Source organism: Schistocerca serialis, chromosome 1 (assembly GCF_023864345.2).
Source record: "Schistocerca serialis cubense isolate TAMUIC-IGC-003099 chromosome 1, iqSchSeri2.2, whole genome shotgun sequence".
Classification (NCBI taxonomy): domain Eukaryota; kingdom Metazoa; phylum Arthropoda; class Insecta; order Orthoptera; family Acrididae; genus Schistocerca; species Schistocerca serialis.
The window spans coordinates 852,270,353-852,342,441 of record NC_064638.1 but is presented as its reverse complement, the minus strand read 5'-3'; the positions used below and the strand labels follow the sequence as shown (position 1 = coordinate 852,342,441).

General features: G+C 43.5%; 1 protein-coding gene across 1 annotated transcript; it reads right to left on the bottom strand.

Moving 5' to 3' along the window:
• Positions 1-36,538: 36,538 nt before the first annotated feature.
• On the bottom strand, positions 36,539-56,870 carry LOC126485316 (cytochrome P450 18a1). The gene is made up of 7 exons (XM_050108864.1): positions 56,511-56,870; positions 49,244-49,365; positions 46,740-47,175; positions 44,449-44,713; positions 41,921-42,096; positions 41,641-41,798; positions 36,539-38,050 (listed from the first exon to the last, which is right to left on the bottom strand). The coding sequence occupies exons 1-7, from the start codon at positions 56,866-56,868 to the stop codon at positions 37,985-37,987; spliced, it is 1,581 nt and encodes a 526-aa protein (XP_049964821.1). The 5' UTR covers positions 56,869-56,870; the 3' UTR covers positions 36,539-37,984.
• Between the last annotated feature and the right edge of the window lie 15,219 nt (positions 56,871-72,089).

Here is a 72,089-nt window from a genome sequence, read left to right as displayed (position 1 = left end):
TGTGCTGTCGTCTTGCAACACAGCATCACTATGAATGAGATTTTCACTCTGCAGCGGAGTGTGCGCTGATATGAAACTTCCTGGCAGATTAAAACTGTGTGCCCGACCGAGACTCGAACTCGGGACCTTTGCTTTTCCCGGGCAAGTGCTCTACCAACTTTTTTTTTTCTCATAACTTTAGACCGAAATGTGGTAAAAAAAAAAAAAAATAACAGGATGCAGTTGGACGCGAACATGTGACGATAAGTTTAGGACGCACGACGATTACCACTTTTTTTTTCCTTTAAGAACAAATTGTGAGGAAAACAAAGACTCCAATTATACTGGTTTCTCCTTCCAGTAAACAAAAAGGAGTCTCCTTCGTCTTGTTGGCGAAGAAGCAATCGTTTTGAAACAAAAAAAGTTTCTCAAAGCCAAAATCAAATTTCTTTTTCCTGTAAGAACAAATTATGAGGAATAAATAAGGAAAAGCTTTTTAAGTCGTCGTGCGACTTGTAGTTAAAGTCCAGTTCTTACAGGAGCTCCTGAAGTGTATTCGCCTACAGCATGCCAGCTCGTCCAAACGTGTCTTCTCATGGCGTAGGCGTGGGTTCTGGGTAGCACATCTATTCAGTTCGGTTCGTTTTATACAGTTTTCAGCTTCTCAGGGCTTGGACGTTCCAGCTACTAGGTGGGTCATCGGAAGTGCTCCGTAAGAAATTGGAAAAATATTGTTTATAGCGTGGGTTGCGTATCAGGACGCAGTGTGGTTCGTTGAGATAAGTCCAATATCCTAGCGTAGACTTGTCACCAGAAGTAAAAAGATAGCGGATCGTGTGGCCACAGATCCATTTCACAGAGTTAGTTTTGGCGGAGGGGTAGAAAGTCTTATCGGGGTACAAAAGCATGTGGACGTCGATCTGAGCCGGTGTCTGGCGAGTAAGAAACGCCAAAATTCGCCGCGCAAGTGTCTAGACGTCTAGCGCTGTGCCACAGTGGAACCGGTGGACATCCGTGTCATCCACTCCACAGTGGGAGCAGAGGGATGAATCGGCGAGATAGATGCGGTGCAGACGATCTCGGTTAACTTGTTTGCCATTCACGGTGATGTACCACGCTGATTGAACGTCTGATTCGAGAAAACGCGCATGGATCGCCTTCCATATGTGTCGCCACACGTACTGTGGATACTTACGTTCGATGGGGTTGGACGGGCGGCACTGTTGTAACAGTTCGGAGACTGTTTTCGTGAGGTACAAACGTGTAAGTGGTAAGGACCGGTAGATATAACTGAACTCCAGGAAAAATCGTTGGATGTAATAAAAGGGGGTTGGAATGGTCGATACCAGTACTGGGGCGGACAAGGAGGCAGGTGCAAAGTTGTGAAGCAGGAGGCTAGTAAGGCTCTGCGGGCAACAATGCCAAACTTTGAGTTGGGAGCTGACGTATAGTGCCTTGACACGAGTCGGCACGTGGACGAGTCCCACCCCGCCACGATCTCGTGGCAGTGCAAGGGATTCATACTGCACCTTGAATAACATCCCCGAGCTGACGAAGGAGCCGAAAGCCATCAACAGTCGTCGCGCCAGGAGATTTGGGACTGGTAGTACTTGGGCCACGTGTGGTATACGGGAAGCATGATACATGTTCACGTATTGCGCGCGTTGGATAACGTCGAGAGCTCGTAGCCGGTGATCTGCGAGATTTGCTCTGATTGTCTGTAGCAAGCGGCTACCATTGATAGTCGCTGAGCGGCGCAGGTCTGCTGTGAAATCAAGTCCAAGACACCGTATGGTGGCGGCGACACTAAGGGGGGCAGCGCATCTCTCCGGCAAGCCCTCACCAATGAGCAGGACCTTGGATTTTGACACGTTGAGGCAGCTCCCAGACGCTTCGCCGTAAGTCGCCACCCATGTCAGTGCTGCTCGTACTTCATCTTCACTGCGCAGATATAGTACTATGTCGTCTGCATAGGCTGTACAACAAAAACGGTGGCCTTGAACAGCCATGCCTTCCAAACGTTGGCGCATGCCCTGGAGCAGGGGTTCCAAGGCGAAAGCATACAAAAGCGTGGAAAGAGGGCATCCTTGTCGTACAGATCGTGCGATGACCAGGGACCGTGTAAGACGACCATTGTACATGATTTTAGAGGTTGCACTACTCAACAGGCGCATAACCACTGTGACAATACCGCCAGGAAAACCCATATGCTGAAGAACTGTCCGTAAATAGAAGTGGTCTACACGGTCGAAAGCCTGGCTAAAGTCCAGTGAAGCCAAGGCGCCAGGGAGAAGCTGATGATGCGCTAATGCTATCATGTCTCTGTAACGGCAAAGGGCCGTACGGATGTTGTTGTCGCCTCCTAGGGAAGTCTGGTCGCAGGATGTGACGTAACGCGATGCCAGTAGCCGTGTGAATATTTTCATGTCGCTGTTCAGCAAAGTAATTGGTCGATAGTCTTGGACCCTCGATAACCCGCGCGGTTTATGTACGGGGATAATAATTCCTTCTAGAAAGGCGCTCGGGACCACTGTCATCGGTGACATCAGTTCTTGTGCGATTGCCGTCCACGTGGAAGCCAACAAATAGTGAAAACTTTTATAAAATTCAATGGGTATACCGTCAGGTCCAGGAGATCTGTTATCGGAACCCGCCTTGATAGCGTCTACCACTTCATCTGTGGTTACGTCGTCTTGGAGGTCATGCACTGCATCCTCTGGAAGAGTGCTCGTAGTAAGCTGAGCGACTTCTGTGATCAGTGCTGCAGAATGCGATACGGCTGCGTATAGCCCGGCAAAATGAGCATGGAGAGCACGACCGATGCTTTGTTGGGTGTCGTACCGGCGCCCTTCCACATCAGTGAGGACTTGGATCAGAGCTCGTCGTCGTCGTTGTCTTTCCTGAAGGAGGTGGTACATCGACGGACGTTCTTGAGGGATTCGATTAGAAGCTCGAGAACGGACTACAGTGCCTTCCAAGTTACGCCGCATGATCAAAGAGATCTGCGCCTTCGTGCGATGGACCATCGACTGCCGGGCTGGCGAGAAAGGCATCGTCGTACAGTCACGTAGAATGGTGTAGTAGAAGTGCAGGGTATTAGTTTGCCACGCCTTTAATTCCTTCCCAAAACTCATCAGAGTTTTCCTGAGGGTCGGCTTGGCACAGGAGAGCCACCATGATAAGGTGGAGTCATAGGCTTCTCGACGATGGTGGCAGCGTGCCCACGCTTCTTCGACCATACGGCGACAGTCTGAGGAGGTCAGGTGAGCGACATTGAGTTTCCACAGACCACGACTATACCACACTTGCTGTCGGGCGAGAGTGACGTCACAGAGGTACGCATCATGGTCTGAAAAGGCCAAGGGCCAGACTTCCGCATGACGTGTGCCATCAGCAAGGGAGCGGGTAACGTAGATGCGATCTATGCGGCTTGACGAGTGAGAGGTGTAGAATGTATAGCCCGGTTGAATTCCGTGGAGCTTCTTCCATGTGTCAACAAGTCGGAGACGGTCGATGACCACTGAGAGAGATGCACAAGGGGAATGTCGCGGGAGTTGGTCCGCGGGCCCTTGTGTCGAGTTAAAATCCCCACCGAGTACCAAATCGTCCTGCGGACCGGTGAAGAGGGGTGTGACGCTTTCGGCAAAAAAAGTTTGTCGGTCATGACGGCGGCCAGTGCCGGACGGAGCGTAGATATTAATAATACGCACGCCGAACAGTGTGAGGGCCATACCTCGCACAGTGGGGAGGTAGATGACGTCCTCTGCAGGGAGTCCGTCGCGTAGCAGGATGGCGACGCCGCTACCGGTATCGGATGCGGGGGAAACATGGGCGCTGTATCCGGTGGGAACTAGGAAGTCAGCCACAAACACCTCTTGTAAGAGTGCTATATCCACATCCGCAGAGTAAATAGTGTCTCTGAACATGGCCAGTTTATGTGGGGCACGAATGGTGGTAAGATTCATCGTGGCGATACGATATTGCTGTGTACGGCCATCCTCAGTATTTGCAGAACGTGCGGTAGAAGTAGCCGGCAGGTGGAGACCCGCTGGTGGTCCCTCCGTGGTGATAATTACTGGCGGGGCGCCAGCCCCAGTGTCGCCGAGGTGGACTCCTGTGCAGACACGCTGGCAGTCTGTTCCACTTATTCTTCAACATCATCGGCCCAGGAAGCTGACGACGTGGACATGTGACGGTCACGTACTTCCGGAACGGGTGTTGTGGATTCCGCAACATGAGTGGCAGGGGGACCGCCGTCATCATTCGTTGACAACGGCGAGGACACGTCCCTGGCTGGGAGAGTAGGCGTCACAGGAGGGGCGCCTGTTGCTGCCACATCGCGTGACTGGACGCAATGTGGGAGATCACCGTCAGACATCAGGTCGACATCTCGTGGGGCCGTCTGAAAAAGGGCGTCATCGGAAGGCGTTCGTCGTCGTTTCCTGTGTTTGCGAGGCGACCGCTGTTTTCTGATGTGGCCTTCTGAATCAGAATGTGGTCGCCCGTCGTCTGACGCCGAACCCGTCTGGACAAAGGCAGACGTCGGCACGACACCGACGTCCATGGTTCCAACAGGAATATCGGTTTCGGTCTGCAAACCGGACGGTCCTGAAGCGAGCACTGGAGGCGACGCCGTGCTTGTGTCCTCGGCGCGTTGTGCGGCGGCGGGTGGCGTTGAAGATGCTGCTGGCGTAATCGAGATTGGTACGACGGGGTCCTGTGCAACCTTGGCGTAGGTGATGGGTAAGGACGTGACCGTCGAAGCCTGGGTCTCTTCACGTAACAGCGTCTGTATTAAACGGCGGTGTAAGCATTCGGAACGTACATGTCCCTCCTGGCCACATCCTGCGCACGTTCGTGGCTGTCCATCATACATGACGATGGGCCTCACACCGCCAATTAGCAGGTACGATGGGACATGTTTCGACAGCTCAATTTTTATTTGCCGGACGCCATTTAGTACGGGGTAGGTGGTAAATGTTTGCCACTTCTCCGCGACGTAACCCAAGACGGTGCCATATGGTTGGAAAGCGGCAATGACCACATCCTGAGGCACCTCGAACGGGAGCTCAAACACCCCCAATGTCCGGAGACCGAATCCAGCATGGGCGACCGTCACAGCACCCATATGTCCATCAGAGTGTTTAAATTTCAGTCCGGTGGCATGACGGTGAATTATGTCATAGCAAATTTCCTGCGTCGACATCTTGATGTAGACAACACTTCCGGTGATGGAAAAATGTATGCCGATTACGTCCTGGGGGTTCAAACGTAGATCCTCACGTATGAACTGTTCGACTTCGAAAGCTCTGGGTCGTGGATGTTCGGCCTGAAACGTTACTTTGATCGTTGCACGGAGGTACGAGTGCGCCAGGGTGTACGTTAGTACTGCACTCGATATACACAAACACCGCGACGCGGAAGTAAACACCGCCGAGAGCGGAGCGTCGGACGGCGCGCGGAGCAACTCCGCACGCTAGCACGGCTGAGAGCCGACTGACCAACTGAGCTACCGAAGCACGACTCACGCCCGGTACTCACAGATTTACTTCTGCCAGTACCTCGTCTCCTACCTTCCAAACTTTACAGAAGCTCTTCTGCAGAAGAGCTTCTGTAAAGTTTGGAAGGTAGGAGACGAGGTACTGGCAGAAGTAAATCTGTGAGTACCGGGCGTGAGTCGTGCTTCGGTAGCTCAGTTGGTAGAGCACTTGCCCGCGAAAGGCAAAGGTCCCGAGTTCGAGTCTCGGTCGAGCACACAGTTTTAATCTGCCAGAAAGTTTCACAGCATCACTATGTTGCGACGACTGCTGTGGGAGTCAGCACCGACACAAACAAGGAAGGAGAGAAGTTGCGATGGCCGGTGACGGGAATCAAACATCATCTGTAATAAACACTTTCACGTACCCGTGGTCTAGGGTTAGCGTCTTTGATTCATAATCAAAACGTCTTCGGTCCCGGGTTCGATCCCAGCCACTGCCTAAATTTTGATAAATAATCATCATTGGCGCCCGCAGACTTCCGGCTTTAGAAGTCAGCCTCATTCTGCCAACGGCCTTGTCAAAGAGGGCGGAGGAGCGGATAGAGGTTCAGGGCACTCTCTTGTCCTAGGTGTGGGAAATTGCCCCTAAAGGCGGAAGAATCAGCAATGATCAACGACATGAGGACGCAGAAGGCAATGGAAACCACTGCATTAAAGACACGTAACGTGTATCCACAGGACATGTGGCCTGTAATTGAAGAAGTGTCATGATGATCTCTCCATTGGCAAAAGATTCCGGAATAGTTCCCCATTCGGATCTCCGGGAGGGGACTGCCAAGGGGGAGGTTACCATGAGAAAAAGATTGAATAATCTACGAAAGGATAACGTTCTACGAGTCGGGGCGTGGAATGTCAGAAGCTTGAACGTGATAGGGAAACTAGAAAATCTGAAAAGGGAAATGCAAAGGCTCAATCTAGATATAGTAGGGGTCAGTGAAGTGAAGTGAAAGGAAGGCAAGGATTTCTGGTCAGATGAGTATCGGGTAATAGCAACAGCAGCAGAAAATGGTGTAACAGGTGTAGGATTCGTTATGAATAGGAAGGTAGGGCAGAGGGTGTGTTACTGTGAACAGTTCAGTGACCGGGTTGTTCTAATCAGAATCGATAGCAGACCAACACCGATAACGATAGTTCAGGTATACATGACGACGTCGCAAGCTGAAGATGAACAGATAGAGAAAGTGTATGAGGATATTGAAAGGGTAATGCAGTATGTGAAGGGGGACGAAAATCTAATAGTCATGGGCGACTGGAATGCAGTAGTAGGGGAAGGAGTAGAAAAAGAGGTTACAGGAGAATATGGGCTTGGGACAAGGAATGAAAGAGGAGAAAGACTAATTGAGTTCTGTAACAAGTTTCAGCTGGTAATAGCGAATACGCTGTTCAAGAATCACAAGAGGAGGAGGTATACTTGGAAAAGCCCGGGAGATACGGGAAGATTTCAATTAGATTACATCATGGTCAGACAGAGATTCAGAAATCAGATACTGGATTGTAAGGCGTACCCAGGAGCAGGTATAGACTCAGATCACAATACAGTAGTGATGAAGAGTAGGCTGAAGTTCAAGACATTAGTCAGGAAGAACCAATACGCGAAGAAGTGGGATACGGAAGTACTAAGGAATGACGAGATACGTTTGAAGTTCTCTAACGCTATAGATACAGCAATAAGGAATAGCGCAGTAGGCAGTACAGTTGAAGAAGAAAGGACATCTCTAAAAAGGGTCATCACAGAAGTTGGGAAGGAAAACATAGGTACAAAGAAGGTAGCTGCGAAGAAACCATGGGTAACAGAAGAAATACTTCAGCTGATTGATGAAAGGAGGATGTACAAACATGTTCCGGGAAAATCAGGAATTCAGAAATACAAGTCGCTGAGGAATGAAATAAGTAGGAAGTGCAGGGAAGCTAAGACGAAATGGCTGCAAGAAAAATGTGAAGACATCGAAAAGGGTATGATTGTCGGAAGGACGGACTCAGCATACAGGAAAGTCAAAACAACCTTTGGTGACATTAAAAGCAACGGTGGTAACATTAAGAGTGCAACGGGAATTCCACTGTTAAATGCAGAGGAGAGAGCAGATATGTGAAAAGAATGCATTGAAAGCTTCTATGAGGGTGAAGATTTGTCTGATGTGATAGAAGAAGAAACAGGAGTCGATTAAGAAGAGATAAGGGATCCAGTATTAGAATCGGAATTTAAAAGAGCTTTGGAGGACTTACGGTCAAATAAGGCAGAAGGGATAGATAACATTCCATCAGAATTTCTAAAATCATTGGGGGAAGTGGCAACAAAACGACTATTCACGTTGGTGTGTAGAATATATGAGTCTGGCGATATACCATCTGACTTTCGGAAAAGCATCATCCACACAATTCCGAAGACGGCAAGAGCTGACAAGTGCGAGAATTATCGCACAATCAGTTTAGCAGCTCATGCATCGAAGCTGCTTACAAGAATAATATACAGAAGAATGGAAAAGAAAATTGAGAATGCGCTAGGTGGCGATCAGTTTGGCTTTAGGAAAAGTAAAGGGACGAGAGAGGCATTTTTGACGTTACGGCTAATAATGGAAGCAAGGCTAAAGAAAAATCAGGATTTGTCGACCTGGAAAAAGCGTTCGACAATATAAAATGGTGCAAGCTGTTCGCGATTCTGAAAAAAAGTAGGGGTAAGCTATAGGGAGAGACGGGTCATATACAATATGTACAACAACCAAGAATGAACAATAAGAGTGGACGATCAAGAACGAAGTGCTCGTATTAAGAAGGGTGCAAGACAAGGCTGTAGCCTTTCGCCCCTACTCTTCAATCTGTACATCGAGGAAGCAATGATGGATATAAAAAAAAGGTTCAGGAGTGGAATTAAAATACAAGGTGAAAGGATATCAATGATACGATTCGCTGATGACATTGCTATCCTGTGTGAAAGTGAAGAATAATTAAATGATCTGCTGAACGGAATGAACAGTCTAATGAGTACACAGTATGGTTTGAGAGTAAATCGGAGAAAGACGAAGGTAATGAGAAGTAGTAGTAATGAGAACAGCGAGAAACTTAACATCAGGATTGATGGTCACGAAGTCAATGAAGTTAAGGAATTCTGCTACCTAGGCAGTAAAATAACCAATGACGGACGGAGCAAGGAGGACATCAAAAGCAGACTCGCTATGGCAAAAAAAGGCATTTCCGACCAAGAGAAGTCTACTAATATCAAATACCGGCCTTAATTTGAGGAAGAAATTTCTGAGGATGTACGTCTGGAGTACAGCATTGTATGGTGGTGAAACATGGACTGTGCGAAAACCGGAACAGAAGAGAATCGAAGCATTTGAGATGTGGTGCTATAGACGAATGTTGAAAATTAGGTGGACTGATAAGGTAAGGTATGAGGAGGTTCTACGCAGAATCGCAGAGGAAAGGAATATGTGGAAAACACTGATAAGGAGAAGGGACAGGATGATAGGACATCTGCTAAGACATGAGGGAATGATTTCCATGGTACTAGAGGGAGCTGTAGAGGGCAAAACCTGTAGAGGAAGACAGAGATTGGAATGTTGTTGTGGTCTTCAGTCCTGAGACTGGTTTGATGCAGCTCTCCATGCTACTCTATCCTGTGCAAGCTTCTTCATCTCCCAGTACTTACTGCAACCTACATCCATCTGAATCTGCTTAGTGTATTGATCTCTTGGTCTCCCTATACGATTTTTACCCTCCACGCTGCCCTCCAATGCTAAATTTGTGATCCCTTGATGCCTCAAAACATGTCCTACCAACCGATCCCTTCTTCTAGTCAAGTTGTGCCACAAACTTCTCCCCAATCCTATTCAATACCTCCTCATTAGTTACGTGATCTACCCACCTTATCTTCAGCATTCTTCTGTAGCACCACATTTCGAAAGCTTCTATTCTCTTCTTGTCCAAACTGGTTATCGTCCATGTTTCACTTCCATACATGGCTACACTCCATACAAATACTTTCAGAAACGATTTCCTGACACTTAAATCTATACTCGATGTTAACAAATTTCGCTTCTTCAGAAACGATTTCCTTGCCATTGCCAGTCTACATTTTATATCCTCTCAACTTCGACCATCATCAGTTATTTTACTCCCTAAATAGCAAAACTCCTTTACTACTTTAAGTGTCTCATTTCTTAATCTAATCCCCTCAGCATCACCCGATTTAATTTGACTACATTCCATTATCCTCGTTTTGCTTTTGTTGATGTTCATCTTATATCCTCCTTTCAAGACACTGTCCATTCCGTTCAACTGCTCTTCCAAGTCCTTTGCTGTCTCTGACAGAATTACAATGTCATCGGCAAACCTCAAAGTTTTTACTTCTTCTCCATGAATTTTAATACCTACTACGAAATTTTTCTTTTGTTTCCTTTACTGCTTGCTCAACATACAGATTGAATAGCATCGGCGAGAGGCTACAACCCTGTCTCACTCCTTTCCCAACCACTGCTTCCCTTTCATGCCCCTCGACTCTTATAACTGCCACCTGGTTTCTGTACAAATTGTAAATAGCCTTTCGCTCCCTGTATTTTACCCCTGCCACCTTCAGAATTTGAAAGAGAGTATTCCAGTTAACGTTGTCAAAAGCTTTATATAAGTCTACAAATGCTAGAAACGTAGGTTTGCCTTTTCTTTATCTTTCTTCTAAGATAAGTCGTAAGGTTAGTATTGCCTCAAGTGTTCCAACATTTCTACGGAATCCAAACTGATCCTCCCCGAGGTCCGCTTCTACCAGTTTTTCCATTCGTCTGTAAAGAATTCGCGTTAGTATTTTGCAGCTGTGACTTATTAAACTGATAGTTCGGTAATTTTCACATCTGTCAACACCTGCTTTCTTTGGGATTGGAATTATTATATTCTTCTTGAAGTCTGTGGGTATTTCGCCTGTGTCATACATCTTGCTCACCAGATGATAGAGTTTTGTCATGACTGGCTCTCCCAAGGCCATCAGTAGTTCTAATGGAATGTTGTCTACTCCCGGGGCCTTGTTTCGACTCAGGTCTTTCAGTGCTCTGTCAAACTCTTCACGCAGTATCTTATCTCCCATTTCATCTTCATCTACATCCTCTTCCATTTCCATAATATTGTCCTCAAGTACATCGCCCTTGTATAAACCCTCTATATACTCCTTCCACCTTCCTGCCTTCCTTTCTATGCTTAGAACTGGGTTGCCATCTGAGCTCTTGATATTCGTACAACTGGTTCTCTTCTCTCCAAAGGCCTCTTTAATTTTCCTATAGGCAGTATCTATCTTACTCCTAGTGAGAGAAGCCTCTACATCCTTACATTTGTACTCTAGCCATCCCCGCTTAGCCATTTTGCACATCCTGCCAATCTCATTTTTGAGACGTTTGTATTCCTTTTTGCCTGCTTCATTTACTGCATTTTTGTATTTTCTCCTTTCATCAATTAAATTCAATATTTCTTCTGTTACCCAAGGATTTCTATTGGCCCTCATCTTTTTACCTACTTGATCCTCTGCTGCCTTCACTATTTCATCCCTCATAGCTACCCATTATCCTTCTACTGTATTTCTTTCCCCCATTCCTGTCAATTGTTCCCTTATGCTCTCCCTGAAACTCTCTACAACCTCTGGTTCTTTCAGTTTATCCAAGTCCCATCTCCTTAAATTCCCGCCTTTTTGCAGTTTCTTCAGTTTCAATCTGCAGTTCATAACCAATAGATTGTGGTCAGAATCCACATCTGCCCCTGGAAATGTCTTACAATTTAAAACCTGGTTCCTAAATCTCTGTCTTACCATTATGTAATCTATCTGATACCTTTTAGTATCTCCAGGATTCTTCCAGGTATACAACCTTCTTTCATGATTCTTGAACCAAGTGTTAACTATGATTATGTTATGCTCTGTGCAAAATTCTACAAGGCGGCTTCCTCTTTCATTTCTTCCCCCCAATCCATATTCACCTACTATGTTTCCTTCTCTCCCTTTTCCTACTGATGAATTCCAGTCACCCATGACTATTAAATTTTCGTCTCCCTTCACTACCTGACTAATTTCTTTTATCTCGTCATACATTTCATGAATTTCTTCATCATCTGCAGAGCTAGTTGGCATATAAACTTGTACTACTGTAGTAGGCATGAGCTTTGTGTCTATCTTGGCCACAATAATGCGTTCACTATGCTGTTTGTAGTAGCTAACCCGCACTCCTATTTTTTTTATTCATTATTAAACCTACTCCTGCATTACCCTTATTTGATTTTGTATTTATAACCCTGTAGTCACCTGACCAAAAGTCTTGTTCCTCCTGCCACCGAACTTCACTAATTCCCACTGTATCTAACTTTAACCTATCCATTTCCCTTTTTAAATTTTCTAACCTACCTGCCCGATTAAGGGATCTGACATTCCACGCCCCGATCCGTAGAATGCCACTTTTGTTTCTCCTGATAACGACGTCCTCTTGAGTAGTCCCCGCTCGGAGATCCGAATGGGGGACTATTTTACCTCCGGAATATTTTACCCAAGAGGACGCCATCATCATTTATCCATACAGTAAAGCTGCATGTCCTCGGTAAAAATTACGGCTGTAGTTTCCCCTTGCTTTCAGCCGTTCGCAGTACCAGCACAGCAAGGCCGTTTTGGTTAATGTTACAAGGCCAGATCAGTCCATCATCCAGACTGTTACCCCTGCAACTACTGGAAAGGCTGCTGCCCCTCTTCAGGAACCACATGTTTGTCTGGCCTCTCAACAGATACCCCTCCGTTGTGGTTGCACCTACGGTACGGCCATCTGTATCGCTGAGGCACGCAAGCCTCCCCACCAACGGCAAGGTCCATGGTTTATGGGGGGAGAGATTGGAATACGTCAAGCAAATAATTGAGGACGTAGGTTGCAAGTGCTACTCTGAGATGAAGAGGTTAGCACAGGAAAGGAATTTGTGGCGGGCCGCATCAAACCAGTCAGTAGACTGATGACCAAAATAAATAAATAAATAAATAAATACTTTCTGATTAATAGAACTCTTTAGTTCTATTAAGCAAAGAAATATATGTTAACTTTATTATGTATTAGTAATGCCTGCTACCAGTAACGTTTTTTTATTTTTTGTTTTATGTTTATTCTAACATAATACAACGCGTTTCGAACATCTTCTGTTCATCTTCACGCTTGAAAACGTACATACATACATACATACAGAGAAATGTTACTTAAATATAAACCGTCTTAAACTACAAAACTGTTAAGGCTTTCGTGGCCACTTGTTGACAAACTGCGTATTGGCTTCTGTCTCGGGTTCTTCGGCCGACGTTCATCTAATGATTTTACTGACAAGGAAGACCAAAGACTGTCTTAGATTGGCAAAGGAGAAAAGGGACCCACTTGCAATGTCGGGAATATACCGTATACCATGCACATGCGGAAAAGTTTATGTCGGAATGATTGGACGATCAATTAACAAAAAAATGATTCAAATGGCTCTGAGCACTATGGGACCTAACATCTGATGTCATCAGTCCCCTAGAACTTAGAACTACTTAAACCTAACTAACCTAAGGACATCACACACATCCATGCCCGAAGCAGGACTCGAACCTGCGACCGGAGCGGTCGCGCGGTTCTAGACTGAAGCGCCTAGAACCGCTCGGCCACACCGGCCGGCGATCAATTAACACCAGGATCAAAGAGCGTAAGCGACATTGCAGGTTGGGGCAGGTCGAGAAATCAGCTGTGGCAGATTATGCACTGAGTGAGACCGACCACCTAATAAAATTCGCCGACACGGAAGTTCTGACTGTAGAGAAGCACTGTCACACGCGCTTGGTCAGAGAAGCTGTAGAAATACAAAAACACGCGAACAGTTTCAGCAAGAAAGAGGAAAGCCTTAAGGTAAACGGATCCTGGCTTCCCGTACTGCAGCGAACGACCGTCGCAGGTAGCAAGAGGAGAACCGCACCGGAAATGACTGCGGAGAAGTCGTCGGACGTTGGCACGCCAGGTACTTATAGTCTGCGACCGCGAGGGCTCCAGTTCAGCACCGGCAATGGAGGGTGAAGCTTTGACAATGCCAGCCACTCGTGCTGGCGAAACGTCAGTAAAATCATAAGATGAACGTTGACAGAAGAACCCGAGACAGAAGCCAAAAACCAGTTTGTCGTCTTCAACTAGAGTAATCTAGAACTCTTTGTCCATTGTTTGTTACTGTTGCGGCTGGTGTGGCATTTGCGGGGCGGGAGGAGGAGGGGGGCAGTAGGACACCAGAAATCGACGTCAGTGACGTCTTCTGCTGGCTTTCTTCCTTGTGGTTGATTATGTATGATATCACAGCCTGTATAGGATGCCGATAGGTTTGCATCAGGTGTGTGTTACGAGGCTGTGACATCGTACATAGTCAACCACAAGGAAGAAAACCAGCAGAAGACATCACCAATTTCTGGCCATCCACTGGCCCCCTCCTTCCCTCCAAGTGCCACGTCAGCCGCTACAGTAACAAACAATGGACAAAGGGTTCTAGATTAATCTAGTTTAAAACGGTTTATTTTTAAGTAACATTTCCCTGTATGTGTGTATAAACGCCTGAAGATGAACGGAACATGTTCGAAACGCGTTGTATTATGTTAGATTAAACACAAAACAAAAAATAAAAAAGTGGCTGGTAGCAGAAATTACAAATAAATAATTATCCCGCACGGTCACGGTACACAAACATAGCCATTATGGCCGAGAATAAATTTGTTAAATTGATTCTCGCGTTTCCTGTGCCTCCTACACGCAATCACATTACTCGCTATTACTACTCGCAGAACGCAGGCTAAGCGACGTCTTCGCATTACTCAGTTGTATGGTTGTATGGTAACCGGGGACCTAGAAACGACGGAGAGTCTCCGTCCTCGCCGCAGCCGCAGTGGTCCACAACCCCACGACGACTACCGCAGTCCACTTCAGCTCTCCGCCGCCCCACACCAAACCCAGGGTTATTGTGCGGTTCGGCCCCCCGTGGACCCCTCCAGGGAACGTCTCACACCAGACGAGTGTAACCCCTATGTCTGCGTTGTAGAGTAATTGTGGTGTACGCGTACGTGGAGAACTTGTTTGCGCAGCATTCGCCGACGTAGTGTAGCTGAGGGGGAATAAGGGGAACCAGCCCGCATTCGCCGAGGCAGATGGAAAACCGCCTAAAAACCATCCACAGACTGGCCGGACCTCTACACAAGTCCGCAGGGCGGATTCGTGACGGAGACCAGGCGCTCCTTCCCATTACTCAGTACTGATGTTCTCGAAGTCTGCGACCGAACTGGGTCGACCAGCGATAGGCGGCCGGTTAAATCAGCATTAACAGTGGACGCTGAATTCAGTCTTCCAGGAGGTGTGGCGCTGTCCTCTCTTTCCATTGGCGGGCGGGTCAGCGCGTTTAGGATTCCGTTCCGCGGCACTGCGTTGGTCAACGTCCATTCGATGCCTTAGGGCTGCACACACTATTGGGGAGCAATCATCGTACCATAGGATGGACCTCATCGGCTAAAACGGTTACATAATTCTTGACACTAATACGACCTTGCAAAGTAACCATGGGGTTCATGTTATATCACGATATACTCGTAGCTGCCCAAATAATCACCGAATCCCCGATATGTTTCACCTTTGGACAGTTAACTCGGCCAGAAGTTAGTGTGAAACAAGACTCACTCGACCAATAATCCAGGTCTTATGGCTTCGGCACTAACTGACGATGGTTCTGAAATTTCATCTCGTTCTAGAATTCCCTGCTTTTGGAGCATCCTTCGTGTTGTTTTGATGTTTCAGGGGTCCCAAATGCGACATTCAGTTCTGTAATGGCTTTTGCAGATGTCGTCCTCTTATTTTTCGTCATAATCCTCTTCAATGACCGTCTGTAATGATCACTCAACAATCATTTTTGTCTGCATTGTGGCTTACCGGATGATGTTTCTCAGCTTCGCTGTATGTGGTATAAATCTTCGATGCGGTGCCTCATGGAACACCAAACACTTCGCCTCTCTTGGTTGGAAGCGCCCATTAAAGGAGTTGATAAAATACTGATATATCGATGTGTCGATGTTTCTCTCGGAAAATGACGATTTATGCCGACCATTTCCTACATTCGATATATCGATTTCGAAATGGAGACGTCGAGTGCCGATATTACTGTTATTATTATCGTTAATTCTCCATTTAGGAGAGCGTTAAACATAATTTTCATGGCACTTTTTTGTCTCTTTCTCTTCTCTTCCCAAAAACCTCTCACATATTCACTGTGTTTCTTCTTCTTCTCTTCTGTCCACTTCTTTCCTGGTTTCTTCTCTTTTGGTGTTTCCTCGAATTTTTGTTTGATAATTTTTTCTCTGTATTTTTCTCTGTTTGCTATTTCTTCTGTGGAGATATTTAGTTTCTTGAGGTCTTCCATGGTTTCCTTTGCCCAGTTAGTTTTCATCGTATTACTCATCACTATATTAAAAATCTTCTTTATCAGCCTATTTTCGTTCATCTTATAAATTTGCCCATAGAATGTAGCCCTTCTGTTTCTGATGCTGTCTGTAATTGGCTCTGTCTGTCTTTTGTCTGTCTTTTTATCAAGATCTCCTGTCTCTAAACTGGCCCATAAATCTTTCTCAGAATTTCCCTCTCTTGATTTTCCATTTCCTTGTTTTTCAGCTACTCTTGATTACCGTCGTTTCTGAGGTACACAAGGCTTCTGGTAAGACTACTGTTTTGTAATGTCTTAATTTGGCATTAACGGAAGTACTTCCTTTATTGTAATGGTTCCATGTAAGTCTGTAAGCTTTTTGTAGTTTTGCAACTCTTTCTTCATTGGCTGTCGAGTTTAGTTCTGTTTTCTGTATAATCTCTCCCAGGTGTTTGAACCTTTCTACTCGTGTTATCTTTTCACACTTTCTTACAAATGGGTTTCTGTCTGTGGATTTTGTGTCCATGTACTGGGTTTTTTCATACAAAATTTGTAGTCCTGTTCTGGCTGCGATTTCATGTAGGGTCTCTAGGGCTTCTTTGGCTTCTTTTCTGTTATTTGTTACAATGGCTATATCATCGGCAAAGGCCAGACATTCTATGTTGATGGTTCTATTTTTGTGTCTCCCCATCTTTACCCCATTGACTTCTTTGCCACATGTCCTGATTATTTTATCTAAAACTGCGTTAAATAAAATGGGTGACAGGCCATCTCCCTGTCTCACTCCTGTCTTGATTTCCAACGGTTCTGAGACGTATCCCATGAACTTCACTTTGAATTTTGCATTTGTTAATGTTCCCTTGATTAGTATTCTGGTCTTGTTGTCTACCTTCATTTCTTCCAATGTATTGATAAGTGTTTCTCTGTCTATGAAATCGTAGGCCTTCTTGGAATAAACAAATATAGTTTTGGTGTTTCTGGACTTTCCCGTTGTTAGTATTGTTCTCAGACACCAGATCTGTTCACTGCACGATCTTCCCTTCCTGCACCCTGCTTGGTACTCTCCGATATGTGGAACTATCTGAGGTTATAGGCGATTTGACAGAGCTTTGAGTAGAATTTTGTACGTCACAGGTATTAAGAAAATTACTCTATAGTTATTAGGGTCTGTTTTGTCCTGTTTCTTGTGGAGAGGGTGTATTATGGCTGACTTCAATTCTTGTGGCACCTTTTCAGTTTCCCAGATGTTTTTGATTATTCTGTGTATTTTGGGTGTAATGTTTTCATGGTCTAATTTCCACATTTCTGCAATCAGTCCATCTTATTCTGGTGCTCTGTCATTTTTCAATGATTTTATTTGGGGGTTCGGAGTCCTGTTTAGGTTCTGGTTTTGTAAACTGTAATCTTTGTTTTGGTTCATCGCAGTTAAGTAATGTGTCAAAGTATCGAGCTAATATTTCACAGTATTTCTTCAGATTTGTCTCCAGTGTTCCAACTTGTCTTTTGAAACATAAGCTTGGAGGTTGATAATCTGTCATATTTTCTAGGAATATTCTGTAAAAATTCCGTATGTTTTGTTTCTGGTGAAGTCCTCTTCTATCTCCTTCAACCTGCTGTTTTTGTAACCTCTATTTTCTCTGTGGATTATTTTTGAAATGTTTTACTGGATCCTGTTGAATTCTTCCCATTTGTCTTGTGTTCTATGGCTGTTAAATTTTTTGCAGGCTCGTATTGTGTCCTCTATGGCTCTGTCCCATGTCATGCTCCACCATCGATGTTTGCTTTTTCTCGGTAGTTGCCCCAATTTTATAAGTTCTCTCATCTTTCTGACAGTTCTGTCCAGTTGTTGTTGCTGATTTTTGTAATTTCTTCTATTGTTTCTTTCTTGTTTCGTCGCAGGTACTCTGGATCTGTTCTGAAAGATCTGTTGAGTCCCTTGATTTGTCTGTTGGGTATAAATTTTGCTTTGATTTGGAGAAGCTGATGATCAGTTTTCTCTAGCGTGGTCTATCTAAGATTCTCCTAGAGCATTGTTGGGAGATTTCCAAGTTACTAGTTTTCTGTGTGGTTTCTGGAATTGCGTTGACATGATTTTCAGCTCAAAATTCCTGCAGAAATTTATCAAGTTCTCTCCATTTTTGTTTGTTCTCTTTTGGGCTGTGTGTTTCCCTGTCTTGTCTTGGAATTTTCTTTCCTTGCCTAACTGGGCATTGAAATCCCCTAGTAATACTTTTTCGTGATTCCTGGGCATTTTCTGGTAGTTTCTTCCCAGAACTCCTCTATCCCAGAATTCCCTCTTCCCAGAATTCCTCTATCATCTATGGGTACTTCTTGTTATAGTTATTTGTAGGGGCATGTGCATTAATTAGTGAATAGGCTTTGTTTCCAGATCGTATCGTGAGTGTTGAAATTTTTTCTGATTTTAAGGTGAAATCTATTACAGAGTCCAGTATCGATTTATTCACTACAAATCCTGTTCCGAAGAGTTTGAGATTACTTCTTCGAATGGTTATGGCTGGTTTTCCCTTATATATTCTGTAATAATTTTCCGAATCAAAGTGGTTCTCATCTGCGAATCGTGTTTCCTGTATTGCCATAATTTTGATGTTGAATTTATCCATGGTGTGTGTTAATTGTTTCAATTTACCTGGCTTCAGTAGTGTGTTTGTGTTGAGTGTTCCCATGTAAAATATTCTCTTTGACTTGAGGGTTTTTGAGAAGCTCCGATTCTTCTGTTCATGACGTGCCTGATCCCCTGGAATCAGATGATCAGGTCTATTAACCAGTCTCACTGACTGGGGCCGAGAGTAGTGGATTCTTTCCCATTGTTCTGTTATGTTTGTTGGATTGTGTTGAGGTTTTGGTGGTGAAATCACGAAGGATCTCACATAATTTCGACTGGAGTTTTGAGTTTCAGAAGATTCAATCACAGCCAAGCCCACAGAGCCAACAGACGCTGACCAGAATACCGGTGGCCACCACACAGACATGTCTGGATTTTTATAATTATCTTACATTAAATTTGTTTCTCGGTTTTCGGTAAATGTTCGAAATTGTTCTTTTTCACTTTTACTGTGTGAAGAAGTCTTACTACTTTTTGAGCTTTCATCACGCCCAGTCTTTCTCTTTGGCTGTGTGAAGCAAGTATAGGTGGCACAAAGAAGAAGTCCGATTGCACTGAGGAACGGAATAGCTGGATTACCGGTGTGAAGAAATAGCACACCAGTTGAATTAAAAAACCATTTTTAAAGCAACTAGTGTGCTATTTCTTCACATCAGCATTCTTCAAAAACAGATGCTGAATATGATGAACCAAAATGTAAATGACAAGATTGGTCTTTGCGGTGGCCGGACACATGCGAATGGGAATGCTGACTTAATCGGCGCTCGGCGCTACCAACAGAAACTGCTACGTTTAACTTCAGGACGCTGTTTTGACATTACAACTGCTAGGTCGCTGGTGTTGGCAGGAATGAAAAAACAGAGGACATGAAGTGTTCCGGACAAACCCGATATGTGACGCAACCGAACGACGGGCCCAGCGGATATCTTTTATAGTGCCACTTATGTGTAGTTATATTCGTTAGCAAAGTAGTTATCGCCAAGCGTCTACGTGCATCGTTTTCCTTTCAATTCTTGCTCTAAGGAGGATAGGCAAGTTGCTAACTTGTTGATGTACAGAATATCTAATAATAAATCAATACTTAAATAAACAGCTCTAAAACTGGCAGTATATTTACAATATGCAGCCGGTATTTTTTATAGGCTGGTAAGTCATTACTTTTACTATCGATATATGGATACTTCTTTCCGATATATCGATGGCTGATAGTGGCATCTTTTAAAAATCGATATTCTGATTCCCGATATTTTAAAAAATATGAACAATCGTAACGCCCACCATACGAACACCAACAATTTGCCCCCTTTCTAATTCTCGTAGCTCCGACGTAATGCACTTGCAAATCGTCTCGGACCATGACGTATTTGCAACGTAATGAGGACACTCAACTGGCGCCGTGCGTGGTCAGATACAGCAGGGCAACCGGAAGTCTCGGCTTGCTTCTTCACTTATGTTCAAGCATACATTTCTTACGGTGTTTCCAAATTTTTGCCCAAGCCCTGTATATCTGCTGTATTCGTGATTGTGCAAGTGGCAACACTAACAAGGGAAACATACACGCAACGGGTCACCGATTTTGCTCGGCGCTCACTCGGTCGTAGCACATAGCTTAATGTGACGAGTTCTGCTCTAGTACGACGTGCTTCCCAAACGTTTTCGAGAGACAGAGGTTCAAAGCCTGTTGAATACCATACGTGAGCATCTCTCGTCGAACGTGTTGGGCGTTAGTGTGACCGCCTAAGAGAGAGATTATAACTCTACACGTACTGCATTCGAATCACTTCACTTTTCTTCTCTCTATTTCCATCAAAAGTATGGCTACGACAACTCGTGTTCTTCGGAAGGAAACAATTACAACGGTGTTAATCACTGTAGTACATTCGTGGCGAAGTATAATAAAAAATGATGATGAAATGAGAATATATTTATCCAGACATTCATGTACCTGCCGCAAAAATGGCACTTATAGACCTGTATGATTTCACTTCGATATGCACGTGTATGTATCGATAAATAACTGATAGTTTCAACGCTATATCTCTGTTATACTTCGACACGGTCGAATCAAAATAATTATGATCATTATCTTTGTTCATTTCCGAATAAAATGGCTAGTTGTAGCGATGCAAATGTTTGGAGGAAGATTAGGAAAAAAGTGGTCCGATCGGAATGCGGTAGGCCGGAGACTTCTAGGCTGCCGCCTTAGCCGGTTGCGCTAACGCCGCTACTTTACGCGGCCGCTCTTGTGTGCTCCTGAAAAGGCTGAAGAAACTTTGAACTAGATCATAAAATCAATGTCTTGGTCACACAATATTTTACTGACCACGCGCCTACTTGCCGCTGCTAAAGTTTTACGTGCTGCAATCCGACCAGTCTCAGCGTCGTGCCATGGAATCAGAAAGGGCCTGCAAGCCTCCCAGGGAATCTACCACTACACGGATTGTATCAGAGCTCAGATCTTCGACAGTGACCGCTGGAACACTTTGTCTTTTGACGAGAGTGTTGTTGACTGACGGTATTCCAGGCGTTTTCGTAACTGAGCGTGCAGTCTGGGAAACTGGTGCTGCTAACCTGTTTTCCAAGATGGCTTCCACGATCCCTGCTACCTGTGTTCCAAGATGGCTTTCACGATCCTTGCCAAGTGTGGTCCGTCTTTGATCTGCTAAAATATTGCCTTGTGCCATACCTGAAGTACGGACAATACTTACCGCAGTTGTTATTCAGAGAGCCCACTCTATGATACATCCAATGACGCCTCAAAACATTATAGTCGGCATTTGCTGGTTATGCCGTATAATAGTGAAAGCTGTTAAACTGAGATAGTAACGTCTAGCATGTAAATTGGGTTGAAGAATGATCCATCTTTAACATTGGATTAAAGTTGTCCCGCGTCACCCACGCACTGGGTGGGGTGGCGGTTCGAGTGTGGTACCATTTAATGTTCGCCTCGGAGACAAACAAGAACGTGTTTCATGGTAGCTTTAGAACTCAGAGACTGCTTTTTGGAACATCCACAATACTGTTAAACCAGTGGTTTACTTTTTCCGAAGTTAGTTTCGGGCCTAGCCACATCGTCAGACAGTTATGAGTAATTCTTGAACATATTTCTCTATTTTTATTCTATAATATAAAAGAGTATAATTTATTTCATTTTTTATGACAACTTTTACACTGTTTCAGGATATATACATACTACTACCTTCAGAACAAACGAAAAGCCCAGATTTTGGTTTTTTCACAACCATGGTCAAAAATTAAAAAAGAGAATATAATATAAGGCAACACTTGTCTGATGATGTGGCTAGGCCCGAGACTAACTTCGGAAAAAAACATAAATCACTGGTTTAACAGTATTGTGGCTGTTCTAAAAAACAATCTCTGAGTTCTAAAGCCATCGTGAATATAATACCGTTAAAATCCACTGTTAAAGATGGATCATTCTTCAACCCAACTTACGTGATATATCGGAGGGATAAAACGTTGCGAATGAGGTTTCCAATTAGAAGTTATGAAATACTGGCCCGTCCTATCCTCGCAGCATGGAGATGGGTCCCACGTGACACTGGATATTCAAGGGCCATTGAGTAGCGTGTCGTAAATTACAACTCTGTGCCCATTTCTGTTCCTCCGATTACAGCGCCACCTATGGTGAAACGAAGAAAATTCTTCACGCAAAACCTGTGTAAACTGCAGCTATTTTGCCGTAGAATCGTAATCTACGATAAAAAACGGGGTTCCCATTGCAGATTTTAATGCTGTCCCGCGTCACCCACGCACTGGGTGTGGTGGCGGTTCGAGTGTGGTACCATCGAATGTTCGCTTCTGAGACAAACAAGAACGTGTTTTTAACACATTCATCACTAACCATTATCGTACACCTCACATTATAGCTGTTGTATTGTTCACAATAAATGATCGATTATCCCACAGTCGACTTCAATGCATTTGCTCAATCTGGGGAGAACATGTTGTATTGCTGGTCTGACTGCCTCTGCAGTTTCGCTAGACGTGTAAGACACACACTTGCGCACCATTAGCCAAAAAACAAATGTCCATTAAATGTATTATATCACGGAAAACATTTGGAATACGCCGTATGTCCATATAAAGTTGTTTGCTTCAAATGACCGTTCCTGTCATATCCCTAAATAATGACCATTCCTCCTGGGACACCCTGTAGAGACCATAATTCCACCGACAAGCCTTCAACCAAAAAAAAGTCTAGTAAACGTGAGCTCTAAAATATATCTCTTTAAGATCTATGAGCACTCGTTGATCTTTGATACGCTGAAACACATCTCTTTGTAACGGTGACCCTTGACCATATTAAAAGGCAATCGATGCTAACGTTAAACCTCTGCGGGGAATTTTTGAGAAACTTCTGACTGTGAGATAACCTAATGGGTACAGAGCAATCAACCTGCGATTCGTTTCCAAAACACTTCAGCAGAGTATAACCAACAGTATACAGGTGGGTCAGCACAAAAGCAAGTTCTAATTTTACGTATTAATATCGGTCACCAGCTTAATAGGCATTCCCGTATCAAGCAATATAATAAAGCAGAAGGCAATTCTAAGACTAACCTAACCTTCCTTGACACACACACTAAACGCTTTCTTTACATCTGTGCACACTACAACACAGTAACCTAACCTTGCAGGTAAATGTAGCGCTAACTTGGTAGTCAGACAAACAAATGCCCAGTGAGATAGCAAGCAGTAACATATGCCTCACGCCAACATGTACCTCAAATGAACTAGATGCAGCAGTTTATAGAACCAATCACCAACACACATGAAACTAATAGCAATACTAACAGGGAAGGGCATGAAATGATTTTGACTTAAATCAGGGGGTCTATTAATTACCATATTCTACAACATCATCGCATAGTACAGGGGCTCTATGCCTGTGCATTAACCAACTTGGAGTAGAATAGCTAAAACAGTAAATATTTCTTTCTTAAACTCAGTTTGAAGCAGTTAACCAGAATGCAAATCTAATTACACTGACTCTGAAGGAGACTTTGCTTTGCTTTATTAACTAACTAGCCTAGTACATGAGGGCTGAAGAACCGTGATCATTAACAAAACTACACAAGTATGTATGAGAAATGATAAGTATTCTCATCAGTAATTATTAATTAAGTAAAGCACAATAAACTGTTATTCTTTAAATAACATATGTATTTTGATAAGCAATCTTTATCCTATTCAAAATATAATTGGCTTTGCAAATGCCAACAGAACATTAAATTCAAATTCAAACACTTTCTCATGAAATGAACACTGATTAAGCCTTGTAATTCTGATCAAAGGTCATAAATGCTACAATTAATAATTTTTTTCACTTCAAATCAACATTATTGGTCTTTTAACTAACAACATTATTAATTACAGGCAGCTTTTCAAGTAAGGCAAATTATTGAAGAAAATGACCGCAAATTGATTTAAAAATGCACTGGAAGTGGAGTATATCTCAAACTATAAAAAATAACTTTAAATACTATACCTCCAGACACTAGAAAGCAATCACAACTATTTTTAGAGCTGCCGATTAAGTCTTTCCATAATGAATAAGAACACTCGGAATTATATTCACTAGAATGGGATTCCTGTCCGGGTTTGTGATTTGGGATGATCACTGGTGTAAGACAGAGTATTGGCAACACCACATTATTATTAAAATCTAACAGATTTCACAAATACCTGGTCCATTGGCAAAAGGCCAAATATAAAGAGTTTAGCGGAAGACTGGCGGCACTGAGGCGTAATTTGCAGAGACTGTTAAAATGGCGGCGATGTAGGCATGTCAGTACTGTTGGTCTCGCCCTATTACGACCTTCTTGGCGTCGGAATTATATTTTTACTTGGCCAAAAACATTGCCATGGTAATAGTATCACCAAATGCAGGACGAGGCCAATACATACTGCTCTCAAGCTCCTCTGACGACGACCCGCCACTGCTAGCGAGGTGTTAACCACAGCACTGTTCAGCCCAGACACACCTTTTCCACTCCTCCAGGCTACTTCCGTAGCTGCGGGGCTTCCCCACGTCTTTCATATTCAACCTTACGTTCCCTAACTAAGGACCAAGTTATTTACAGTACATTATATAGCAATCATTCCACTAGTCATTTAAATCCACAAGCACAGTTTAAAAATTGTTCAAAAAAATTCACATAACTGAAATACGTATACATAGTGAAAGAATTTCCATGACAGAGCACTCTACATAAGAAACACTATCAAGCTGACACAGAAATATCGATACAGATACAAAATAGGTCGAAAATAGGTGTTACATCTTCTGCTGCAAGCTCTTTGCTTTCCATATTTTCAGAGGAGGTAATATGAAACAATATACACATATATATATATATATATATATATATATATATATATATATATATATATATATATATATATATTATTGGTGTTTTGCCCTTAAAGAGCGCATTTGGACTAAACTACATGGCCAGTTCCTTTTGCTGCCTTCCTTGCTGCCCAAACTTCCCTCATTCGCTCGCTGTGTTTCTGTTTCCGGTCCTCTGTCCATGCTTCTTGTCGGCTTTGTGTCTTCGGCTTCATCTTGATTGCCTTTTTGGTTGCCCATATTTCTTTCATCTTCTGGCTGTGATCTTGCTTGCGTTCTTCGGTCCATTTTATGCCTGTTCGTTTGTCGCATTGTATCTCATGTAGTTTACTTTTCTTAATGATGTTTCTGAACTTTATTCTGTCGTTTATTGTGTCTGCTGTTATGTTGAGCTGGTTCAGGTCGTTTTCTACCTCTGCCACCCCTTTGTTGTTTCTAGTGGTTACCCAGTCAAAGATCTGTTTGGTCAGCCTGTGTGATGGCATTCTGTATAGGTGTCCATAGAATTGTAGACTGCGTTTTCTAATCTTTTCTGTGATTGTCTCCGTATGTTTGTACAGTTCCTCTGTAGGTTTCTTGATCCATATTCCATTGTTGTTAGTTGCGCCAAATATTTTCCTAAGTATTTTCCGTTCTACTTTTTCTAATTGTCTGATACGCGTATGCCCTAGGATTAGTGTGGTCTCTGCTGCATATAGTGCCTCGGGGAGCACCACCGTGTCGTAATGGCGTAATTTGGCTTTTTGTGACATAGACTTCTTGTTGTAATGATTCCACACTACTTTGTATGCCTTGTCCAGTTTGGTCTTTCTTTCTTCGTTTGAGTCTCTGTTATGTCCACTGATTTGTAGTGTTTCACCGAGGTATTTGAAGTTTGCCGTTTTGTAAATCGTGCCATACTTTGTGTTCAGAGATGAGAGTTTCTTTGTGCTCATAAACTGTGTCTTTTCGTAAGAGATCTGTAGTCCAGTTTTGGTAGCGATTTCGTGCAGTTTTTCAATAGCGTCTTTTGTTTCCTTTATACCTTTCGTGGCAATCGCCAAATCGTCTGCAAAAGCCAGGCATTTAACCTGTAGGTTTCCTAAGGTTATCCCCTATTGTGATGTTTCCCATTCTTTTATGATCTTATCTAACACCAGATTGAAAAGGAGAGGTGAGAGGCCATCACCTTGTCGGACACCTGTGCGAATTTCAAAGGGCTCTGATAGTTCCCCACAGAACTTTACTTTGGAGGTCGTGTTGGTTAAAGTTTGCTCTATGATAGCCCGTGTTTTGTTGTCTACTTTGTATTCTGCTAGAATTTTGAAGAGAGTTTTCCGGTCGATAGAGTCGTACGCCTTTTTGAAGTCAACAAAGGTAATGATCAGGTTCTGTTTGTGTTGTAAAATCATTTTCAGGTTCCAAATTTGTTCCGCACAAGACCGCCCTTTACGGAAGCCTGCTTGGTATTCCCCAATCAAGTGGTCGGTTTGGCATTCTAGTCTGTTCAGTAAAGCTTTAGAGAGGATCTTGTATATGACCGGTAGTAGGGATATTCCTCTGTAGTTGCTCGGGTCAGTCTTGTCAACTTTTTTTTTGTGTAGTGGGTGTATCAGGGCAGTTTTCCAGTCGCCAGGAATTTTCGTGGTCTTCCAGATGTCTTCCAAGATCCTGTGGATGTCTTTGGTGAGTTCTGGGTCTTGCAACTTCCAGATTTCCGCGATGATGCCATCTTCTCCTGGTGCTCTACGATTCTTGAGTGATTTTATTATTTCTTTAACTTCTTCTAGAGTTGGAGGTTCACTATCTGGATTGTATGTGCTCGTTTCTGTCATCATTTCTTCCATGGGGGGTCCGTGTTGAGCAGTTTTTCAAAGTACTTTGCCAGAATGTCACAATTGTTTTTGGTATTGGTTTCTAGGGTTCCATCCGGTCTTCTGAAGCACAAGTTGGGTGGTTGATATCCAGTCATATTTTCTCTGAACGTTCTGTAGAAGTTTCTTGTATTGTTCTTCATGAAGTCCGATTCGATCTCTGTCAGTCGCCGTTTGTCATACTGTCGTTTTTCACTGCGAATGATTTTGCTTGATTGCTTCTGTGTTTTCAAGAAGTTCATCCAATTCTCTTGGGATTTATGGCTACTAATTTTTTTCCATGCACTGATTCGTTGGTCAATAGCTTGGTCACATGTGTGGTTCCACCAACGGTGTTTCCGTGTTCGTGGTGCTTGTGCTAGTTTCATGGCCTCTCGGATTCTTCGTGAAAGTTGTGTCCAGTCTGTCGTTTTCTCCATTTTAATTTTGTGTAATATTTGTGTTTGGTTTAAAGTAACGTATTCTGGATCTGGTCTAACAATTTTGTTCTTCTGGAGCTTTTTCTTGGGCAAAAGACGAATCCTGATCTGTAGTAGGTGGTGGTCTGAGTCGAAGTAGCCTTTACGGGTGTCTACGTTCAAAATTTCTTTTTGTGAGTCTTTCTGCACTATTACGTGGTCGATTTGTAGTTCTTGCTTTCCGCTGGGGAATTTCCATGTGGTAAGTTTTCGTGTTGTTTTCTTGAATTTTGTTGACATAATGGCGAGGTCGTGGCTTTTGCAAAAGTCTATCAGATGTTTTCCGTTTTTGTTGGTGTCCTTGTGTGGAGTATGTTTTCCTGTCATATGTCTGTATATCTTTTCATTTCCGAGTTTGGCGTTGAAGTCTCCCAGTATTATTTTGACTCTGTGTGCAGGAATTTTTCTGATAGTTTTTTCCATTGTCGTCCAGAAGTCATCAATTTCGTCCGGGTTTTTCCTGTTGTAGTCATTAGTCGGTGCATGTGCGTTGATTATTGTGTAGGATTTATTGGCTGATTTCACTGTGATGGTGCTGATTCTTTCGTTTGGTGACGAAAAGTCGATTATGCTGTCCGTGATGGACCTGTGTACTACAAATCCTGTGCCAAAAAGCCTTAGGTTTTTCAGTTGTCTCGATGGTTTTCCTTTGTATATTCTGAAATTCTCCGTGTTGAAATGGTCTTCGTCTGTGAATCGTGTTTCTTGCAGTGCACATATTTTGATTTGAAATTTTTCGAGAGTGTCTGTCAGTTGTTTCATCTTTCCTGTCTTCATCAGTGTGTTCACGTTGAGTGTGCCGATGTAGTGTTTGCGTTTGGTCTTGAGGGAGTTTGAGAAGCTCCGATTCTTCTCATGATGTCCGTGAGCCCCCGGAATCCGATGCTCACGACAATCCCAGTCTATTGACTGAGGCCCGGGGTAATGAGATTTTTCTCGTTGTACTATCATGATGTTTAGTAGTTGGATGTATGGCATGCTGCCGAGTACAACCTGACTTTCCCGATCAGGAGGTTGGTTGAGGCCGCCACTGGCATGTGGAGCAGACGACTTTTGTAGCCACCCACTGTGGGAACAGACGCTACTAGTAGTTTTGGTCCGCCCCGTGTATTTCATTTCCTCGGTACCACCTATATCTAGGAGGCATTCCCCTATCCGCCACCTGGGGAGGCGCTCGGTTGCGGGTCTACTAACCGCCCCGATATATATATATATATATATATATATATATATATATATATATATATATATGTGTGTGTGTGTGTGTGTGTGTGTGTGTGTGTGTGTGTGTGAAACAACTAAAACAGGACCAAAAAAGTCCAAATTGTTGGATTCATTTATAGAGTCTGTCATACAACATGTAACCCTAAACATTTCACAAACTTGACTCAATAAACTGCAGCTATTGTGCTGTATAGGTAACTCTCCTAAAATTTTACTATCCAAGATACCGATCCAAAAATGTTATCGTCTTCCTGGCAGATGAACTGTTTTCAATGCAGTTTGATATCTCTTTAAAAGAGAGCACAAGAACGAAAGAACTCGCAGCAGTTTGCGTCATTTCGATTCCCACGTAAATATTGTATAACAGAGGTTGAACCTCAATGTTCAGAAAGCCTTGTTCACTTCGTGTAACACAGGGCCCAGCTTTAAAGTGTACATTTTTGCTCCAGAAACACTGCGCTTCCTGTAGCACCGGTTTCGAAATACTGGAGGTGTTCACACTTCTTTAGGCACGTCCTTTATACAAGTTATCTATATTTGCAGGCAAGCATGAAATGGTCTTTACTTTTGTGTCACTCTTCTGTTGCCATTCTTCTTTCTGTTTAATGTAATTAATATACGGCTATAAATAATGAAGCAAATTTGTATGGAATTTTACCTAATTATTTTATATAGTTCTAATTTAACGTTTAACAGGCCCATCACCGTGACAGAAAGCAGTTCGTTACTTAGTTCATACAAACGACATTTGTTTTTCCGATACAATGGAATTCATTTGGAACTGCTATTCAAACAGTGTCGCAGCCTCATTTATACTGTTTTGTTAAGGGTAATTTCCAGTAAGTTATATGCCATGCTTAAAAACTACTTATGTTACCACTTCCTAAAAGTGGCTTTTGGCATTTGAGTATTTTCATCTTCCCATCCAGACAGGACACAAAGTAAAGTCATTCAGGATTACAGAAAGAGTGCAGAAGATGTGAAGTCTGCTGCAGGCAATTAGTCATACTGTAATTGCTTATCGATATCTTGAACGAACTGCAAAAAAGCTCAACAAAGCACTCTAGACTGTCATGACTCCCTGGAAACGTGGGAAGCAACTGAAAAAATAGCACGAACATGACAGTCTACACCAACCAGTGCGCCATTTTGTTGAAGCAGTTACATTGTGACACCATCTGCGAAAAATTGTTACACATAACCGCTTGTAGCTCTTTCTGTCTTCAGCTTCTGTTCATTCTACGTGTCTACGACGCTCATTCTGTCAAGTTAAGGTTGAGTTCTTCTTGACAGTGCATTTGTCGACAGGTCTAGGGACGAACAAAATCAGATTATGACATTGCTGCCTGAATAACATACCTGAAACCCTACCTAGTTCTATACATCAAGTAATAATACAAACACAGAGAAGACGATGTAATGGAAATGATGCTACTTAATCTAATTTTTTAATGGGAGATGCGCTTCTCGAAATATGTCTATATTCCTGAATAGATGATGTAAAAGAAATCAAAAACAAGGCCAAACTAGGTTTCAACATTCAGTTGTTTGATTATGACAAAAAATAATTTCAGAGGTGGAGTAACCACAAGTAAAACTTTGTAACCAGTCGAACACATTATGAAACCGTTCGGAAAACTTCTACGACGAAAGAACCCACGCCGCAACAAGTTTACTAACGAATTTGTCTCCTTAGCTGCTTCATGTAGCTCGGTGACTGTATAACTGAATGTTGAGAACTATATAGTGTAACTAAATGTTTTAACTGTAGTTTACAACATTCAGTAATACGTATATACAGTATAACTGAATGTTGAAAACTAGTGTTTTTTTTTTTTTTTTTTTTTAAATTAAAATCCACTTACGCTGATTGCGGTGTATACGTATATACAGTATAACTGAGTGTTGAAAACCATTGGATTTCAATTTTTTAAAAAACCACGTTGCGGACTGGAACACTGAAGAGTGATAGGCCTATACGTCCGACAAATCTGTCAGTGCTATTGCCACATTTGCAAAAGGAGTCGTTAACAGAATGTGTTTTGAGACTCGGTACTGTGTCTGTGATAGTGGACCGGAACGCAGAGTGTCAAGTATACACATGGCTCTTTCCCGCGAGCTATTTCTGAATAAATGCATATTGAAATTATATAAGAATGTTGCATTCTGGCCGGAGAGGTCAGAGATAGCGGTCATGTGCGCATGAGGCATGCTTGCTTATATGAGTGTGTTGGTGTTTTCCTTTCTGAAGAAGGCTTTGGCCGAAAGCTCAATGTGTAAGAGTCTTTTCGTTGTGCTTGTGTCTGCGACTCAACGTAGCATCTTTACGGTGATAGGAATTTATCGTTTTCAAACCATTATTTATATTCCATTTTTTGATTATATCAGAAAATGAAATGGCAGATGGAGTAACCACAAGTAAAAATTTATAGGCAATCAAACACATTATAAACCCGTTCGGAAAACTTGTACGACGAAAAGAGAACCCACGCCCCAACCAGTTTACTAACGAATTTGTCTCCTTAGATGCTTCATGCAGCTCGGTGACTGTCGTACTAGCTGCCCCGTGTCATGAAGTTCGATTTCGGCATGGTCCACTGCCAGCCGTATAAATCAACAGTGCATACATGGTCTTCGGTTGCGTCGTGAACGAAACTGCCTAAAACTGTAGCAAACGTAGCCATTTGAAACGAAATTGAATGCAGCCGCGGTCTATGAGACCCGCTCTGTTCGAAGCGGTAACTATCGAGCTATTATGTACCTTCAAACCGCTGCTATGAGTTACTTTTTCGCCAAGATTCATGGCAGTCACCATATTTAGATACTGGAGACAGTTATCTGCTCTATGTATTGCTGACAAAAGCAGTTACGTGAAAACTTCATACTCTTAGGAATCTTTTACTACCCGTGTGCGTCAAGCCCAGGTTTCTCGCTCTTGGCAGGACTGTTGACACACTGCTTTCGGCCACATTCACAGCTTCAGCCTCCATCCTTGTAGGTGTGGTGTTTGGTAACTGGCAAAGAGGGCATTGCCAGCTTCAAGCTTGAATATTTAAAAACGTTCCACATCAACCCATAAGTAAACACAGGTAGTCTGTGAGACCATGGAGAATATTTTCAGAGTAATACAATGTGTGACAGTTGCTTTCAAGAAGCTATCTTGTCAGTATTTTTAAGTGGCATTAATACGGGTCGTTTGATATGGTGTATCTGGTGTTTTAACAATATCACTTCCGGTTAGCTTTCAACAAAAAGTTCTACGGTATCATGAACCAGCCGCGTGCCCTGGTGTCAATTTATTGCTAACTCCGCTTAGATTACTCCCGTGCTGGCATATATGCAGACTTTTATTGCTTGGTACGTCATTTTAATTTCTTGTAAGTATTGTAACTCCCTCACGGCAGAACGTACGAAGCAGAAGAGAAGAGAGAAGATGCCGCTATTATTTTCAACACAAATAAGAAGGAATAACTGAAAAGAAGAGAATTCTTGAGACAGTTTTCTTTCGCACTTCTGCTACACCATGTTCAGCAGAGGGTAATGTCAAAAACTTTCCCAAAAAAGTTAACTGAGAGAACTGGAGAGCTTTGTGGTGTGAAAAGCTCTAAAGTGGAGCTCACGACGAGAGTGTGTGGACTGCTAGAGCAAACACATATAATAAAAACAGACATGTTTGTAAAAACTGCAAGAAATACATTTGCCTTGAACATTCTGTTAGTGTGTGCCAAAATTTATTTTTTTAGGGGGGTAGGGCGTCAAACGGGCCGACTTGGAGCAGGAGAGGCACCACAGGACGTTTTAATTTCCACTGTCTATACTTTTACAAATAAATTCATAAAACTTTGCCAGCATGACCAGGAAGGATTCAGAATTCACACTCATAGCCGTGGAAGTTCGAAAACGCAACGAAGTAATTTTTTTACATGTAAAATTTCATCATTTTTTTCACTTACTGTTGGCAGCATTTGTTGCTATAGGTACACTTTTCTTCATAAATAAGAGAGATGATTCGATGAATTTTGCACAGCATACAAACCACACTTAAAGGTGTATGAAACTCTAGATTTTTCCAAATCTATTAAAAACTGTGGTAAAAATTGAGATAATTAACTACAAAATTTGTGTTTTTTTCTAAACATGAAATTTAAACTACAACAGATCATTCGTTTTTTCAGAAATTAAATAAATTCTAGACTTTCATACACTTGTAAGTATGGTATGTATGCTGTGCAAAATTCATCGAAGAATCACTGTAACTTAAGAAGAAAAGTGTACCTATAGCAACAAATGCAGCCATTAGTAAGTGTAAAAATGATGAAATTTCACACGTAAAAAAAAATTATTTTGTTATGTTTTCGAATTTCCACTGCAATGAGTGTGAATCCTGCGTCCTTCCTGGTGATGGTGACGAAGTTTTTTGAATTTATTTGTAAAAGTGTAGACACTGGAAATTAAAATGTCCTGTGATGCCTCTCCTGCTCCAAGTCGGCCCATTTGACGTCCTACCCCCCCTTAAATTGATATATTTAAGTGATCGTTAAAGGTAAAACGTCATTTACTAACACTTCCCTCCATTATATATACCGGGTGATCAAAAAGTCACTATAAATTTGGAAACTGAATAAATCTCGGAATAATGTAGGTAGAGAGGTACAAATTGACACACATGCTTGGAATGACATAGGGTTTTATTAGAACAAAAAAAAAAAAATACAAAAGTTCAAAAATGTCCGACAGATAGCGCTTCATGTGATCAGAATAGCAATAACTAGCATAAAAAAGTAAGACAAAGCAAAGATGATGTTCTTTACAGGAACTGCTCAATATGTCCACCATCAATCCTCAACAATAGCCGTAGTCGATGAATAATGTTGTGAACAGCACTGTAAAGCATGGCCGGAGTTATGGTGAGGCATTGGCGACGGATGTTGTCTTTCAGCACCCCTAGAGATTTCGGTCGATCACGATACACTTGCGACTTGAGGTAACCCCAAAGCCAATAATGCACGGACTGAGGTCTGGTAACCTGGGAGGCCAAGCATGACGAAAGTCGCGGCTGAGCACACGATCATCACCAAACGACGCGGACAAGAGATCTTTCAAGTGTCTTGCAATGTGGGGTGGTTCTAATAAAACCCCATGTCATTCCAAGCATGTGTGTCAATTTTTACCTCTCTATCTACATTATTCCGTGGTTTATTAAGTTTTCAGGTTTGTACTGACTTTTTGATCACCCAGTATATAAAGCGACGGAAACTGTAAGAGTCTGTGAGGCCAGCTGCATATATTGATGTCGAGATTCCAGGTATGTGCACTCCTGGGTTAAAGGCACAGACACGGAATTTAGTATCGGCTTAGTGGAATGATCGTCCAATAAAACGATATTTGACCTAAGCTGCATGTTGCCCCCTTCTCAAGCATTTGTTGGCTGAAAGTTTCGAAGTCACGTGCCGAGCCTGCGCCTGTTCGCATGTGCCTCTGACCAGAGGCGCTGGCCGCTTACCGTGGATGAGTTGGCACTGCCGCCACCGGACCTGTCGTAATCCGCGCGCACGTGTCTGTGCATTCCTAGGAAAAGCAGCGACCTCTCTGCGGCTCCTTACCCCGACCTTGGCTGCAGCAGGGGACTTGCACTGCATCGCCAACAGCCCTGGGTGTCCGCGCATTTGGAAGCAGACCAGAATAAATAAAATCCACTTGCAGAATAACCTTCCCTCGATCGCACTACGGTGAGTTCTTTATTTTTTATCATCCTCGTTTCCTCTCTTTTTTTTCTTCCCCCCTCTTCTCCTTTCTTTGCTCTCCAGTCAAGTGCTGAACTCCACCTACAAGTTAAATGTTGAAAGCGAAAAAAAAATGAAATAAAAAGAGAACGCTTGAGGACGCGGAGGAACGCCTATGCTAGCAGCAAACAAACGACGACTTGACAGTTGTAAATGCGCTGGCGGCCGGCCAGCGGGCGGCGGTTTGCCAAAACCGGCGACGTCGGCCTTCGCGAGACCGCATCGCAACTTTCACTGCGCCGCGCCGCGCCACACCGCGCGACACGCAGGCGCCGAATTCTGCGAGCCGCCGCCGAAACAAAACACACGTACCCGTACCGCCCATCGCGTACTCCACCGCCGGCCCGTACGCGCTGTACGGTCTCTCATTGGGGTCAAGTGCAACTCTCGGCCGTACCAGATTCATTGAGGGAGCGAGGTATCCCCTAAATCAGCGGCCGGTCCTTGCACTTGGCAAGTGGGGCACGGCGGGCGCACGACGCTTGAAGGGGAAGTCGTTGGCACACAAGAGTCTGCCCGAAGACATCGACCCCGTTTGTGGCAAAGTAAATAAAACGAGGCTGAATTCCGCTCGCGCATAACTAACTGTGTCAACGGCTTAATGCTTCGCACACTGTTACGTCACCCTTTGCCGAGAGCAGTGGCGCCGCGAGTGTACTCGTGCGCGAATTTCCATACACGAGTGTATCCCCGTCCTAATTTCGTACTCGCTGTTATACAAGAACTTAAAGCACTGTCAGACAGCGTGTGAGGAATACTTTTACAAAAAATGCCTTAGTCATTGCTCGAATGGCAAAGACAGTAGTGAACATATTCCTGCCATCTAGCAGCAGAGAAATCTCTATTTAAAGTTCTTCTTATTAGCCATTAATTCCATGGCCAGAGCCACAATATCCACATCGTATTCACTAAAGGAATGAATCGTTTCTGTTGCCAATTTTAGTAGTTGGTCCAAGTCTTTGTAATTTCACAAATGCAGGTTAATCAACTTCTGCGATCTCGGAGTAAAGACGACGATACGTTTACATACACTGTCCCGGAGTGAAATATCATGATGAATGAGGAGACCTGGATGTTTCATGTAATTTTCCTTTCCTTTTATTTTGTGAGAGGATAATGCACAGGGCGGTCTCCCTCCTTTGATAGAGCGCCACATCTCACGCTACTTAATCTATATTGATTGTAAACACGAGCAGAGGTCCCTAGGCGTGATGTAAGCGCTTCTAAGACTCCGACCCAGGGCGACGTGGCCGAGACACCGCAGACGTAAACACATGGAAACTTGCCTGAAAATTGCCGTCAGACAGCTATCAGCTTTGACCGATGACCGTGTAAACAGTGTCGCATGTTCGGTCCTGCTTCAGTGGTTCTGTGGTAAGATAAACTCTGGGGGGAACTTTTTACCAAATTCTTACTTTTCCCGTGAAGTCGACACAATTTTCTCATTTATCAGTCTACATTAATTTTCCTTATTGTAAATGATAAGCACAACATTGTGCAGTATTTGAAAATTGCCAAACGTATGTAAATGATGCCATAATGTATATGTCAATCAGCTCTTTAACGCTGGTCGATATTAGTGAAAAGTTTGTGATCTTTATCGGAGTCACACGACTTATGTTAAAAAAGAAAATTTTATTCGTAAAATTTGCTGATAAAGTACCTTCTGTTAGTGAGGAAAATAGCGCCTCGTGTAATTCACCGCCATTGTTTGCTATTTAGTTTCTGCACTTACGAAAGAAGACAGCTATCGTCAGTACCACATCCAGTCTGACAAGTAATATATGTTTGCTTTATTCGGCTTGCGATCTAATCGCGAACGATATTCCTACTATGAAAACTTTGCTGTCGCAATAAACCTTCTTCAGAAACATAGCATTCATAATTTTTGATACACTTTTCGTATAAAATGAGAGGAGGCAGCGACTGGTAGAAATGAAAATTGTGTAGCAGCCACAAGCCGCACGTAACTTTTTCTTTATTTTTACATTTCTCACTCGACCGACACGAACATCTTCAGAATTATGCAACATACTGCCACGCGTTACAAATGTCGGACTGTATATATAATAAATATGCAGTTGTGGCGGCTCTACAAGTTTAATTTCACTTTTAATATGTTTTAGCAACACCCAGCGTTCGGACACATGACATAACCATTATTAATTCCTTTTTATTCCTTAATTTCACTCGTTGATTTCACTCAAGATTAACGACCATTGTTATACTAATTTAATAATACTGTAGGAGTTGGAATGAATGGGAATACTGGAAATAAGTACGAAGACACAAGTAAAGATAAAATGTTGTTTTATTTCTTTATGAAACTATTTTCTGCTTTTCCTTATAAAAAGAGGAAAATGCTCTCTAAGAGCTACACTTTCACGTACAAAAATATTCTATAGACGTTAACATACGCCTCTTACACTATTTTGTAGTATTATGTACAGTAGACATGTATGTTCTCAATAAACTCTCATAAATACACACATGCACACATTCAAACATTGAAGGCTATCGACATAGTCGGTAAAATACTGCGCGGTACGGTTTCCACAAGTCACACACAAATAAGTACAGATATGAGAAAATGGTATTGACTGTAATGAAATGATGTGAAGTGTATGACGTAGTGAATGGAACTCTCTGGACAGTTTAATTCCAGCCTGTGATATGGAGCGCAGATATGTCAATAACATGGTTACTGCTTAAGAATTAAAAGCACTTTGTACTTGCGACTTACATCTAAATTCCAGTATCAAAATTAAATATTGAATAATATGACTTGTTCTGTAGTTTGCCTCAGAATGTCTGGAATTGTTATTTCTGCTCTTCTTGGAAGACAAAATGGTCATCGTACTGTTACACGTGTAAGCGAACAGTCAGTGTTATGTTACAAAAGCACCGAGACTTCATTACAATTGTTATGGATCAACATTGGTCTTTGATTTGAAAAAGTGTGAATTGGTTGTATGTGTCCATTTAACGGAAGAGCCATTAAGCAGGGATACCACAGCAGTGCCTGGCGAATATCTTCCAGATGTGAGACACAAATTACAAGTAGAGATCAGAATTAAAACTATAACTTACGAAAGGCAACATTAGACGGAGAATCATTAACACAAAACGGTTGGGGGTTACAATTCGGGCTGGTAACCATCTACAGACGAAATACTGTTAAGGATTTTTAACATCCTCTGAACACTTAAGCTTGTACTAGAATTGACTTAATACAATGACATCCCCTCTACTTGACGAAATTTGTACTTTGAACTGGTATGAAGTCTTTGAGGCCTGGGCGACAAAGAGCAATGATCGCGGGATCACTGACTGCACCCTCGGCTGTCAAACGCTCAGAATTCGGGTAACGTAAGCAGAGGAGAGGTCACTGGGCAAAGAGATCAGTGGCTGTTTCCTTCAGAGCTGTTCGCACAGACAAGTGAGTGGCGAAATGGGTGCACACTGTGGACGCGAGTCAGGAGCAGCAGCCGCCGTGGCGCGGCGGCCCGGCAGTGGGTGTCTCGGAGATGACTAGTTACGAAAACGGCGCAGCAGTCGCGCGTGGAGTCCCGCTGCTCGGTGACACAGAGAACACACACGGGCACAGTTCTACACCAGCACAGCCAGAGCGTCTGCCGCAACGCGAGGACGCTCTCGAAGCAGAGGAGGCTGCGAGTAGCAGCCGTGGCAGGATCGTGGCAACAGCAGCAGCGCCGTGCGCTAGGAACTTGCGGCCGCCTCACGCGCTGTCCTCGGCGGAGAGGAAGTCCAGCGCCTCCTCCATGGGCCTCTCCACAAGGCACACCTGTAACACAACGCACAGGACCGTTAGTTTAGGCAGGCGAAAGGCCACTAAGTCACATTTTGGTTCATTCATTATCAAACAGAGTGAACACAATTCCGAACTTGAGTCTAGAATTCTAGGGGTTGTCATCTGAAAAGAAATGGCAGTGACTGTGTTGTTAAAGACGTACAGTGCAATGCACGCATATCCGAAGGAAAGTTACATCGCACTTCTTAGTAGAACAGGCACTGCTATTTCGATTTCTTCTCCAATACCAGGCCCTTGACTCTCAATCAATACATCCTTTGGCGACGGGAATATACGAAACGTGCGAGTGCAAGTTGTGACACATGGACGACGTTTTATGAAGGTTTGGGTCTGACCATGATTCGTGCACGGACAGCCGAAGCCGTTAAGGCAACAGCTCGCAAAAAGTGGGAAATCCGTGTTAATATTGAGTGAAATGAAAGAATGAAATTAAGGAATAAGAAGGAATTAATAATGGTTATGTCATGTTTATGAACGCTGGGTGTTGCTAAAACATATTAAAAGTGAAATAAACTTGTAGAGGCGCCACAACGGTATACTTATATATACAGTCCGATATTTGTAACGTGTGGCAGTATGTTACATAATTCTGAAGATGTTCGTGTCGGTCGAGTGAGAAATGTAAAAATAGAGAAAAAGTTACATGCGACTTGTGGCTGCTACACAATTTTCATTTCTAACAGTCGCTGCCTCCTCTCATCCCGACCCGGCACAAATTTTCATCGTCGTCATTCCAATACACAGCCGATGGTGGTTCATAAACACAACTGCGAATATATTTCCTACAGTCATATGAGGTACAAATGTATAGACCAACTTACAGTTGCAGCCGATTTGTGCAATGGTACGTACTCGCACGATGTTCAGTGTAATATTGCAATATTTACTGCAGTACTGGTAGATCAAGGTAATTAAAGTATACCCATTGGTTCTAACTTACATATCAGGGAATTCAGCAGTCGTAAATGGACTGTGAGAAAGAAAGGAAGGGAATCGAAGTGTTCGAGATATGGTGCTACTGAAGTTTCTTCAAATTAGGTAAACTGAAAAGGAGTCTTTCCGCAGAATAGGCGATAAAAGCATCATACAGAAAATACTGACAAAAATGAGGGGAAAGGTTTATAAGACACCTGTTAAGACATCAGGGTGTAACTTCCATGGAAGTGGGGAAACTGATGAGTGTAAAAACTGTAGGGGAAGATACAGGTTGCCATATACTCAACAAATAATGCAAGACCTTTGGTGCAAGTGCTACATTGACATGAAGAAGTTGACACAGAGGAGGTCGTGATGGGTCGCAGCAAACAGCAGACTGATGACCGCACAAAGAAAAGAAAAAAAGACTATGAAGGCCTATTCTATTTTCGCCATCTGATGACTAGAAATAACCTGTAGGTAAGGTGTTAACTTGTTTTAGGCCTATCCTTGTACCCCTCTGCTTGAAACCAATACCATATTGAATACGGAAAAGATAAAAAAAATCTTAGTCATGATGAAGGCCTAAAATGATGTACAGGAAAAATTTAAAATAGGATTTTCGGAAGCGGAATTGAAATTTCCTCACCCCTAAATTCTAATACAGTTTGTTTTAATTGCGTTGCCCGTTTCTATTAGGTACAAATATTTGATTGCTATTGAACGCTCCGTAATTCTCTCCTGACAAACACTGAATATTGGAAACGTTGAGTCTAGAGCGTCACCGGACAACCGGCTTGGGTGAGTTAGAGAAACCACGCAAGGACCATGACCCGAATGCGGGAATGACAGCACAGGGCCGGATGGGTGTTCACACTCGAAAACGTATTCCTGCAGATGACAAACAGGATAGTGTTCATTCTCGTATTACTTTCGAGCTATAAAAATTCGTAGTCAGTAAAAAATCGTCATAATATCACATTATGAATATCTGTTAAGAGATAAGGATAACTGAAGAACTACTCGAAGAACAAGAACTGGTTTTGGAAGCGAAAGCAGACATTAATTGTCGGGAGAGTGAACTGCTAACCACATACCGTTTCAAAAGTGACACCTACTGACATCTTTGAAAGACAGTGATGCACCGGTGAGCAACATCGCCTAGAAATCTTGGGTCTGATCGCGGAGAATTACATCAGTATCCAGTTACCAAAACAACAGCGCCATACGCAAATTTTCTCTTTTCTTGTTATCTACCGAAGCAGAAGAGTAAACGTGCAACAGGCAAAAATACACAAAACTTCATTATAGGGAGATCGTGAAATAAATCTCAGTACTTTAAAAGTTATAAAAAACTGAACTGGTCAAGACTTGACATGCTGCGGCGTCTTTTAACGAAGCGAATGCAGCTTATTAATCACGCGGCCGAACATTTCACAAAGATCGAAATAACTGAAGCACTTCCTTTTCCCTTCATTTTCATAGCAACTTACTGCCATTTACGTATTTACCCAATCTTACAAATCGACAGTCCTCATCTAAACATACTACTGATGACAATTTCTTCCCAAGGCCGAGACCGCCCCCCACCCTCAACACTTCCTTTGTGTAACTGTGTAGAAATAACAGGTTCTACAATTTACTATTGGTACTTGGAACGAATATTGTGTAGTGTCGGGAGATTATTGGTTGATGTACATATCGTAAAACCAAGAACAAAGGGCTCGGATTAAAAAGGGCGTAAGACAGGAATGCAATCTTTCGCTGCTGCTGTTCAATCAGTACATCGAAGAAACAAATGGAAATAAGAGAAAGGTTCAAGAGTAGGATTAAGATTCGGGGCGAAAGGATATCAACAATACTTGTTGATGGCATTGATATCCTCAGTCACAGCGAAGAAGAACTGCAGGAGAAGAACTGCAGGATCCGTTCAGTGGAATGGTCTAACGAATAGAGGGAATAAAACGATAAAAGACGAAAAAAAATGAGAATAGTGAGTAACTTTACATTAAATTGGTGATCACGAAGTGGACGAAGTTAAGGAATTCTGCTATGTCCGAAGTAAAATAACTCGTGACGGTCGAAGCAAGGATGACATAAAAAGCAGACCAGCACAGAAAAAAGGGCATTCCTGGCCAAAAGAAGTTTCCTGGCATCAGTTTGTGGAAGAAATAGTGAGAAAGTGCATCTGGAGCACTTCGCTGTATAGTAGTGTATGACGAACTCTGAGAAAATTGGAACACAGCAGAATCGGAGTATCTGAAACGTGATGCTACAGAAGAATGCTGAAAATTAGGTGGACTGAAATGTTAATGAATGAAGAGAGTCTCCGCAGAATACCGGACATACCTAAATCACTGCCAAGATGCGACATAATGAGAAGACGTGTGAGAATAACTCTCATGGTACCAGAGCGAACTGTAGAGGAAGACAGAGATTGGAATAAATACAATAGACAATTGAGGACGTAGGTTGGAAGTCCTATTCTGAGACGAAGAGGTTGGCTCAGGGTTAGGAACCATTCACCAGAATGAAAAAGATATATATATTTTTTAAAACATATCCTCATCAGAGTTGTTAGCCTAACATTTACGATGAGGAACCGTGGCTCGTAACTGGAAAACAAGAGTGGGGGATGAGCTACTGACCTGGTAGGAGTCCGGCGTGACGGTGGCGCCCGTGTTGCCCTTCAGGCTGGGCAGCGGCTGCCCCTCTGGCAAGCGCAGGTCGAAGACGTGCAGCAGCGACGAGAAGAAGAGGAACAGCTCCATGCGCGCCAGCACGTCGCCCAGGCACATGCGCCTCCCTGCGGACACCGCGTCAAGCGCGCGCTCTCACAACAGTCTCACCAAACGCGGACGCCGGCTAGCAGCACCCGGTTCGAAATGGATCGATACACTGCTGGTGCAGCGAGAAGTGACAACTCACCGACTCCGAACGGCAGGAAGAACTCGGGCTTGGTGACTTTGCCCTCGGCATTGAGGAAGCGCGTCGGCTCGAACTTCTCGGGGTCTTCCCAGAGCGTGGGATCCATGTGCACGGCGTGCAGCAACGGCACCACGTGAGCGTCTTTGGGGATCATGAAGCCGTTCAGGTACACGTCTCTGCGAAAGAAGGAGGGGCAGCGTTAAAACAGGGTCAGGCTACTGAGACAAAAACCACACTGGTATGGTGGGACTTCAGCTGCAGCAGATTGGTTCAAATGGCTCTAAGCACTATGGGACTTAACATCTGAGGTCATCAGTCCCCTAGAACTTAGAACTACTTAAACCTAACTAACTAGAGAACATTACACACATCCATGCCCGAGCCAGGATTCGAACCTGCGAGCTTAGCAGCAGCGCGGTTCCGGACTGAAGCGCCTACAACCGTTCGGCCACAGCAGCAGAGAAATGTGATTTGGCAGTGAATTCATCTTGGCAACATGGCCGTGGATGTAGAGTACTTTTGACCAAATAGGACCACTGAAGTCATTTGCTACAAAACTAGTATTTACGACAGAAAAAAGTGCAATCACTGTTAACGACGCAAAGAAAAGTAGGCAAACGATTCGCTGCAGACAAATTTTGTCATAAAAAGCCGGAATGGTAAGGTATGATAAATTTGCAGAAATTTTTTATGATGTACGGCACTTTCATCTTATGGAGACGACCATAGTTTCTTTAAAGTCAGTACCACCATTAGGCTTTTCTTATTTGCAGTGTTACATTTACACGATCGTGATTTCGGCTTCAAAGTGCCATTATCATTATCATGATCGTGTAAATGTAACACTGCAAATAAAAAACAGTCTAATGGCGGTACTGACTTTAAAGAAGTATATTATGACTGTGGCCCCACATTATGACAAAATTATTAAACGACAATAGTTGCTGTATCTTTGTTTTAATAGACTCGTTTCGGCCGTTTTAAACAGTCTTCTTCAGGTCAATGTACTGCACAAGAGTGTTGTCTGAAATTTCAAGTCCGCAGTTCGTGGTCGTGCGGTAGCGTTCTCGCTTCCCGCGCCCGGGTTTGATTCCCGGCGGGGTCAGGGATTTTCTCTGCCTCGTGATGACTGGGTGTTCTGTGATGTCCTTAGGTTACTTAGATTTAAGTAGTTCTAAGTTCTAGGGGACTGATGACCATAGATATTAAGTCCCATAGTGCTCAGAGCCATTTGGACCATTTTTTTGAAATTTCAAAACCGATTATCTATAAAATAAATGTGGCTGAAAATGGCTCTGAGCACTATGGGACTTAACATCTGAGGTCATCAGTCCCCTAGAACAGAACTACTTAAACCTAACTAACCTAAGAACATCATAAACATCCATGCCCGAGGCAGGATTCCAACCTGCGACCGTAGCGGTCGCGCAGTTCCAGACTGTAGCGCCTAGAACCGCTCGGCCACAACGGCCGGCAAATAAATGTGATCATGGATGAAAATAAAAGCGTTTTCGGTTTTGTAAGACATTAGAAAACAGACGAAAAGAAACGTATTTAGAGAACATTCCATACAATTCGCGTAGGAAAAGGTGAAAAAACAGCTGAATCTGTGGCAAAGTGCAAAGTATATTGAAAACCCCTTAACGTAGGTTTCGAGTCTTGTTCATAAGGATAAATAATAAACAGTGGTTGCATGACGTTGCGTAAGTACGTTAAATATGTAACTATAAGGCATAAATGAAGATCAAATTCACATCCATTCACTTTCTAAAGACCGACAGCACTGTTTTCTTATTTCGGAGATGAGTCTAGGCCTCCATTTATGCCCTATGGCTACATATTTAACGTCCCTCCGGAACATCGTGTAACCAGTGCTAATTATTGATCCTTCTGAAGAAGACATTTTTCAAGACGGCGGAACCTAGGTTAAAGCGTTTTCAGCAAACCTTTTACTATTGGAACGTATATGTCTGTTTTTTTCCTCCTTTTCCTATACGAAGAGTACATTACAGCTGCTGCCTGCAGCCATGCCTTTCATTTAATTCTGAAGTTTATCTGTAAAAACTGTTCCGCGTTATGGAACTTATGTCACACGGCCGAGCGGTTCTCGGCGCTTCAGTATGGAGCCGCGTGACCGCTACGGTCGCAGGTTCGAAGCCTGCCTCGGGCATGGATGTGTGTGATGTCCTTAGGTTTAAGTGTTTCTAAGTTCTAGGGGACTGATGACATCAGATGTTGTCCCGTAGTGCTCAGAGCCATTTGAACCATTATGTCACACACACCAGACCAGCAAACGACGCCGAACACCTGCAGTGACTAAACAAATCCGTCGCCTTTAGCTTACGTGAGTTTGAATCTAAACGACGGAATCTCAAGTAGGCGTGATGGCGCTGGGGCTCAGGTTACTTAACTCGAGGGGACAGCGTTTCTAATTCGAAGCTGATATCGTAAACTACGGCAAGTGATTCCTCTGATGAGACCAAAGCCGATAGTACCGAGCTAGGTGCAGAGCGGGCCCTGCGGCTCACCTTGTGGCGGCGTGCGTGGTGCCGAGCGGGACGATGCTGGAGCGGCGCAGCACCTCGAGCAGCGTGGACTCTGTGTAGGGGAGGTAGGGCAGGTCCTCGAGGCGCGGCAGGCGGCGCCGACCCACCACCTGGTCCAGCTCCTCCTGCACGCCACGCGCCACCTCGGGCTGGTGCAGCATGAACACCACCGCCCACTGCAGCGTCGTCTTGATTGTCTCCATGCCCGCCGAGAACAGGTCGCCGATTATCTGCTGCATCTGGCGGTCTGCGAACACAAGCACGCCGCCTCAGTCACGCACGCGCACCTCCAAGCTAGGCGTCGCCAAACAGCTACAATTGGTATTATACTATACCAAGTATTGTACTTATTCCCTAGCCTTTGAAGGAATATATATGCCTAGAAATACGCGTAACGGAACATCGAGATCGTTACTTGCAACGCTCATACATAACTTCGCATTTTGTACGACACCTAATCTGTGTAAGTAAAATATGGTCAGTGATACGCCCAATCAATAATAAACGCACTGACATGTCAGAGGAAGTCTTTTACCTCCAGTTCATTATATGCTGCATTAAAGACGAAACCTATGTGTTGGTTACAGGCCATACGAAGCAAATCCATCATCTGCAACAAATTCTCGTGCTCTAGAATCAGCAAGATGTGACCGATAACGAGACTGGAAACTTTTATTTCACAGTTTATCTGTATTAGTTCCAAATTACAACACAGTACGAACAAGCAGCTTATGCTCAACTCGACACATACATTATTTGAATAGTGCTGATAAGAGATATAGACCATCTGACGACACTGAGCACTAAACTTGGCATACGATTGAAGTTGCAGACTACATGAAATCAACTCCAGAATGATCTTACAGCACTACCACTTCTAAAACAATACAAACTAAGCTGCAGATCTTTTCATTGCCACATGTTCACTGTAGCAAATTACCATCTACATTATCACGGGGATTAATTTACAGTTAACCATAACGCCGACTGGTAGCCTATCCCAACTCTTTGCAGAATACTACCAAGCAGTTACAGCCATACGTAAACAAGACTTGAATTTGGAAGGCAGAACCTTCCTTTCACTAATTATATAGCGTGAATCCGATATTATCTTACAAAATTTCAGGCTTGTTGAAGAAGCGCCAGCGTATCACTTTGAGGTGACGGACCCTGGTCCGTAAACGACCGAGTCCACAATTATAAGCCAAAATCGTTCCGATACCTCTTGATAGTGGAATACATGTAATGGTACTGTTGTTAAGATCATCAAAGTAGTAGCCTGTATCAAAACAAGCAAAAAATGTCTACTACATACGGGCTTCAAAATGCATACGTTTAGAGCAGTATCGAAGATCAACAAGTGCTCATAGCTCCTAAGGTATACATTTGAAAGCCCATACTTACTAGACATATTTTCTTGTTTTGGTCCAGACAACCACCTCTGAAGCTTTCCTAGTCTACAATCTTAGCGGCAACTGCACCGTACATGTATTCCTAATATCAGAACAATTTCCCCTTACAAATTTCGACTCAGTCGTTCCCGGACCAGGGACCTCAGATCTACATTTACCCTTCTCCGCCATCCCTGAAAGTTTGTAACATCATGATGGAATCATCTTGATGTGCGTTTAGTTAGGTGAAAATAGTTATAGCCAACGTATTCGTTGCAAGGGAACTCAGTAACTGTACTGGTATTTATATATAGTCTATTTTACAGTTGCACAATTTTTTATACAGTATGTATAGTTTTAGTAGCCCTGGATTGTCTCCGGATCTACGTAGTTGCGTCACCAACTCGTCGGTCTGCGCCGTAACTACACATCATGACAAATATTCTGGCGTGTAGTTCCAATACAGACATGGGAGATTGCTGACCAATTACAGAGGTCTAAGATGATGAAGCAGGACCAAACTAATCATACTCTGTCGAAAGTCTCCAACTGGGACACCTATCTATTAAAGCTGTTCTGTAAAAGTCGTTCATAAGTGTTGTTGCTTCTCTAAACGATATATGGGTATACTATATCTTCTACAACTGCCCACATACGCAGGGGCAGTTGAAATGGCTCTCCGGTAAATGACTTACACGAACTACTGTGCCAAGTGATCTTTTCGTTTTCTAAATCTATTGCCCTGTTCCCAATCAAAACTCGATCGTTTGTACCTGTTGCAGCATTACACGCTATTACATAAGAGTAGCCTCTCTAGTTCCGGAATCTGATCTAATGGTATTGCGCAAAGCGAGGAGGCAGAAAATCCGGACGTGAACTCACCATGATCCTTGCCTTCGAAGAGCAACTTGTCGCGCTCCTCCTCCTTGGCGTGCTCTATCTCGAGCAGGTAGGTGTCGACCAGGTCCCTGATGTTGGACCGGTCGAACGTCTCGCGGTGGCTGTCGACCGTCTGCTGGAAGAAGTTGGCCATCTCGCGCCGGTTGAGGTCCAGCTTGCGCTTGGCCGCCCACAGGCCGGGCATCGGCAGCCACTTGAGCGCCGGCACGAAGTTGATCCACGCCATCTCGCCGAACAGCCGGAAGCCCTCCTCGACCAGGTCCATGAAGCGCTGGAAGCGCGAGTCGCCGTGCTGGAAGCGCACGCTCATGATGAGCTCGCAGATCACGTTCGACACCGATGTGGCCAGCACCGGGTTGAGGTCGGTGGGCGCGCCCTTCAGGTCGGACAGCGTCCGGAGCACCGACTCCACCTCTTTCTGCGAAACGACAACACAATAAGGCTTCGACCCAAGTGCTGCTTCAGCGCAGAGTAAATGACCAAATGTGAATAGCTAAAGCTTTGAAAAGATCTTTATAACTGTCACCCTGTCTACATGACAAACTGCTGTTTCCTCGACACAGTGTGATTGGAGGCAAGCGAACTATCAGTGTTACAAGTTACTGGATTCTTATTAATAACAATATAGTCAAGATCACAAAAGTTATTTATAATCACTGGTAGCTAGTTTCAGCTAAAACGGCTAACCATCTTCAGATAAAATAAGACAAACATTGCAATGTCTAATCATCAGGTCTGTAGGAGACACAGTGGCATCGATGAAATACAAGCTTGCTTCCAGCATTCTGGATGTTAGGGACAGTAACTCTTATTGAATTGTGACCCAAAAATACAGACAGAGCTGTGAATAAAATAGGTGTTTATTCAGTAAGTGATCGGTTTCGGGTTGGTTGGTTCGAAAATGGGTATTAACACGAAACCAGTTACCTACCGAACAAGCACCTATTTTATTAGGAGATGTGGCAGTCTTTATGTACCATACAGCAAAGTTTGTCTTATTTGATCTCGAGATGGCTAGCAGTTTAGTTGATTATAAATAATTTTTGCGATCTTGTCTAATAAAGGATTATATAGAAGAAACAAATGAAATTATATGGTCCCAGAGTCCTCTTCACACGTCAAACATCCATTATTTATATGACTGAAGCGACGAACGGAAATTGATACCAAGGCCATGATTCGAACCCGGATCTCCTAATGCATCCCCCTGCCTGCGGCTATGCACAACTGCACCTGCTACCCTCCCACGCCTGCCTCCTCAATGCAAATCCCCAGTCACGCTTCAGCCCACTTGGGATTCCCCCTAGTGGGAATTTGGACTGAGGACAGAGGTGTACGAGGGTAGTCCATGCTATCGCTCAAAGCCACTGTACCAGGGTGGCGTAGTGGTCAGAGCATCTGCCTAGTGAGCAAGATACCGAGGTTCGAATCTCTGCCTTGCAAAAAATTTTCATTCCTCGCCTCAGTCTGCACACATACATTATTTATAAGACTCCAACAACTTGTTACATGATAATCGTTTGAGATGACACGAGTTAACACTACGTAAGTAAAAGTGTATTTTCTTCCTAGCTGACGATAAATTGGCGTTACTGTATAAAATTCTGATTTTATTCCTCGCTAGTATAGCTATGACATTAAACTTAAAGTCCGTGCTACAAAAAGTACTTACTTTGTTGAATGGTGTTTACATGTCGTATTTATACCGGAGTGAGGGAAAAATATCAGGACTGTGGTTTCTTCGGACTTACCGGAAACTTCCAAAAGACTGGTACAAATGATAACCTCCCCATCACTATTCAAGACACTGGACTCGCATTCGGGAGGACGACGGTTCAATCCCGTCCCCAGCAATCCTAATTTAGGTTTTCCGTGATTTCCCTAAATCGTTTCAGGCAAATGCCGGGATGGTTCCTTTGAAAGGGCACGGCCAATTTCCTTCCCCGTCATTCCCTAACCCGAGCTTGCGCTCCGTCTCTAATGACCTCGTTGTCGACGGGACGTTAAACACTAACCTCCTCCTCCTCCTCACTATTCAAGAACCTCCTAATATAACTTTTCACAACGAAGTGGAAGCCGGTATACCTTTCCCAGACAGATAAGACAAAATATTTTTAAAAAGTAATCCCACTAACCCCCTTAAATAGAAACATTGTGGCACTGCCTACTATTTTCCTCATCGGTGCAGATATTAAAAAGCATCCCGCAAATGACGACACTTCAGGCCTAAGAAGTTCGCGTGTTAAGCGTAGTTCCCCGCCCGAGATATGTCACAAAACAACAGACCGCGTGAGCTACGAGTTACGGCAGAGCTGAAACGGACGTCATGCGAGATAGGTTATCGCACGAGACGGTGCGGGGCGAGCATTCGGTAACACGTGACTGGTGGAGGCGTGTCCGGCGGCTAAATACGTCCCCGAAAAAAGGACTCTCGGTCAGTAGCGATAGCGGGGAGTGTAGCAATGCGCAGCGCGGCGCGGCCTTACCATGATGCGACTCTCCATGTGCTCCTTGCCGGCTCCGATGTACTTCATGCCGAATTGGCGAAGCCGCTCGTGCAGGAAGCGCCGCTGGTCCTTCCACAGTTTGCCGTCCGTGTTGATGATACCTGCAGGGTGGAAACGCACATCTCAGAATCGGCTGGCTTCCTAAATGGCAATACGAGTGCACAATGATTCGAAACAGATGTTACAAATTTGTAGGGCTCGTACTGGATACTGAGTAGCTACTGTTGCTTGTGCTGGAATGAGAGCTCTTTCCGTCAGTACCGACCGACCGCCGTGTCTCCCTCAGACGATAGGCGTCACAGCATGTGGATGTGGAGGGGATCATATGGTCAGCACACCCCATTTTTCGTGTCCGGAACCGGTACTTCTCAGTCAAGTAGCTCCTCAATTGGCCTTACAAGCTCTGAGAGCACCCCGTTTGCCTGCAGCGCTCGAAAGATCTGGACGGTCACTCATCCAAGTGTTAGCCAAGTCCGACAGCGCATAACTTCGTTGATGTGACGGGAACCGGTGTTACCACTGGGGCATTGCTGTTGCCGCCATGAGATTCAATAATAGTAGTAATAACATTGGGTTGTCGATCAACAACCGAAGCCAGTTAAGAATGAACTCGCATATTGCGATTATGGTTCCGCGTCAGCTGAAGAATATTTACGAACAAATGAAAATGTGTGCCTAACCGTGACTCGAACACCGATTACGCGCTCGCGACAAGCTGGAAATCCGAATTCGAGTCTAGGTCCAACACAAATTTTCATTTCATCTGAAATATTCTTCAGCTGATGCAGAACCATAATCAGAATATGCAAGTTCATTCTTAAACTGTAATTATTTAACTTTTCTGGTTGCAGTATTAACTCCCCTTGACTTTTCTCCCCTCTAAGATCTGGATCAGTAGAGGTACCTCCACTCGCTGGAATTCAGTTGTATGCTAACTTCTCTGAAATGAGATATTTTATCTACAAGCAATTACATGTTGTAACAGAAGTTTCTGATCGTTTTGTAGATAAAGCTGTGCTACAGCAAAGTCTTGAACGCACCGTATTCTCAGAAATTACAAGTATTTATTGACTGATACAACAGCGCATCGTACGCTATTGAAACAGCAAAGCGACGGAAGAAGGAAGCAACGGGGAACAGGGAGGTAGAGGGGAAGTGACGTGGATCAGAGACTGCCGCTTCGTCAACAACGAACTGTTTACGATCGAGCACCAGGTCCGACTGGCCAATAATGAAGTAATCAGTCGTGGTTTCGATGAAGGAACAATCCCGGCCTTCATCTTAAATGATTAACGACACCCACCTAATTCTAAAACAGAATGGTCGGACGCAGACCCACTTTTCAGGGACACGTCACCTCGTCCCGCTGGTGCTTCCGAAATTCAATTGTACCGATTCTCAGCGAGAAGTGGCCGATACTTCCAGAAATGCACCGCTGCAAAGGAAACGCTGCAACCCGATATGTGCAATAGTCTGTTCCATTTTTCAGAATCTTTCATTCCTTCCCCGAAAGTTAATGCAGCAAACAGGGTGGTCAACTAAAAGAGACAGGGGTCCCGGCCGGGGAGGCCGAGCGGTTCTAGGTGCTACAGTCTGGAACCGCGTGACCACTAAGGTCGCAGGTTCGAATCCTGCCTCGGGCATTGGTGTGTGTGATGTCCTTAGGTTAGTTAGGTTTAAGTAGTTCTAGGGGACTGATGACCTCAGAAGTTAAGTCCCATAGTGCTCAGAGCCATTTTGAATAGATGAGCTGTTCGAGTGCTTTTTGGATGCACTATTCAGCTGTCTGGTTGAGTATTTTTAAATCTGACTTCCTGGCAGATTAAAACTGTGTGCCGGACCGAGACTCGAACTCAGGACCTTTGCCTTTCGCGGGCAAGTGCTGTAACAACTAAGCTACCCAAGCACGACTCACGCCCAGTACTCACAGCTTTACTTCCGCCAGTACCTCGTCTCCGACCTGGCACAAGTAAAGCTGTGAGGACGGGGCGTGAGTCGTGCTTGGGTAGCTTAGTTGGTAGAGCACTTGCCCGCGAAAGGCAAAGGTCCCGAGTTCGAGTCTCGGTCCGGCACACAGCTTTAATCTGCCAAGAAGTTTCATATCAGCGCACACTCCGCTGCGGAGTAAAAATCTCATTCTGATTTTTAAGTCTGTTGGAGCACTATATATGTAGATAAAAAGGGGTAGGGGAGTTATGTATCCCAATTGGGCGTTTATTTCGGGGGTATTTACGACAGAGGCAGTTGAAATGTCTGAGGCGCATCCGTGTGGTGCAATTCTTCTCGACCCTTCTCTTTTCACCTTTTATATAAGAGTTCCATGTTACGTAGGCTTCTCAGGTGATGGAAACTGCCCCAGTTTCCGGCTGCCCGTATAAATACACGTTTCTCCTACATTTATGCCGCCGCCTTTGGTGCATTGAGATACACATTGCGCTGGGCGGAATATTTTTTGTTGCGAGTCTCGCTTAGCGTACAACCGGTGATTAAGTTTCTGCAGAGAAACCGAGGCGGGGCGAGAGCGGCATTGCGACCGAGTTACGGTTCTCAGAAAAGGGTGCGCGCCCGGCGGCGGAGCGCCCGCAGCAGCACGTAGGCGCTGCACACGTGTGCGCCGGCAACGGGGGGTTTCTGAAGTAAGTCAGCGCTAGGCTTCTTGAAGAGCCCACGTAGCCTCAAACTGCAAACCAGCTCGACCTGTGCGAATGGAAGGTAAGAGTTTTAGTCTCGCCGACGCCGATGTCACAGGAGACCAAGAGCGACCTCGCCCTGGAAGTGAGCAACGAAGAAAGTCGTAGCATTCCGCTGTACTGATACAATGAGGCCACGGAAAACTTCAGTGCTGAGAGGATAGGAACCTAGCTCCCCTCGACTCCGGGTCCACTACCTATGCGACTGCACCGTGTCCAGACGTTGCTTTCAGACCCGTGGAAAATTACTCGGGTGCCGCAACAGACACTGCCGTAACTCCGCCTTTCGTTTCTGACGCAAGAAAGTAAATTACAGGCCACAAGGCGCGAGCCGAACTGAGGATGGCGCCGATAGCGCAGAAAAAATAATCGCAATATCGGCAGCTAAAAATCTTGGAACGAAGGAATAAATTGTGACAAACCACGATGTAAAAATTTCAGGGACGCATGTTCGTCCACCACATGGCTGTCAAAGTGCAAATAACAAAGATAAATTTAATTTCCTAATGAGGTCAGACTCGGCATAGATAACAGAGGCTCAACATTGGCTGCGGAGTAGTTTCGCTGTTCTCCTCCTGACTCCTTAAATCGTGCTCCGTTACCATCGTTACTTTTTTGTTTCTCTATCGATCTTCGTAACACTGTTCAACGCTAGAATCTCGGAGGATGCAAAAGATAAAGAGAGAGAGAACAAAGCCCCGCTTTCCGCGTAGTGGATGGCCGAATAAATCACCGGTAAACAGAGCGTGCGTGAACCCGCGAATTCCTGTAGGAGCTATTTTTAAGCCGTCCTTGGAAATGTAAACGTGTTTTGTGTTTGGAGGCGGTGGACCGGCGTTCGCCAAGGCCTCCAGCCTCCAGCTCCGTCCGGCAGTTCGCGCCTGCAGCTGGCCGCACACAGAGCGAGCTGCCACCCCGCGGACAAACTGATTTTGACCAGAAATGTCAACAAAACAGGTAGCAGCTCGTGGATACGTATTTACTTAGAACACGTTTGCGTGGATCTGCAGCGTAGACCATCCTCCAGAACGAGTCAGCACGGCTAGGAAATACACAAATGATATCCATTTGCTTACACGTTCTTGTGTTTCGGTAAATAAAACCCAACGCCTGAACAGAAACGAACCAATCAATGTAAACGCAACTGACCTAAAGCTACATTTCTTTTCAACTGTGAAAGACACCATGTAACTAATGAAATAAAATGAATGGAAAGATCGGATGGTACTGATGACCAATAGTGTCGCACCCCTCCCCCCCCCCCCCCCCACGCCCCCCCCAACCCCCCGGGGAAGTTCAGCTACCAAGTTGCAAGGCCTTTCAGCGGACCCGTATTGGGCAACCTACGTGTCAGTCCCTGAGCGGAGAAAATCTCCGACCCGGCTGGCAATCGAACCCAGGACCGCTGGACGGCAGTCAGATACGATGATCTCTCAGCTAAGGAGGCCACCCCCTGGCCACTCTTAGGACGTCATCAAATTCAGTTTGGTTATCTTTTCTCAAAATGGGATAGTCGTTCTCACAAAAGCAATCAGCCGTTGTTTTCTTTGCTGGAAGTCTTTGTTTGTTCATAAGCATTTTCAAGTTCTCTCCCCGCGGTATCCTTCCAGATTGTCAGTCAAAACTAACTGTTGGTTTTCTATAGTTAGTTTTCTATTTACACCACAACTGCAACATTCTGTAACCTTTACAAGTGTTTTCTAGTCATCACGTGGATCACTTATTACGAATACCAATTGATTACTTAGAAGAATATATAAATCGGTTTAAAATGTCAAGACTGCGTTTCAGATATACTACACTCCAGTAGATCTGGAAACATTTATAGTATCGTAGATTAGGGCATTCGACATATGAAAATACGCGAGTCGTGTAATACAGGGTGGCCAAAGGCCGGAGAAATATTTCAGTCACCCTACGATAGGCAACCAGCTTATATCATCCCCTCAGGCTAGGGTTGCGTAGCATAAGGTGCATAAAGTATTTGTCGAGCCTCTTTTGTTTTGGTCACGCTGCATCTACCGTAGAGAAATCTGTCAAGTTATATTTCCGATGGTGTGGACAGAAATCACCAATATGTACGAAGAACAGGAATTCACCCGGCGGGCCAAACAAGTAGCAGCGGGGCCAGTGGCCGAGTGCGGACGGAAGAGGCGCACTGCCCCGTCTCCGCAAAGTTTCACAAGCGCCAGCAGCGCCGTGGCAGCGGTCCAGCGCTGCGCTGCGCCGCGCCTCACCTCGCGGCGCGGGCAGCGCGCGGGCTGTTTGCGGCGCCTCGCTTGCATCAGGGCTGTCTGCGCGTGTGAACGACGAAGGTCGCCACCGCCGCCGACAGACAGAGCTGCTCACACGACACGCTTACCGACTGCCTGCTCTAGCCGCGCACGTACGTTACCCCCTATACATCCGAAAGAATCGCTCTATGATCCACAGCAAAAAGACTCTATTCCAGCACTAACATGCGTAAACGTACGTAAAGTCCCGTACGTAAAAAAAAATTTAAAAAAATAAATAAACATGTCAGCTGAATGAGAAGTAAGCATACAACAGGCTATAAATCGTGGTAATAAGAAGGTAACAATCACAGGGGTAGTGATGTTTCCAGTACATATTTGACAAGGAACAAACCAACACACAGTGTACAAAAACACGAAACCAAATATAAAATTATTAAAAGGAAAAGAATTGAATGTAGACTTTCCCTATCACTGCCTGTCAGTACAACCAAGGCGAAACGTAAGACAAGAAGCAAATGAAGAAACGGTACTGTTGTTTACGGTACCCGGCAGCTGGTATTAGCCGACATTGGTCTGTACAACTTTTTAGCCGAGCGAGTGAAACACTGGCAGTTAATGCAGGCGGCACGTGGGCATCGGAGCGGGCGATGCACCCGTGATCTTGACCGACAATCCGGTCTAAATTTAATCGCCAAGTGATTCACGGCGGGAAGGTGAACAGGCGGGGAGGCAGCGACACACATTCGGGATCTGCCTGCCTGCCTGCCTGCCACCTCTGCTGGTGAGCACTCCTCTGTCGTCACGCGCTCTCCTCCCGATTGCGGGCGCCACATTTTCGCGTTCTTTCCAGTGACAAAATGAAATCAAAACACCAACAGCAGTGTCGCATGAGAGTGGCTATTTCTTAGCGTGGCGGTGAAGAACAATTTCATTTTTAATGGATCGAGACCGAACACTAGGACACTTTGAATCAATTCCTTTTGTTATTTAAATTAATCGAGATACTAGAGAAGGGTTATTTTATTCTTAATACTGAATATTGAAAGTCAGAAAATGTCGCACATCAGCTGTCACATATAAATAAAATTTACTAAACGCAAGAAACTGGCGCATGCTACGAAGGTATTTAGTAACGAAAATGTCAGTGTGGAGTAAATCTTACTGACCACTCGTCTTAAAATGCACTTCGTATCATTTCTTCATTGAAATTAGTCTTCAGCCACTCGACCATAAGGAAATAAAATCACTGCTCGTTCGTGACACCTTCAGGTATACGCTCATCATGCACTGCACTTTACCCGACTTCCTTAAATTTCACGTACATTTCATATGAAGTTCATCACCTTCTAACGCACACACGGGACGCACACGGTACGTTTAAAACTGACAGCCATGTCCGAGGTGGGACTTGAAGTCACCACCTCGATTAAAGTTTGGTGTAAATAATGCGGTAGCAGTGCCTGTGCGTCTCACACTACGTTGCCATCCATCTGCGTAAGAAAACGTTAAGTTTTTACTCTAAGAAATTCTAGACTGGCACAAGAGGCAAAGGTGCCGGTAGTATAGTAACCAGTTGAACTACAGAAATATTGAAGGTGCACTTTTTGTGAAGGGGCTCAGGGGCACAAATTGCAACGTTAGGAAATACAGAAGGTCATCGCGCAGCAAATAAAACATCGCGCTATGCGCTTTTGACCACTTAAAGTTAGGAAACGACTTCACGAACGAGGTTAGTGGAGATGTAGAGAACGTAATATTGCTACTTTGTTTCGAATCGTACTGGCTATTACCAAACTAATTTTCTGCTTGTTTTTTTTACTTTCAGTCGATTTCGAAATCTCATCACTTCGTATGTTTTCAGAACTTGGTGCCCCACAGCTCTTATATATTTGAAAAATGTCACATTATCGCCTTCAGAAGCTGGCAAATGTGAAATACGTCGTCAGTCTATAAAAACAGTGCCATCGATTGTACACATTCATCTTAAAACTGTAATCTGCGTTAATTGATTCATATCACATACATTTATGAACTTGATGACGGTCAGATGACAAACTCGTAGTATAAATAATTTTCCCAGCAGGTCATGGCGGTAATATGACACTTTTCAATTATGACTTCTTCTTACATTATTTCGGTAACTATGCTGAAGTTTCTGAATAAGCCACAAAACGCCACGAAATCGATCGAAATAAATAAATATATACAGATGAGCGAAAATTTAGTGATAGCCTGCGCGCTTAAAAACAAAATTAATTTACAAGCGAAGTGACGCGTATGTAACGAGATGATACTGTGAGGGCCGGAGGCCACACTTACCGTATCCGCCGAGGATGTTGCTGAACTCGTTGTGCGGCCTGGCGGTGAACTCCTCGCGGCGGAAGGCCTCACGGATGATGCGGTGGTCGGAGAGCACGACGAGCAGCTGGTTGCCGCAGCGCGTGCTGAACATGGGGCCGTAGCGGCGCGCCAGCTTGCCGAAGTGGAGGTGCGCGTCGGGCTGCAGGAAGGGCAGGTAGCCGACGAGCGGCAGCCCCCAGGGCCCGGGCGGCAGGCGCCGCATCAGCGACAGGCGGCGCAGCAGGGCCGCGGCCAGCAGCGCCACGCACACGAACACCAGCGGCGCGCCGTCGAGCGCCTTGAGCGAGCGCAGCGCCCACGACTGCAGCAGCAGCATGTCTAGACGTGGCAGCGGAGGACAGACAACGGGACGCGGCCGCGCGCCCGCCTTTATAACGCGCCGCCGCGCCGTGGGAGTGGCCTGCCCCCCACCACCGGCCGCGACGCCCGGGGTGGGGGTGGCACCGCCTCCCCGGGTCCTCGGGCCCAGCGCCTAGGGAGCCGCGCCGGCTCGGTGCGTGCGACGCGCCGCCACCCACGGCGACATCCCCCTCGTACGCGCCTTTCACGTTCCGCCTCCCGCCGGACCACCTCACTTCGTCTCTCGCACCATTCAACTCTCACTCGCATCATATTTATGTTTATTTACTCTTCTTTTTATGCACCACTATTTTATATGTAATTTTATAGCACAGCATAAACTTTTGACAATGTTGACTGGAATACTCTCTTTCAAATTCTGTAGGTGGCAGGGGTTTATTTATTTAATCGTGTCCAAGCCATAGACAACCCACATACTACATATACACACAAATACAAATACAATACACATATGTATAAATAAAACAAACCCAAAATGGGGAGTCACATTACAATATAAAGACAAACATAGTATATATATATCATATCACGTCCCGCCAAGATTCAGCGCATTTAACTGCCACTGCCGTAGCGTTTGCCAGATCTTCTTTCCTGCTCACTTCCCCCATGTTGCTGCATTCCAGGAGGTGATCCATTGTTTGCGTCTGTCCGCACTGGCACGTGTCCGTCCCGTCTCGGTATCCTCATTTACACATGTTTACGTTGCATCTGCCCACCCCAGTTCGTAGGCGGTTGAGGGTTCTCCATAATGGCCATTTTAGTTCATTTCCAGAGGCCAATTGTTCGTTGGGTGAGATTAGAGGTGCCTGGTCTCCCGTAGGCAGTGTTGCTTGCCATTTTGACTATCTGGCCTTTTGTTTTGAGGTTTCGAGCGGTTCAACTGAGGTGAGGAAAATCCTTCTTGATTTTAGACGTGTGTGTGGAGGGTTTTGTCCGAAGAGAGGATCGTGCTGGTCGTGCAGCTGCTTGAGGCGCTCTGCTTCGCTTGCTATAGCTCGTTTGACGTTGGCTGGAGCTATGCCACTAAGCAAATAAAGTCGGCTAACCGGGGTGGGTCTTAGGCATCCCGTGATTACGCGACAGGCATCGTTCAGCAGAGGATCCACTCGATTCGCATGCGCTGATCTTTCCCAAACTGGGGCAGCGTATTCAGCAACCGAGTAGCAGAGTGCAAGTGCCGACGTGCGTAAAGTATGTGGGTCGGCACCCCATTTTGTGGAGGTGAACTTACTCAGGAGGTTGTTTCTTGTTGATAGTTTGCCCCTGACCTTGTCTACATGATGTCTGTAAGTAAGTGTGCGATCAAGGGTGACGCCTAAATAACAAGAAGTGCTGCTGAACGCGATCCGTTGGTTGTTCCACGTGATGTTTAGGATATGTTTGGCGTCTCGGTTTCGAAGATGGAATAGGCAGGATAATGTTTTTGCTGCGTTCGGGCGTAGGCAGTTGGCTTCGTAGTATGGCGTTAGACCGTTGAGGGCATTCGTAAGGCTAATGGCAGGGGTGAAATACAGGGAGCGAAAAGCTATTTACAATTTGTACAGAAACCAAATGGCAGTTATAAGAGTCGGGGGCCATGAAAGGGAAGCAGTGGTTGGGAAGGCAGTGAGACAGGGTTAGAGCCTCTCCCCGATGCATTTAAATGTGTATATTGAGCAATCAGTGAAGGAACTTCCCACAGAAGACAAATATAGACGAGTCCTGCAACATGAATTCATAGCGGCTGCACAATCCCACCGAATTCTCTGAAACTACCGGTTCCCGCAGGATGGGTCATGTCCACACCGTACTGCAGACGTCTTCCATTTGCGTCAAGCGACATTCAGGCATCGGATCGTCACCTTGGACATGGTGAGGAATGGCGCCCATGTAATCACGACCTCAACCCGTGTGATTACTTGTTATGAGGTTACCTGAAGGGCAGAGTCCTCAAAGATGGTCCTGCAACACATCAGGATCTCCGTACTGACATTTCCAGAGAGGTTTGTGCAGTCTAAAATGATGTTCTTTAGAAAATAATCACTGAAGACTACACACTCATTGCTGCAGAAGGAAACCACTCTGAAAACTTTCTGCAATTAACTTTCATGATGTTTGCTATGGCATAAATATCATAAAAAGAATACATCACAACTTTCTACGTCGTAGCAGACAAAAATTTTCTAATACATAATTTGCACCACCCTGTACTTATCGGCAGGGAGTTATTCGCTATCCGTATTTCCAAATTATACTTTTTTTTCATCTGTCGACGGTTGTTTTTATTATCTCAAACTGACCTGCTTCTTGCAGTGTAGCCCACCTTTCGATATGTTAAACAGCATAAAAAGATATTACTCTTTTTAATTCTTCAAAACTGTAAACACAGAATTAGAAACCAATTGCCATTTATTTGTATTCTTTAACATATCTCCATATGAACGACATGGCCCCAAACCAGATAGTTGCCTGCCGCGGTGGCCGAGTGGTTCTAGACCCTTCAGTCCGGAACCGCGCGACTGCTACGGTCGCAGGTTCGAATCCTGCCTCGGGTATGAATGTGTGTGATATCCTTAGGTTGGTTAGGTTTAAGTAGTTCTAGGTTCTATGGGACTGATGACCTCAGAAGTTAAGTCCCATAGTGCTCAGAGCCATTTGAACCATTTGAACCAGATAGTTTGAGGCAACGAAAACAACGACCGACAGACGGAAAACAAGAGTAGTTCTTGATTTAAACCTGCGACTATTAAAAACTAAATAACAAATAAAACTAACTGCTTTTGCTATGTCATCATTATCGTCACACAGTGATCACATTTCTTCCTATGCTGGCTTTGGGTGGATGCGACTGGCATTGCAAAATTTTTACAAGCTGTGTTTTCTTCATCCGCCTCTTGGTCAGTGGCGTCCTCCGTATCTCTCTTCACATACGAAATATCTATAATCATTCCATAACTGCAACATCAGCTCGGTTCCATCTAGCGTCTTAGCTACATCTTGAATCTTTCTCAATTCTTTTCTCCATTTCACCCATAGGACACTGAAATAAACTCGCCTGTGATCTGCGTCTTATCCTAAATGACTCTGCATTCGAGAGCAGATTAAAGCTTTACCTGTTATCAGCCGTGTAGCTTCCCTCTTGGCATATTCCAGCCGTTTCTCTTGTGTCAAATAGTGAACTAGAATCTCTGTAGAATTATAAACTATGCACGCTTTTCTCATCTGTTTCAGCCTTCTCCCTTCCATCTCATCTGCTAATTCTATCCTACTATCTCCCGTTCTTCCTCTGACCACTCAACGCCCTCTCCACATTAATATCTTCTGTGCTGCAACCGTACATTTATGTTACACACATTCAGTAACAATGCAGTGAGAAAATAACTTTACGCTGTGTTAATGAAGGACGACATTTCTTAAATTCCGTTAATTCATTACCATATATTATAATTATTGCTGTCGTTATTATTATTATCGTTATTATTGAATTATCAAAACTGGAAAAATAAATAATATTATAATGTTGCCTCAATAAGAATGTTTTGTTAGATGTAAGAGAGTGTCTGAAAATGCATTGTCTCGTTGGGCGAAATAAATAAATAAATAAATAACACGTGCTGCCTCAACTACTGGCTTTAACGCCGGCAATCTAGTCTTTTCTTTTTCGTAGCTTTCAAAACACTCATCTGCGTTACGCCGTTTTCCGTTTAAGTTCGGCAACGCAGTCTTGACCTAGCCAAGGGGACACGCTTTCTCCACCATCCCAGCTGCGGGCACAACTTTTTTCCCAGGCCCTATTTCCACCTAAGCCACCCCATACACACACCCACTACTCTACAAGCCACAATACAGTGCTTGGTGGAGGAACCAGTATTGTCGATTTCCTTTACTATTCCATTCGCGTATTGAGCGAGGAAAAACTAACTGTCAGTATGCCTCTGTACGGACCCTAAAGTCTCTTACCTTATTCTCATAATTCGGACGCGAGTTATATGTTGGTGACAGTGTAATGGTTCCATCCACTTACTTCTCCCGAAGTCGGCAATCGCCATATTCTATACAACACGTTGTGTTTCGTTTGTCTGTTGACTTCCATTTTTAGTATGTTCAGATAGGCTTGAAGACGAACATTTCACACTTCTTACATGTTCCAATGCATTTCAATTAAGCACGACGCGTTTGAAGAAGTCGACCCTTTATCTTCGGGAACGTATTCGTATTTTCAATACCGAGGTTAGGCGACAAATGTTCATCACAGACTTTGAGAAGTGCTGTGTTGCACAACGTAAGTACGAAACACAGGGGGACACCAAAATCGCAACACATTACCATGCCTAATACGGTGTAGGAAACCCCTTTGGCATTCAAAATAGCTTCCAATCGTCTCGGAATAGATAAATACAGGTCTCGTATGGTTTTCAAGGAAATCTTGTACCATTATTCCTGCAAAATAGTGGTAACTTCAGGTAACGATGATGGAGATGAACAGTGGCCACGCACCCTTCTCTTCAAAGTAGACCTCAAACGCTGAATAATTTTGAGATCTGTTGACTGGTGGTCAGAGGGCATTGCGACACTTGATCCTCGCGCTCACAAAACTAGTTCAGGACGATGCGAGCCGTGTGAACAGGAACCCTGTCCCCTTGGAACACAACAGCGCTATTGGGGAACAAGCACTGTACCGCGGGATGGATTTGATCAGCCAACATATCCACATAATCCAAGGCAGTAATGCGCCCTTGCAGGGTAACCGTGGCTCCCGTGGAATAACACTCTATAGCTGCCCACATCGTTACAGAACCCTCGATATATTCCAATCTTTGGACATGAGATCAGAAATTGTAAACAGCGTAAAATATGATTCGCCCGACCAAATGACTTTCTTCCATTACTCTATAGTCCAGGTTTTATGTCATCGGTGCCAAGTTTTCCTTGCTCGAACATTAGCATCCCTGATGCGTAGTTTTGGTATTCAAGCTCTCCCTGCCATTCCCAGCTAAATGAGCTCCCTTCGCGTTGTTTTGATTCTCCAGGCCTCTCAAGTGCCACACACAGTTCTGCAGGGGCTTTTGCAGCTGCCGTCCTCTTATTTTTCGTCACAATCACCTTCAATGACCGTCTGACACGATCGCTCGGCACAGACTGTCGCTCAGGTTGTAACATAGCAGATGATGTTTTTCCGTTTTCCCTGTACGCGGTATGAATCTCCTATACGGTACCTCTTGACCATACACCTTGGTCGCAGAAGCATCCGCCTTACGAGCACAATTTTCCCTAGTTAGAATTCACTGAGCTCCGACCGAATGAACTCACAAATACATAGAACACAGTTCCGATCAAGACTGACGCTTGCAATGTATTGAGGACATTGCACATGTGCCTTTCGTGGACAAATACGACGGCGAAAGCGTCAGACAAGACTCAGCAAGCATTTTCATTCTTTTGCCCAACTCCTGTATTGTGACAGTTAATTTTCCTGTAACGATAGGTGATGACACTGGATAACAGTTAATTTTCTTGTAGCGATAGGTAACGACATTTTATAACACAATATCAAAACAAATAATGTTAATGGCATGCTTCTCTCTCGTCTTCGCAGCCAGTGTCTACTTATTTGATGAATCCATCGAATTTTATTCTTAACGTGACAGTGTAAATTTTCTCTTGAATCTTGCAGTAACACTATGAATACGTGCGTTTTTTTCTCTTGCTTCCTTCATAGTGTGAACTGATCGTCTACACGTTTTTGTTCCACGATAATTCATACAATTTCTTTTTACCATTTCCTAAAGTTTGCGATATCTGTTCCGTTGCTGAAATTATCTCCGGTACATAGGAACCGCCTGATTTAAGAACGGAGTTTTCAGATTTGTGTGTTTGAAGATGCTCTTCTTTTTATATACTATTAACTATAGCTTCTCTTGTCATAAATTTCGCGAATGCTCTCCCGTCGTCGTATGTTAACATACATGCAAACAACGACCACGTTTAGTAGCTTATGACTGAATCAGGTAAGTGCCCATCGTCTTATACGATTAAATTACACTCATGTAGCTTGTGTTTGTTAAACAAAATGTATAATAATGTTTAGCTTACTGTTATGGAAGAGCCAATATGACACGGTCACTCTTAGAACTTGTAGCTTTAGGACTAGAATGCTTCACAAATTATGACCTGTAAATTTCGATGCAAACTGACAACAGTTACCATATCTCAGAATCCTTTGAGGTGTGTTCTAAGACGCTTCTATTCTTTCCTTTCTCTTTAATATTAACAGAAATGAATTCAGCAGTGTACAAAAGTATGTTAAGCTTTCAACAATTTCTACATACTAGGAACAGAAATTTACTGTTAATTTTCTTTGTGTATAGTGGTAAAAACGGCTTGCTTACTAGATATCTCGCACTATGCTTGAAGTACTAATCGGCTGGTGTCCCAGATTCACGTACTGAAACACAAAACTATAAATTCTGTTTGCGTATCAAAATGTTCGACAATACGTTTTGAACTTATACGGAAAGACGCAGAACAAATTGAGCTCTATGAAAGTGAGGGGTTCCAAGGCTCACTTGTTTTCTCTCTCATGCTGACGCTGGATCCCGCGTACTTAGGTGAAACTGTTCCTATTCCCCTGTCTGGAGAGCGGAGACACCCGTGGCGCAGCACTGTGCGACGGGTTGCCTGCTTCAAATTTTGCGCACCAGCGCCTTTGAATGGGAAGAGTATTAACACCTCCAACTGTATACCTGATACAAGGATAATGTTTAAAAGGCACTCAAATTATATCTCATTCAGATGCTTCGTACAACCAAAGATAAAATATCTATGAAAACGTCAAGTTTATTTGAGGGCACGTTACAGGAGTTGGTCAAGAACAGTCCACCTCAGTTTCACTTTGAAATGTCGTGCATAGCATTTAGGGAAATTACTAATGTATTCTGTAACAATTAACAGCGGTTTTTTAAGATTATTTTTGGTCCTGGTAAAGCACTGAAGTTCATTGGGAGGAGCAGTTGTTATCGTATTGTACAACCTGTCACTAGTGTTGAGAAAGGATGATTCTCGTTTTTGCCGAATTTGGTTGGAAATGCGATATATGTAATGTGACTGACTTGAAATTCTAGAGCAAATTAGTGTACGATGATTTAAGTCGTGACAACTTCCAGCCGTCATTCGCCATCTTCAAAAACACTTCTAATCGTGACTTGTTTCGACCGAACATTGGCCGTCTTCAGAAACTATAACTCTAGCTTCAGATTTGTCGTTTCTGAAGATAGAGAATTTTTGGTTGCAACTAGTCACTATTAAAAACGTGTTACAGTAATTTCCTCTTAAAGGAAAAAAGTATGTTTAGAAAACATCGGTCATGTTTCTCCTTGGACACAATGTCCTTTTTCCGGAAATGCCTGGTTTGATAGTTTTTCTCAAATGCAGTTAGTGACATTTCTCAATTATTTCGTCTTGTTATTCGATGAATGTTTTCCCCGATCCCAGTGACTTCGTATGATGGGAGAACACATATGGTCTTTATTAATCAAACTGCAACCTATGTCATAATTGTTCTAGTGAACACTGACGATACTTTTAAAGAAGGAAAGACATGTTTCGTTGCAATAAAGACTCATTGCATTACCAAGCTTTGTAGTAAATAAAGTAGTTTTCATAAAATTGTGATTGCGTTTGTAAATAAATGATACAAAAACAAATATACAAGAAATTACATATTCCCGACCATATCGATCGAAAAGGAACAAAACAAAGAGAAAAAATTTGTTTAGTCTACTGTTGCACTTAATCTGCACTCGTCCTTTGCGACAACATAGAAGTGCGATTGCAAGCTAAAGAAACAAATAAATTCCAAACGCACATTTATATAAGCGTTTTCACTACGTCGCGGCTTGCAACTGTTAAATATTGAAGAAAAGACTTTTCAAAAAAATGTTTAACTCTAAAGCTGCAATTACCTACTATGTTAATCTAAGGGTGTTTTTCCTTTTTCATTAAACTGATGTTAAAATGCTGCATTAAATAACATTATTACGGGTGCTGGGAACGGAGAAATAAGCTACAGAATTAGTACACGCTTTGCACCACAACATATGTTTTCATCAATGATCTGATGAATGAAGGATCAATGGACTATAGTAACTATTGAACATTATAAACATCGTTTATGGTTGTCGATATAGTTCTTAGTTGCGTTTGCGAATATGGAAGTTCATTTTGTACTAATTTTTCTCCGGCTTTAACTATTTCTACCGAACCCTCATCAACTCCAAACATATTTCCTTCCGAATTGTGTGAGTTTCGTCTCCTTTATTTTTATCCTGTGCGGTTGCGATTGCACAACACTCACATATCCATCAGTATAAATGACTTATCGTTCATCTGTTTCTCTGAGCACTAGTTTCCAGAGATAAGATGCTGGTGCTATGGACACCAGACAGAGAAAATTAAATATTTTTGTCAGACAATGTCTTAGCGAAGACTTCGTTGAACACTGTTGTAAGTAATATAAAATATTTCCAAGTTGTAACATAGTCACAGTGAGGTATTCCAGTGATCCAGGAGATATATTTTACTCGTTTATTAACTTAAATCCGGTCACAGACGACAAATGTTTATCGATTAAATGGACCGCTGGACTACCTTGTTGTGACTATGTCGCAAGTAGTGAATCTAGTGTAATGTAAGACGTATGTCAAAGTCAAAAGATTTTGTAAATTTAAAAAAAATAATGTAGAGGTCGAAGATGGTCAAAAGGCTTTGTAAATAAAAAAAATAAAAATAAAAACTGTGTTTAGATGTGTAAAGACAGTCATGGTCGACTGAAATTAATAACGGTCAATGTCTGGGTTTATAATAAGTAAAATAATTCCGTGGATGCTGGAGTATCTTACGGCGAAATTGTCGCAACTTGTGAATCTGGTGACAAGTCAGGCATATGAAAAAATTAAAATAATTTGTATATTAAAACAAAATAGTACAGCCAGCGAAAATGGTCATCGTTGACTGAAATTAATTCATTTACATCGTAGGTGAACTCACGAATGTACAAGATCAACGTCTGTTATCTATTTCTTTCTTATAATAGTTTTGGACCCTTTCGTTTTATGGGCATATTGAACGCTCAGAACCGTAATTAGTATCAGTTTTAATAGTTATGTCCTGAAGTTGTTCGCACAATTACGTTAGTTGGAAAAATTTCACAACTATAGCTTTTAATATAATTCTTTTTTGGTTTACTGTAAGTTCAAGTAAATATATTTTTTGCTCTTCGCTATTGAAAAAACTGCAATAGACGTCGAGAGCACCGTGGCAGAAACGGTATAAATTCTAGTGTCCAGTGCCACTCGTCAGCTTTGAGCAATGACGTCATACCCGAGGCAAGGACGCTACATAGAGGCAATCTCTGAAAGTAGCGGATGACATTCTTAAACAACCGAACTTAGCATACGATAAAATTACATTCACAATTCACGCGATTATTTATTTAGTGACGAATTATGTCGAAACAAACTGAAGATAACGAGAATAAATAATAACAAAACAAAAGATAAATGTATGAATATGTGTGTGTGTGTGAAATAAATAACTGTAGTAATTTATGAGAGTAAAAAAAGCGCAAAAAACCTTTAAATTCCTCTACAGTATAGTGAGTGATGAACTGATAATAATACAACACAGCGTTAATTTATGATAATAATTGTTGAATCCAACTGGACTACAGCGGGAAAGAGGGGGTTTTGGGCGGGGAGAAAATAAAATGTAACAAAACAATGGAAAATGAAATAAATAAACAACGTATATGAAGCAGTACCATGATATGTAGAAAAACCGCACAGAAATGCTAAAAAAAGCCAGTATCGAAAATTCACAAAAAGTAACAAATACTGGAATTGATAACTAGAATTGTCCTATATGTTAATCCTACTTACAGATTCCATTATTAGTCACTTTTTCGCTGTAGTTTATAGAGAAATTACAAGTGCAGAAATCGCATTAAATTACACTGTACACATCTGCCGGTAAAACTATCTAAATAATGAACCAGGGAGTCATTGGAATCGGTAAGTACAATTGACCTATAAAGGAGCACAATTATAGTTACCGATTCCAACAATTTGATGGTTCATAATTTTGAACATATGTGAAACTCTGTCTGCGTAGGATTTCTAGAGTTGTTATTGATCTCTGAACTACTGCGAAAAAGTAAGAAGTATAGTATGTACCGATTCCAAGTTTCTTTTTTTTCTTTTTCGTAGTGGTGAAGAGAGTAATACCAAATGTAGAAATTCTACAACACTATAGTGAACACACATACTGCAAATACGGTATAAATAACGAATCGTGGAATGGTTGGAACCGATAGTTACATAGGTCAATTATAGTTATCGGTTCCAGTATTTATTCCTTTATCGCAGTAGTTACAAATGCTGAAAGCCTTTTAATTTCAGTGCACAAACCTGCTGGAAAAATTATGTAAATAATGAACCATGAAATGGCTGGAATCGGTAACTTGAACTGACCTATACAGCTTAACTCTAGTTGCTGATTCCAATATTTGTTATTTTTTGTTAACTGTCGTTAGTTGTGTACTGGTTGTTCTTTTAGAATTTCTGTGTTGGTTTTTCGAGATTTCATGCCACTCTTTTCGTTATGTTTCATTTATGTTATTATTTATTTCATTCTCCGTCGTTGTGTTTCATTTTAGTTTCTCCGCACCCAAAGACTCCCACTTTCTCATGGTAGTTCCTTTAAATTCAATAATTATTACTCTTAATTACCGCTATTTTATAATATTACGACGCTATGTCGTGATAGATTTAAAGATTCTATGTGCTTTTCTTTCTCGCACAAATTACAATAATAATTTATTTCAGGCATGTATATTTCTCTTTTTGTGTTCTTATTTATTTTCATTACCTTCAATTCTTTTCGCTATAATTCGTTGCTGAGTAACTTGTCGCGTGACCTGTGATTATAATTTTATCGTATGCTACATTCGTGGTTTTTTTTTTTTTTTTGACGAATATGATCAGTTGCTTTTAAAGCATGGAGGTAAAAAGAGAAGGGATTTGTCACTACAGACTTGAAGCCGTCATACGTAGCCCAAAACATTAGGTTCAACGCATTGTACCTCCATGGCTCCCTGCGGTGATACTCTCCAGCGATGTCACTCTGACGTGCCCATGCTCAGCTTCGACCTTTCGGGATATCTGTTCACTTTTGTGGTCGCATTCTAAATAGCGTCTGGTGCATTGATTGTGTAGAGACGTAGTTGTTTCATCAAAAATGCCAACTTGCGTCGTCCACGGATGCACTAATCGATCCGATCGTAATCTAAAACTGAGAAGGAGTCACATTTCAATCGTAAGTGGGACCGTGCAAGCAATATTTTCTTTTGCATACATGAATTGTGGCTGCGCGGGTTACTTTTATTCTTTCCTGTGTTTTTCAGTGCCTTCCAAACCGCACTCGCTCCTAAATGCGAGCCACCCTATAACGACGCTCTCGTCCCCGCACAACACACGGCTACGTGGCCGCACTGATGGCCTAAATTTCTCACACCGATACATTGTCCACATTTCCTCCCTCTTTAAAACAATTCTGGCTGAAAAACGCGGAAGCGCCCATGTGTGCGAGAGTTTTGTGTGTATGTTTGCTCTGGTTCCGTTCTGAAGAAGGCTTTGAAAGAAAATTTAAGTGAACTCTTCTCGTCGTGCGTGCCTGCTGCTCGGCGGGTGTTTAGAAATCTATCAGCTTCACCGTATAGTTAATCCCCTCATGAAGTTTGTTGTAAATAACCCACTGCACTTCAACAGGAACAGTGAAGTACGCAATTACAATGTCAGAAGAAAAAAATCATTTTTTTACGTCACATTAAGGTTGTCTGTAGCGCCAACAGGCGTTCACAATGCTGCAACCAATAGATTTGATCCCTTACACAGTGAAATAAAATGCCTGACAGCAGATTAAAATTTAAAACTAAACTGAAAATGATTCTCTTTGACAACTTCTAATATTCCGCAGAAGGCTATCTGGTATTGTAATGTGTAAATGTGGATGCGCAGGAATTACTGGCTAACATGTTTCTGTCTTTAATTGAAAAACAAAAAAAAACTAGAAAATGATCAGCATTAAGGCATACTTACAAAAAGAACTGATGTTCATATAAAGGAAGAGTTCCATATCATTATGATTAAATCGAGCAAATGGTATATGGAGCAAAAAACGAAGTAGTTAACTATTGGTATTTGACAAAGTACGGCATGTACTGATACTGATCAGCCAGAACATTATGACAACCTAGATAATAGCCGGTGTGTCAACCTATGACACGGATAATAGCGGCATTGCGTCTAGGCATGGAAGCAATGACACCTTGGTAGATCGCTGGAGAGAGTTGCACCACATCTTCACACACAAGTCACCTAATTACCATAAATTCGGGGAAGGGGGCAATGAGCTTTGATGGAGCGTTCAGTCACATCCCTTGTGACATGGCGCATTATCTTGTTGAAAAATGCCACTGCCCTCGGGAAACAAGATCATCATGAAGAACTGCATGTGCTCTGCAACGGTATACGATACTCCTTGGCCATCACAGTACCTTTCACCAGCTCAACCGGACTCATGGATGCCCACGTGAATGTTCCCCACAGCATAACGGAGCCGCCGCCAGCTTTTCTCCGTCCCGTAGTACAAGTGTCAAGGACCTGTCCCCTGGAAGGTGACTGATTAGCGCCCTCCCGTCCGCCCCCGGTAGCTGAGTGGTCAGCACGACAGAATGTTAATCCGCAGGGCCCGGGTTCGATTCCCGGCTGGGTCGGAGATATTCTTCGCTCAAGGACTGGGTGTTGTGTTGTCCTTATCATCATCATTTCATCCCCATCGACGGGCAAGCCGCTGAAGTGGCGTCAAATCGAGACTTGCACCCGGCGAACGGTGTACCCGACGGGAGGCCCTAATCACACGACATTTACATTTATTTATCGCCCTTCCACCGGCAAGATGAAGAAGTTATCTGGATTCATCAGACCAGTCAATGCACTGCCACTGCGCCTACGTCCAGTGCCAATGGTCACGTGCCCATTTCATTCGTAGTTGCCGATGTTGTTATGTTAAAAAATGTCAAATGCATGGGTCACCAGCTGCGGAGCCCCATCATTGGGAGTGTTTGGTGCACTGTGTGTTGACACATAGTTTTAATCTGCCCAGAATTAAAGCCTGCTATTAGTTCCCCAACAGTTCTCTGCTTGTCATGTTTTAGCAGTCTGCCCAGCTTACAACTTCCGACATCGGTAATGAGGGGTGACCGTCCTACCCCACGACGTCTCGACATGGCTTCTTCACGTTGGTTTCGCCACGTGTTGAGGACACTCACCACAGCACTCCTCGAACACCCAAGTCGTGCAGTATTCGAAAACCTCTTGCCGAGCCTCCGGGTCATCACACTCCGCCTTCGAACAAACTCATATAGGTCGCGCGTCTTCCCCATTCTACACACGGACAGCACGCTCACTCATAATAAATGTACGGTGCTTGTGTCTGACTAGCAGTCATTTCTCGCCAGTTAATGCTTCTATCGCCTGGACGGGTTTATATCGATCGTAGGTCGGCGCTCATAATATTCTGGCTGATCAGAGTATGTACTTAGAAAACCTCAAAATGAAATTCAAATGTAAAATAAAGCAAATGATCAAAGTAGACTACATTCCAATTGTTATATGTTTTGTTATTCCTGCAATATGTTTTGGCGAGAAATATTCCCGAAAAAGAAACAAATACAGTTTAGCTATTGTTGGAAAGGTAAGCGTATATGTTACTAAAAAAAATGGCTCATATACATGTTAAAGCAAAATATCCATTTTACGGGTCTAGGCGTTTGAAACTATTCTCTTAATCACCTTTATAGTATTGCACAATGCTGGAACTTGTTTAACAAACGCCGGCCGAAGTGGCCGTGCGGTTAAAGGCGCTGCAGTCTGGAACCGCAAGACCGCTACGGTCGCAGGTTCGAATCCTGCCTCGGGCATGGATGTTTGTGATGTCCTTAGGTTAGTTAGGTTTAACTAGTTCTAAGTTCTAGGGGACTAATGATCTCAGCAGTTGAGTCCCATAGTGCTCAGAGCCATTTTTTTGTTTAACAAACTCCATCTTTTTTTTTACTCTGTAAATTGTTATTATTGGTCACACATTGAACAACGCCTTATACGTAAGATTTCAAAGTGAAATGATGCTTAAACTACGGAAAATCAAATGCACTGATAATCTAATAAAACGAGAATATTCTGCACAAAGGTATATCTCTATGTAGTTTTGTTTCTTTAACATTTCAGCAATCTTTCACTTTGCCGGCCGACGTGGCCGAGCGGTTCGAGGCGCTTCAGCCCGGAACCGTGCGACTACTACGGTCGCAGTTTCGAATCCTGCTTCGGGCATGGATGTGTGTGATGTCCTTAGGTTACTTAGGTTTAAGTAGTTCTAAGTTCTAGGGGACTGATGACCTCAGATGTTAAGTCCCATAGCGGTCAGAGCCATCTGAGCCATTTTGAATCTTTCACTTTGTTGACAAACACAAGGTACGAAACCATGCCTTGCTTCTTTCCTCATTGCACGCGTTTATGATCCAGCAAAGATACGAAGGGAAGTCTTTTGCATACATGAACATTAGAAGTGTTGTGCATATGAGTTGAAAGTCGAAAATCTAACGAAAAAGAGGCAGTATCAGAAAGCAAACAAACATTGGTTTCAGAGTTCCAGCTTCATTTTCTATCGATACAAATATATCACCAGCAAAATCAAGTGAATTACGAAAATATGCTTTCCTCCTCATTTCCTCGTCTTCTTGATCATTCGAAATTTATCACCAAAAACCAACTTACCTTAACGACGCCACATGTGTCGTATTGCTAGCGCAAAGATGCATTCAAAAACAAAAAAAAACTTCAAAATTGTCTTCCTGATACTACGTTATTCATGTAAGCACTGTAATTTTTAGTATTTAAAACAGTTGTTGCTTACACACTACAGAAATAATGAACAGGAAGCAAACGTAAATAGTAGTCTGCTAATATTTAGGGCTATTTAAGTTGGCTGTAGGCCCTGATCACTATGGCTTCAAAACAACGACAGCGTGAGACCGTTTGCCCCCCGCCCCCCCCTCCTTTATTATCTCCATGTTTCAAAGGTTGCCTC

Excerpts from the sequence above, each read along its gene's own strand:
- LOC126485316 (XM_050108864.1), bottom strand. The coding sequence starts at position 56,868 with ATGCTGCTGCTGCAGTCGTGGGCGCTGCGCTCGCTCAAGGCGCTCGAC. Across the intron at positions 49,366-56,510 it reads CAACATCCTCGGCGGATACG|GTATCATCAACACGGACGGC; the intron begins GTAAGTGTGGCC and ends TCCACCCTGCAG. Across the intron at positions 41,799-41,920 it reads CTTCCTGCCGTTCGGAGTCG|GGAGGCGCATGTGCCTGGGC; the intron begins GTGAGTTGTCAC and ends CGGTGTCCGCAG.